We start from the raw sequence: 72,089 nt of genomic DNA, 5'->3' as shown, positions 1-72,089 counted from the left end.
TCTTTCTGTAGGAATTTCCAGGTGCCCAACCACGTTTCAATGTTTCTAAAAAAGATAAAATGTGACTGCATATCCAGTACTAATTAAAGAATTAGCATCAATCATTGTTTTCTAGTGCCCTGTAAATAATTACTGTCAAAAAAATTCATTACAAACTTGTCGAGTAATTGTTCTTACCAGGATGGGGAAACCTCTTTAGCGCTTCTTGTGAAATATTTGCTGACTTCAATCAGGCTGAAGACGTTTGCAGTGATGAAGCCACTAATATGTGCCCTATCAGTCTCTCAGGAGTTTCACTGCCCCAGTTTTCACCCTCTCCTTGCCAATTAAGCAGCTACATTATGTATAATAGAAGAAGTCACTTATATTTCCGCATGGCTGTATGCATCAGAAGAGATGACAGTAAGATACTGGTGAATAATTAGACCGTATTCTAAAGCCTTAGAAAAACTCAATTTTATTCTATTTTTAACTTAGTTCACCTTACTGCGTTTTTTTTTCTTCCAAGAAGCTGTCGCAACCCCCCATGCTCTGAATTATCTTAAATTACAAAGCAATGAACAAAATAAATGAGACGACAATGTTTGAGAAGAGAACACATTTAATGATAATGAGCATCTTGAAAAAGGTCAGTATATTTTGTGAGTGCGAAACGCGCTGCTTAAATCTGTATTATGAAATAATACAACATTAATTAATCCTCTCATAGAGCACAAATTTACAGATCTAACCTTTTCAATTGTGCCTATTACCACAAACATGTTTCTGTAGCACTGACCAAAAATTATTTTATATTATTCTCAGCAAAAATAAGCCATCTTCATCTTGTGCGCTAATGGAGTACTTTGTGAGCCAAGCTCGGGGCCATATACAGAAATGATAGAGCCACTAAGCAATATCTGGATTGGATTCCTCCATCCACTGAGAACGCCAACAAATGGACTGCTCCTTTATTATGATCACAATAATTTTGTAACTTCTTTATAGAGTTTTGGCTGTTTTTCAAAAGTAAATGCTTTATTACTGCTGGCACTAGGTACAGAGCACATTGATGAATTATTCATACTCTTTATGACAAGCATCTTTAGTACTTAGTAGAACCTCTTTGGCTCTTGTGAACTGCTGCAAACATGATACATAGAGAGACACCTGCTTCTGGCAGCATTCCTGAGGGATCTTATCTCATCCTTCATGGGCAATAGCCTCCAGGTCACTAATATTCTTGAGTTTGTGTGCTGTACCGCCTTCTTCAATCCCAGCAAATCCTCTCTATAGAGTTCGAGCCAGGCGAACGTGATGGCCACTTCTGAATCTTCTTGGACTTCCTCTGAAATAATCCCCTTGATGGACTTTGAGGTAGGGTGAAAACATTGTGCTGTTGAAAGGTCCAATGTCGCCCAAGTTTCAGCCTCCTAACAGAAGACATGAAGCTTTCTCCTAGAATTTCCTGATACTTGATTGAATCCATTTTGCCGGCTACATGCTGCCAGTGCCAGAGGAAGCAAACCAGCCCCACAACATCACGGAGACCCAGCCATGCCTCGCTGTAGGAATCACCGAGCCACCACCATGCTTCACTGTTGACATTATTAAGACACTACCAGCTGTACTGTAGGTAACACTGACCCACTACCATGCTTTCCTGAAAGCATCATCAAGCCCCCATCATACATGACTGTAGATATCACTAAGTCACTACCATGCTTGACTGTAGGCAACACCGAATCACCACTATGTTTTCCTGTAGGCATCATTAAGCTCCCACCATACTTAGCTGTAGGCACCACCAAGTCACCACCATGATTCACTGTTGACATCATCGAAACACCCCATGCTTGACTGCAGGCATAACCGAGCCACCACCATGCTTGACTATAAGCCACACTGACCCACCACTATGCTTTCCTGAAGGCATGATCAATCCCCTGCCATAGTTGAATGTATACATCACCGAGATACCACCATGTTTCACTTTAGGAATGCGTCATTCTTCCTCCTCCAGACATACTGCACAAAAAGTTCCAGATTTGTTTCATTGATCCACAAAACAGAATCCCAAAACTTCTGTGGCTTATTTATATGTTTTTTAGAACATTGGAGATGTATTTTCTTGTCTTTATGGATAAAAAAGTGATTACTATGTTTTAGTAAATTCTTTTTTGATCTCTAGCTGTTTTTCATAAATAGGAGATTTATTAAGACTGGCACAAGGGGGATGCTGCATTGATGAACTTAGGTTAAGCAAAAACAATTTAAAAGCATTTATAAAATATGGCATTAGGCATAAAAAACAAAATTTACTCCAGCAAACTAGGTTAACTACATTTAGAATTCAACACAATGGCGTGTTAAATGCTATGTTTAGGTTTATTTAGGAAATTATAAAGTTCCAACTGCCTATAGCCTTCAATGGGGCAGTTGAGTGATGGATTACTACATCTATTATTGCACTCAATGGCTCTCTCTAATTGAGTGACCTATAGTGATAACTTTGGCAAAGCACTAAGACTATGGGACAGATTCATCAATGTGTTTACACCTTGTTTAGTGGTGTAAAACACTTTGGAAAGTTGCAAAATTGTTGCACAATGCGAAATTGCTTACTTAGGAACATTGCTTAGGAGCATTTTCATTCCAGCTCCGCTAAAGTGGGCAGAGCATTGGTGGGATAGGGACGTGGTAATGCCAACCTGTCAAATTCATGTGCTCAAACCTCCAGCAATAAAATTACAAAATTTTTAAAATCCTAATTCTCATATTTCTTAACTTAACTAAACTTTAGCAATGTTGTGCATTAGCTTGAATAAGGCATATATAGCTGATTACAAGTGACTTTAGACTCCATACCATCAAATACAAGTGCTTCTCACAAAATTAGAATACCATCATAAAGTTCATGTATTTCCGTTCTTCAATATAAAAAGTGAAACTCATATTATATAGAGTCATTACAAACAGAGTGATCTATTTCAAGTGTTTATTCCTGTTAATGTTGATGATTATGGCTTACAGCAAATGAAAACCCAAAAGTCATTATCTTAGTAAATTAGAATAATTAACAAAAAAACACCTGCAAAGGCTTCCTAAGCATTTAAAAATGTCCCTTAGTTGTTTCAGTAGGCTCCACAATCATGGGGAAGACTGCTGACTTGACAGATGTCGAAGAAGGCAGTCACTGACACACTCCACAAGGAGGGTAAGCCAATAGAGGTCATAGCTAAAGAAGCTGGCTGTTCACAGAGTGCTGTATTCAAGCATATTAATGGACAGTTGAGTGGAAGGAAAAAGTGTGGTAGAAAAAGGCGCTCAAGCAATCAGGATAACCACAGTCTTGAAAGGATTGTTAAGAAAAGGCCATTCAAAAATTTGGGGAAGATTCACAAGGAGTGGACTGCTGCTGGAGTCTTGCTTCAAGAGCCATCACACTCAGACGTGTCCAGGACATGGACTACGAGTGTCGCATTCCTTGTGTCAAGCCACTCATGACCAATAGACAATGCCAGAAGCGTCTTACCTGGGCCTAGGAGAAAATGAACTGGACTGTTGCTCAGTGGTCTAAGGTGTTGTTTTCAGATGAAACTAAGTGTTGCATTTCATTTGGAAATCGCGGTCCCAGAGTCTGGAGGAAGAGTGGAGAGGCCACAATCCAAGCTGCTGGAGGTCTAGTGTGAAGTTTCCACAATCAGTGATGGTTTGGGGAGCCATGTAATCTGCTGGTATAGATCTGCTGTGTTTTATCAAGACCAAAGTTAGCTGTCTACCAGGAAATTTTAGAGCACTTCATGCTTCCCTCTGCCGACAAGCATTTTGGAGATGGAGATGTAATTATCCAGCAGGACTTGGCACCTGTCCACACTGCCAAAAGTACCAATACCTGGTTTAAAAACAACAGTATCACTGTGCTTGATTGGCAAGCAAACTTACCTCACCTTAAACCCATAGAGAATCTATGGGGTATTGTAAAGAGGAAAATGAGAGACACCAGACCCAACAATGCAGATGAGCTGAAGGCTACTATCAAAGCAACCTAGGCTTCCATAACACCTCAGCAGTGCCACAGGCTGATCGCCTCCATGCCACGCCGCATTGATGCAGTAATTGATGCAAAAGGAGCCCCAACCAAGTATTGAGTGCATTTGCTGAACATACGTTTCAGTAGGCCAACATTTTGGATTTTTTAAAGCTGGTGTTATAAAGTATTCTAATTTACTGAGATAATGACTTTTGGGTTAACAGAAATAAACACTTGAAATAGATCTCTCTGTTTGTAAAGAATCTATATAATATATGAGTTTCACTTTTTATATTGAAGAACTAAAATAAATTAACTTTTTGATGATATTCTAATTTTGTGAGAAGCACGTGTAGATCCACAAAAAGTTTCCAAGCTATTTCTGCCACCTATGCCAAATCCCTGGCTTATGAAACCTTTTTTCTAACATAATTAAATTCATTAAAGGGAATCTTTCAGGACATTTAATGCAAATAAACATCTACTATATAATTGTCTAATTCTGTCTGTCTGTCTGTCTGTAATGGAAATCCTGCCTTGCTGATTGGTCACGGCAGTAAGGCTGCAACCAATCAGCGACAGTTGCTTAGTCATCACGGCAACACGGCTGCATTGCTTATTGTACAGGCACATTACAGCCGTTAAAGGCATCACTGCTGCGTCACTCATTACACAGGCACAGTCCTGTACATATTCTGGAGTACAATACATTAGGTAACAGCAGAAAAGTGACTGCAGCTCTGGGTGTAACTGGAGTACAATACATTAGGTAACAGCAGAAAAGTGACTGCAGCTCTGGGTGTAACTGGAGTACAATACATTAGGTAAGATCTGAACAGTGACTGCAGCTCTGGCTGTAACAGGAGTATAATACATTAGGTAAGAGCAGAACGGTGACTGCAGCTCTGGGTGTAACTGGACTACAATACATTAGGTAAAAGCAGAACAGTGACTGCAGCTCTGGGAGTAACTGGAGTACAAAACAATAGATAACAGCAGAACAGTGACTGCAGCCCTGGGTGTAACTGGACTACAATACACTAGGTAAAAGTAGAACAGTGACTACAGCTCTGGGAGTAACTGGAGTACAATACATTAGATAACAGTAGAACAGTGACAGCAGCTGTGGGTGTAACTGGAGTACACTACATTAGGTAACAGCAGAACAGTGACTGCAGCTCTGAATGTAACAGGAGGACATTAGGTAAGAGCAGAACGGTGACTGCAGCTCTGGGTGTAACTTGCGCACAATACATTAGGTAAGAGCAAAACAGTGCAGCTCTGGGTGTAACTTGCGTACAATACATTAGGTAAGTGCGGAACAGTGACTGCAGCTCTGGGTGTAACTGGACTACAATACATTAGGTAAAAGCAGAACAGTGACTGCAGCTCTGGGAGTAACTGGAGTACAATACATTAGATAACAGCAGAACAGTGACAGCAGCTCTGGGTGTAACTGGAGTACAATACATTAGGTAACAGCAGAACAGTGACTGCAGCATCTGGCTGTAACTGGAGTACAATACATTAGGTAACAGCAGAACAGTGACAGCAGCTCCGGGTGTAACATGAGTATAATACACTAGATGGTGGCCCGATTCTATCGCATCGGGTAGTTTAGAGTCTCTGTTAAAATAAAAAATAGTTATATAATCACCTTCCGACGGCCCCCAGACTCTGTCCCGCCTCTCACCACACTCCCAGCATCTTCCGGTCCCAGTAATGATTAGCGAGAAGGGCCGGAGATGACGTCACTCTTGCGAGAGTGCGACGTCATCAGCAGTGTTTCGCACAAAGCATTACTGGGACCGGAAGATGCCAGGAGCGTGGTGAGAGGAGGGACAGAGTCCGGGGGCCGTCGGAAGGTGAGTATATCACTATTTTGTATTTTAACAGAGACTCTAGAATACTCGATGCGATAGAATCGGGCCACCATCTAGTGATACATAACTGTGAAGGTCATAGAAGTACAAGTTCATGCATTCCTGTATGGACCCAAAAGCGAAGTCCCAGCACAAAGTAAACCTGGTTAAAAGTTTTTGCAAATTAATACAGATGTAAACTTCCTGACAGATTCCCTTTAATCCTCACATTTGCATCTCCACCATAAGCATATGAATAGTTTCTACTTTTAACTAAAGATCTCCTCTAAAATAAAGTTTTTACACTAAAACTCCATACAAAAAAACACGTGTTTTTGTCATTTGCATTAAAAACAAGAGAGGAGTAGATTTTGGAGAGGAAATGACTCAATAGTATTTTTCTCAGTTCACTGTACAGAAAATTGCACTTAGGAACTATCCTAACATCAGATGTCTTGAGCTGAGACATCAAATGCCCAAACTGTTACCAAACATAACTTGTATTTACATAGGCATGACAAAGTGGCTAGGTTCACATACTTACAGTACTCCCCACTGAGCACCGAATGCAGTAATTTGCTCTCCACCATAGGTACAAGCACAAGTACCTGATCTTCAGGGTTGAAGTGTCTCACCCTTGCCGATCTATTGTGCACCCTAAACTGTGCCTCTTGTGCTTTGAGTAGATGTTCTTTCACAATGTGCATCACCTTGGCAATTATCTCTTGCATCTGGGCCACATGTTCGATTACACTGCTGTAGGGCATAAACTCCACCTGTGTCTCCTTCGCTACATCCAGGAGTCCACACAGGTGTTGGTCATGCAATAACTCAAAAAGGGAGAAACCAGTAGAGGCCTGTGGGCCTTTTCTGATGGAGAACAAAAGGTATGGCAGTAGACAGTCCCAGTCTAGTTTGTCCTTCTCTATGAACTTCTTGAACATGACCTTCAAGGTTTAATTAAACCTCTCCACCAAACTTTCCATCTGTGTATGGTAGACTGAGGTGATGAATTGTGTGATTTGCGGAGTTTGGTACAACTCTCTCATTACCTTTGACATAAATGGAGTTCCTTGGTCCGTTAGGATCTCCTTGGGCAACCCCATTCTGGAAAAGATATGAACCAATTCGCAAGCTATACACTTGGCGGAGGAGTTTCATAGTGGTACGGCCTCCAGATACCGTGTAGCATAGTTCAGGGCCACCAAGGTATACTGATGCCCTCTGGCGGACTTGACCAGTAGTTCCACTAGATCCATGGCAAGGCGATCAAATGGGACCTCAATGATGCGCAACAGCACTAAAAGGCTACGGAAGTGATACACTGGGGAGGTCAGATGGCAGTTGTGACAATACCTACAATAATTCAGGATTTCTTGGTGACAACCATGCCAATAGAACCTCTGGAGGACACGTTCCTGCTTTTTCTACACCCACATATATACCTAACACATGCGTATGAGCCATGTCTAACACCTTGCATCTGTAAGGCCCTGGCACCACTAACTGTTCGATTGCCTCACCTCTCTACTTGGTGACCCAAAATATAGTAACTCCCCATTTTTGGCAAAAAAAAAATATCAGGTGTCAGCACCCTGCCTTAAGCAACATCATTGGGTACAGTTACATTATCAAATGCTCTTTTAGAGTTGAATGGGATGTTACCTCATCTTCATTGCCAACAAGCACACAAAAAGGAGAACTTTCAGCTGCAGCCTGCAACAAGGTTTCTTTAGGAGCCGCCTGGCTGTCGTTCAAGCAACCAGGTGACCCTGCTTTCCCCTACAAGACCCAGAACAATGCAAAGTCTCACCCTATTAGATCAGTGTATAACAGGTACTTGACTACACCAATCTCTTGGGACTCGGTGCCATAGTTTGTGTCGATGACCACTCAGACTACAAGGTAGTCTTTAGTATCCCCATGGATACAGTGGATGCCCACCATCTTCCCAGGAATCAGCAGATGAGGAACTGTGGTCCTCACTAAGGTTACCAAACTTCCCGAGTTCAACAAACCAGTCATTTTCACTCCGTTCACTGATACAGGACATGCCTGCGGTCCCTCGCCTGGCTGAGGGACAGCACTGCAGGTAGGGTATGCAAAATGTGAGGAGCATCGTCCTATGCTGCAGTCCATTGGCTCAGTGGTCATGGGGCAACAGGCAGCTATGCAAAAAAAGAAAGAAAAAGCTACTGACCAAACACTGGGATCACCACAATAAATCACTAAATATACAAATTGTATTGATTTTCAGACAGACCAAAACACAATTTAAAAACATTAAAAAGTCACACCATGACAATTATAGTATACCCATGGGGTTAGTAATATAACCCTATAAGACTCCCCTGTCACACTTGTACAGTATAAAGACAAACAAATGGTCAATATATAAGATACATGACAAAATCATGTTGTATCAAAAATATCATATAAATATACATATGAGTAGAACCCAAAATAGAAACACTGTAAGACCAAAATTATTAGGCTGCTATATACTGAGGAAATGCACCTGTTATCAAGCTACCCTATGAATCAGTGAAAAGACGTAATATGGAGGTAAAAAACAGAAGGTGCATCTGAGCCCTGAATGCAATGGCTCAGAACCAGGTGACCATCCTCCAAAATAGCGCATACCATAAGCGCTTAGCACATAGCAGCTATACCATACCCAGGAGAGGGGGAGCCTGTGGAAGTGCCCGACGCGTGTCGCTACCGCAAGGTAGCTTCGTCAGGGGCCCCATTTCCTCAGTATATAGCAGCCTAATAATTTTGGTCTTACAGCGTTTCTATTTTGAGTTCTACTCATATGTATATATATATATATATGATATTTTTGATACAACATGATTCTGTTATGTATCTTATATATTGACCAGCTGTTTGTCTTTATCTATACTGTACAAGTGTGACAGGGGAGTCTTATAGGGTTATATTACTAACCCCATGGGTATACTATAATTGTCATGGTGTGACTTTTTAATGTTTTTAAATTGTGTTTTGGTCTGTCTGAAAATCAATACAATTTGTATATTTAGTGATTTATTGTGGTGATCCCAGTGTTTGGTCAGTAGCTTTTTCTTTCTTTTTTTGCATTATTGATCTGTACTGACTATTGGTGTATCCCTGTATTTATAGTTGGCGGTGCCCTCCTCAACTTCACTATTGCAACAGGCAGCTATGTAACCTGGGGTGTTACACCTCCAACAAATCACGTTATTGGATGGGGCCTTTGGCAAAATCTCAGACACCACTCAGATATGGCTCTAGTTCCCCTTTTTAGGTGTCAGTCCCCCTTTGGGAACACCAATATGGAGATGCTAAGACCTCTTGCTTCTCCATGGAACTCTCAACCACTTAGTAACTTTCCACCAGGCCCAGCAAGTCATCAACATGCCCGGCATCTCCCTGGGCAACCCAGGATTGCACCAGCCTTTGAAGGGAGTATATGAACCTGCCCATGGTGACCCTCTCCACCATCTGTGCTGTGGGGGAAGATTCAGGTTGCCACCACTTTCAGATCAGGTGTAGGAGGTCTAACATTTGAGATAGAGGAGGTTTGTCATGGCAAGACGTGGCATCTCTGCGTCAGACACAGTGCCCCTGTGGATTTGTGCCAATATTTCTAGCACCAGTTGTAGGGTGTCTACTCACTGAGCTGCAGTTGAGGTAGGCACAGTGGTTTCAGTAAAAAGCCCAGGCTGGTTTAAATTAAAACTTCATAAACTGCTTATAACCAAACCAAAAGACAGCCTTTTCTGGCACAGAGTGAAAGCAGAAAGTAAATAGTCCATACAGTAGTGTGTACAGCTTTTGAGTCCTTTAGCTAAACACAAGCAATACTAGAAGTCTACACACCTCCAAGCACAGACACTGAAGGAGACGACTCATCTCCTTTTCATCTGCCATACCATATCAGGGTGGGGATATCTGAGCAGCCAGTCCCACCCATCTAATTGACTGCTAATAAACCCGGCTATGATACACTTTATTAACTCTCTCAGCACTATACGTGTTGGAGTCTGCTTTCCTGGGCTTACGTCACCAAAGCTACGGACCTCTATGATATATATCTCCCCTTAAGGACCTGTCCGGCAGTCATATTACACAATATGTAAAATACAAAATTTTAAATATTATAAAAAAGTATTATATTTTCATATTAGTCAACAGCTATTATTAGAAAATACAAGCATTAGTAAAATAAATAATCGCTCATTTATCTTATTTAAGTAATAAAAATGTAATGTATAAATTTCATTAACACACAAGTCATACAGTTTTAATACTTTTACAACTCTATCTATTACATGGTTAGCAGATTCCTCTTTAGTTGTATTTTCCTTCTGGTCACTATTGAGTTGACAAATGAAATGTGTCCCCCTTGTGGCCGTTTGCTCTACAATTCCGACCTGTACAATCTATGTCTGATGTTATCATCTATGAGATAAAATGTTCATGCACTACATTAACCAGGTCACACACCATGTCTATTTATTTTTCCTGCCTTTTATTTTCTCTTTCTTATGCTATGCATTGCAGCAGTGCAGATCAGCCCTGTAGATAACGTCATTGTGCTATTTGAATATCAATCATTGTTACAAATTTGTAAATCACAGTAAAGTTGTTATTGCTCCACTTGTTTTACTAATAATGTATATATTTTGTAAAAGCTCGGCTCCACAAAAGGTTATTAGGAGATAAAAAAAAAAATTTGTTTTTACTGTAGAATTCTTTAAAATCAAAAACATTTAGGATGCATTTGAAACTAACATATAGTGTTTCTGGTGCTGTATTTATGTTATATGCTTGGTTCTGGTACTGTATTTATGCTATGTTTATGTAGTGTGGTTACTTTTGGTTCTGTATTTATGTTATAAGCTTAGTTATGGTACTTTATATAGTGTGGCTAGTTTTGGTACTGTATTTATGTTATGAGCTTGGTTTTGGTACTGTATTCATGCTATAAGCTTAGTTATAGCACTGCATTTATGTAGTGTGGTTAGTTTTGTTGCTGTATTTATGTTATGAGCTTGGTTTTGGTACTGTATTCATGCTATAAGCTTAGTTATAGCACTGCATTTATGTAGTGTGGTTAGTTTTGTTGCTGTATTTATGTTATTAGCTTGTTTCTGGCACTGTATTTATGCTATGAGCTTAGTTATAGTACTTTATGTAGTGTGATTAGTATTGCTACTATATATATGTTATAGATTTGGCTCTGATAATGTATTAATGTTATGAACTTAGCTCTAGCACTGTATTTACGTAGTATAGTTATTCCAAATAAAAGTATTTCTCCACACATTTAAATACAAACTTACTTAGAAATGCACATTGAATGTTGTCATTATAAACCTAGTGATATGATAATAAAAAATAGGGCAATTAGTGATGCTCCATTAATCTCTTTCCGACGTCAGGTGTAATAGTACACTGACGTCGGACTCCCTCCCTTTGATGTGGGCTCCAGTGGTGAGCCCACATCTTTCCCGGCATATGTCAGCTGTTTTGAACTGCTGACATGTGCCCGCAATAGCCGTAGGTGGAATCGCAATCCACCCATGGCTATTAACCCGTTAAATGCCGCTTTCAAACTTTTGGAAATTAAAAAACACATGAGATGCTTAGCAGAAAATTTGGCCAAAAATTGTGAGCCCATACACCATCGTCAGGGTAATCTCATGGATTGGATGGGTCCCTGATCTAACTGCCTAGTGTGAACACTTACCTCTGGCTAATAACTTGATAAAGCCTAGGCAGATAGGTCAGGGACCCATCCGATCCATGAGATTACCTTGACATTGGTGGACGGGCTCACAATTTTTGGCCAAAAGCAATTATACTATTCACACTTTATGTATCACACACTGATTTGCTTTAGTACAATTGCGTGCAACTTTTGCTTTATTTACTATGTTAATTGTTTTTGGTATGCACTAGTTCAGATTAGCTCTTTGTTCGGTCAGTTTTCCATTATTATTATTATTATTATTATTATTATTATTATTATTAGCAAGGTCAGAAGCAAAGAGGCTTGTTCTTATACCTGCTGAGAGTAACAAACTCAGAACAACTGATACAAACCAAGACAGAGAACTCCAGGAGTCCTAATAAGCAGTTTAAGCTTTGCTGCACAAGAAGCAAATAAAGCCAGAACTGCTAATAGGACGGTGAACTAACTACCCCAAGGTGTATGTGTCACCAGGAGCTGTGATCGTCTGACCCCACACTGTTGCGGTATCCCCGTGATATTAGGTGTTTGTTTTTTTGTTTACAATGATTACTTTATAATAAACTGGATTTTTAAATGGATTGGACTTTTACGGTTTTGGCAGTCCTGAATATACTTTTTTTTTCTTTATTTTTAAGCTGTGTTTTTTTCTTATTGTAGGGGTGATTATAGGGAGATGAAGACTATCTAACACAGCCAGCACCTCCTCTGCGTAAAGCAGGCTCAGCTCCTGAGCCTGCTCGAAACACCTGCAACTACACCATGTTGTAAAAATATGTCATGAAGCGGAAAAAGGTTAATGGGGTTATCACACCAACATTTATTACCCTATCCACAAGATACGAAAGGGGTTTGACTGACATGACATCACATGTTCCTTGTGTGAATTAAGCAGTAGTGTGCATGCATGACCACCGGCCTGTCACTCTGCTTTGTGACCATTGTCCATGGTAGCAATGGTCACATATGTTCACTACCTCAACAATAGGCCATAGATGTGAATATTCTGGTTGTCATATATGCATACCACCTTTCTATTCACCCAGGACTTTGAGTTCCTCAAGCTCAAGTTCAGTGTGGGTTGCAGTTAAAGGACCCCCACAATGGAAGGACCCCCACTGATCATGCATTCATCACCTGTGCAGTGGATATTGAGTTAACCCTTTTCAGTCTGGGCATAGAAGCAGCTACATCCTGTTACTTATCTATTTCTCTATAATTATTAGCAATGTCACAGATTTAATATTAACCTGTTACATTGATTTCCTTTACATTTACAATAAAAGAATGAAAGCAGAGGAAGTTAATAAAAATGTGTTGTGTAGTTTTAGAGCAGACACCTCGCTTACACCTTACGGAAAGCCCATGGATATTTTAAACTAATGATGATGTCTGGCCAGTGTCCATTAGCCAGACTCGTGTGAATTTGCTGGGGATTTTATAAGGCTGAGTTCAGTAATCAGCCTGACAGTAGCTCACGGGAGTACATTTAAACAACAGGAAGATTCTGAGACAAATGAAGGCCATTTTGTATTTTACAATATACTTATGTTACATCTACATTAGAAATCATTGTTACGCTATTAAAGAAAGGATACATTTTGGCCAGCTTATTCCACATCCGGATAATGCCTGCCAAGGGAGATCGCTTTTATGTGCACATGAAAGAGCAAAATCATTTTTCTTTTCTCCTTTTTTGCTCTCCATTAGAAGAGTAGAGTAACAAAGCAATTGCTCTGGCCACACACTGGGGATGGATGTTCTTTGCAAGACCCAGATGCCAAATACTGAAGATATAGAGTAGTTCTTACAGCAGCATCTGGCTTCGTGGTAACTCTTTAACCCACAGGGCTGGTGCTGCTGACTTCTGTTTTATAAGTCTATTCTTCTGGAGTTTTCAGGTTTCATCTCTTCAGTTGCTGGTGATTATGTTACCTTTACACTTTTAAGCGAATTAACTATTATCCATAGTGTGGTGTAGTGACCACTGTGTCTGCTAGTGGGCGCTGTATGGATGTCCCAGGAGAGTGGATGAATGGCGAAATACGGAATGACCGTTATTTATCTCAAGGTGGGTGGCCTTGAGATGGAGATTTATGTGTGTTAATCAGCAATGATACTGCTGAGGTGCTGGTTCAATGTGTCAGGAACTAGTTACCTCCAAACCCACCCAGGGGGTGTGTTTATTAACGCTATTGTAAAGTGTATACAGTATGTGTGTGTGAAGGACCTGTGATGAGGTCATAGCCATGTGACCCGGTGGGCGTGGCTACGGACCATATAAGGTGGCCATGGTAGGTCACATGGGGTGAATGCTGGGACCCGGTTGGTCCAGTGTGGAAGGTCCCACTAGGAGAAGCATCTCCTGGCTAACAGCCTGTGGAGTGGCTGTGTGTCATGCCTGCCAGCGTCTGAGTGTCTCAGAGAAGAGAGTGGATGTCTGCAGCGTGGGGAAACAGCCATGAGGAAACCCTGACGTGGGTGAGATAATGATGAGGCTGAAGAGCCTGAGTATGGACATTGAGTAACCTGTGTGACCACCGGCTTAACCAGAGTGAAGCTATAATGGACGCTATGCTGTTATATGAACTGTATGTTGCTTCTATGGGTTTATGCTGCTGAATAAACCACATGGAGAGTTTTGGTTTTGTGGAAAACCTGGTGCTAAATGTGTTTTGTTCGCTGCCTAGCGAGGATCCCCTACTTGAATAACAGCGCTACCTCACAATTGGTGGAGAATGCGGGCAATATTAAGTCGGTTGCTTAGGGCAACGCTGAGCCAGGAAGGCTGACGGTTGGGGAAGCCACTGGCTGGCTGTGGCTCTGGAACCGTGAGGTGGCCTAGTGAGTAAGGCACTGTCCAGATTGGGGAGCCCAGTGCGGCAGTTTCCCCAGGAGAAAGTGACTTATAGGATACCTCTGCGGTAGAGGGGTCCGAGAACCTGCGTGGCCAGCAGATGACGGTCATGAAAAATGTGTTGTACTGACCGGGGTCAGTGAGAAAGAGACTCGTGATTGATAGGGTGCCTCTGTGGAAAAGAGGTCCGAGGACCTGTGGGGCCGACACAGGTAACGGACAGGTGTTCGTGTTGTACTGACCTGGGTCAGTGACAGAGACTGTGTACCTGGAGGGTTCAGTGAGCAAGGTCCTGGAGGGTCAGTGTTGGGAGATTCTAGGAGAAGAATCGGATCAGTGGAGCATGTGGCATGACCTTGGACCTGGTGAGGCATGAGTGTTGGACAGTCTCAGGAGGAGATGGATGTCTGTTGTGAGCTCATTTTCTCGTTCACCTTTGATGTCCGATGAACTCCCTCTGCTGGTGAAAGGAGGTGGTGAAACTGATTTGGACGGGAGAAACCTGTCACCTGAACAGGTGGATTGCGATTGGACATCCGGAATCTTTGAGTGGATATAAGGCAGCCGACGCCCTGTAGGGTTGCTGGTGATTTCTCTGCTCTGAGCTCTGGCCTCCAGTTCAGTTCCTGTCTTCTAAAGCTAAGTTTGCTCTGTTATTGTTCCATGAGATTTTGTCTGACTTGCTTAGTTTTGTGTTCTGCCAGCCCCGGCTGGGGCTCTGCTGAATTTCCATTTTTGTCCCTAATCGGTTAAATCTCTTTTGCTCTGTCTTCAGAATATATTGGAGGGATATAGGGATTTTGAAGTCTAGTGACTTCAGGGCCGTTTTTCCTATCAGACGTGTTGGGACATTTTTGGTAGGGTTTTTGCGGATTGCAGCCAGCATCTTTTCTGTCCATTCCTATCTAGTTAGTTGGGCCCCATCGTTTGCTCTGCCTGTCTTTCTGTCTGTGTTTGTGTTTTCATCTGTTTTCACCGACAATACATGTTGGGGGCTGTCTATTGCTTTGGGGTCTGCTCTGGGGCCGTTTAGATTTCCCCTTTCTTACTTTAGGTTTATTTAGTTCTCCAGCTGTGAAGAGGCGTCTAGGACCACCATAGGAACGCTCCACGGCTACTGTTAGTTGTTTTGAATAGGATCAGGGGTCTGCAATCCGCTAGCTACCAACCTCTCCGGTTTTCTGGACTTAGCTTGCATTTTTGTTTTTTCCTCCTCCGGTGACTCATTCATGATAGATGTCCTGAAGAGCACCCGCTAAGCCCCTGGACGTGGTGAGGCCGGTGTCTTGGGGAAACCCTGGGAGGAGGGCCGCTCCCTGAATAGCACCTGGTGCGCCCTGTGTGTTGGACTGTCTCAGGCGGAGACGGAACATCCTGAATAGCACACAGACAGGACACGTGAGTTTTGTGTGGTGTGTTGATGTGGCCAGTGTGTTGGGAAACCCTGGGAGGAGGGTCGGCTCCCTGAATAGCACCCGGTGCATCCTGTGTGTTGGACGGTCTCAGGCGGAGACGGTACGTCCTGTAGAGCACACAGAAAGGACACGTGCGTTTTTTGTATGGTGTTTTTTTTTCTTCTTTTCTCAACTCAGCCTGCGGTGGCTCAGTGGGAGTCAAGAAGGTGACAAGCGGCTTCCTGTAACTCGGCGGGGTTACGAAGGGGACAAGCGGCTTCCGATATCTCGGCGGGGTTACGAAGGGGACAAGCGGCTTCCTGTAACTCGGCGGGGTTATGAAGAGGGCACCAGCCGCTGTGTGTGTGAAGAGCAGCTGGTGGTGTCAGTGATCGGTGACAGCAGGAGCTGTGGTGGTGCCAGCAAGGACTTGTGTGGTATCGTTAAAAGACATAAACTGTGTTGTGTGAACTGTGGTATGAGAAGACCGGTGTAACGGACATGGGGAAGTCCCAAAAGGGGGCGGTGGCCCAAATTGGGGTGGTAACCCAAAAAGAAGTGGAGTCCCAGAAGGGGGCGGTGACCCAAATTGGGGTGGTAACCCAAAAGGGGGTGGAGTTCTGAGAGGGGGCGGTGACCCAAATCGGGGTGGTAACCCAAAAAGAAGTGGAGTCCCAGAAGGGGGCGGTGACCCAAATTGGGGTGGTAACCCAAAAGGGGGTGGAGTTCTGAGAGGGGGCGGTGACCCAAATTGGGTTGGTTCAGGGAATGGCAGCACTGGCTGCCTCGGTGGGTATGTCTGGGGAACCGCAGTGTGTCTGTATGACTTTTGAGGAGTGCGGCATGTATTTTCCGGATAATGACGGGCCACAGGTGTGTACCGTAATGCTGCACCGGGAAGGAGTCTGGTAGACTGGACTCAGAGTCAGGTGACTCTGACAGGAACTCCTCTAGTTTTATCTCTGACCGAGAAAAACACCAGGGTTTGCTGTAAACATGGGGTCACGATGAACTATGCAGTAGACAGAGTAATGTTCGAGGGGACCAAAGGTGGTGAGTGCCAACGGGGCGGGATACCACGGGACTTAGTCTGTGCCTTGGAGAGGGGCCGGGACTTTGTTTTGTTTGATGATGTATGGTCGGACAATGGAGACATTTCGACTGTGGGGCCAGCAGACACTGAGACAGTGATGGCTCCTGACGTGGACAGGTCAAAGGTAGAACTGATCAGAAGAAGAAGTACATCTGCCCAACTTACGGACCTGATGTCTCGTGATATGACGGATGTTGGGCTGGGAGATGAGACGACTGGTGTAAAAATACGGTTAAACGGTAACGGGACAGTTCACTCGGCTGACGGGACTGACCCAGTGGTACGCTTTGACAATATAATTAAAGAAGTAATGGTGCGACAGGTGCTGGCCAAAAGGAAACAAGATCATGAGATACAGTTAATAAAAGAGACAGTGGAAGAACATCTCGAATGAGAAAGAGTCCTGAGACAAATGGCCAAGCACAGGGTGGAGGGGCTCGAGAAAGAAGTCTTGGAGCTCAGAGGTCACCTGTCCACCTGGCAAAGTGTGAACAAGAACCTCAAGGAAGAGATGGAGGAACTCAGAGGAGTAGTAAAAAGTCTTCTGCGGGAGAAGTTGGACGAAGACTTACCGCAGGTGAGCGCTAGTGATAATAAGACAGAACTGCCAGTAGCCATCGTGGCAAAGGGTCATGAAGTGATCAAATCATGTGAAGTTGGTGAGTTAAGAACTGAAGAAGACAGTCACCCGGTCGGGTCAACGGTAGTGAGGGAAGTGTCCGTGGTAAAGCTAGAGCCTTCGGTCCAGGAAGACAGCAAGACCACGACCTTCCAGTCTGTGATTGATGTACCAGAGGGCATGCAAGAAGCCTGTGCTGAGGAAGGTGTGCATGAGGCTTTCAAAGAGGCGGTCAAAGCGTGTAAGGTGCACTGGGCCCCTGAGACTCGGCAGTCGGTGATAGTATCAGCCAGAGAAGATACATCAAACCGAGTAGCTGTCCTGAAGGAGATGCATCTACAATGTCTCCACGCCAAACAGCTGGTCAGGTGGAGTAACATGAAGGCTGCTCGACACCTAGAGTTAGCAAGGGGGGCTATGGATTGGCTGGGTTTGAGGAATGATGTGGTTCCACACATGATTGGCTCTGATTAGGAGAATCATTGGAAGATCCAGGAAGGTAATGCAAGACCTTGTGAATATCTCCGGTGTGGTGAGGGTGAGGATCCCTCCTGATGATGAAGACCAGGTATCCAGTGAAGAGGGTAGGATTCCCGTCCTGGTGGTTGGCTCCGTGGAAAACCTGAGAAACTTTCGGATGCTCTTGGAGTGGGGTACCTGCAAGAGATTGAGCAGTTGAGGCTGGACCACGGGCAAAATTAATAAAGAAGTACGGAATACCAGATGGCGGCCGCCTTCAACTCAAGATGTAAGGACCCGAAGGGTTCCTCCAAGAAGTGACATGGCAGGTGGCCGAAGAATGTCAGCAAGTGTTAGATCAACTGGCAGGACGACGTTGAGAGACCGTAGTTCCTGTGAGACGAAGAATGAGTCAGACTCAGGCTTAACTAAGACTTATGACCGTTGGGGGCGGGGGAGGCCTAACGTAGAGATGAGGCCGTATGACGGATGGAGACGGTTCTCTCGACCTGTGGGGCAAGGTGTAGTGAGTGCCCGGTCTTAAGAGCCTGGTGTAAGGTTGTGTGTTCAACCCCACAAGTTTGAACAGAGGGGGGAGGTATGTGGTGTAGTGACCACCGTGTCCGCTAGGGGGTGCTGTATGGATGTCCCAGGAGAGTGGATGAATGGTGAAATGCGGAATGACCGTTATTTATCTCAAGGTGTGTGGCCTTGAGATGGAGATTTATGTGTGTGTTAATCAGCAGTGATACTGCTGAGGTGCTGGTTCAATGTGTCAGGAACTAGTTACCTCCAAACCCACCCAGGGGGTGTGTTTATTAACGCTATTGTAAAGTGTATATGTGTGTGTGAAGGACCTGTGATGAGGTCATAGCCATGTGACCCGGTGGGCGTGGCTACGGACCATATAAGGTGGCCAGGGTAGGTCACATGGGGTGAATGCTGGGACCCGGTTGGTCCAGTGTGGAAGGTCCCACTAGGAGAAGCATCTCCTGGCTAACAGCCTGTGGAGTGGCTGTGTGTCATGGCTGCAGTGTCACAGAGAAGAGAGTGGATGTCTGCAGCGTGGGGAAACAGCCATGAGGAAACCCTGACATGGGTGAGATAATGATGAGGCTGAAGAGCCTGAGTATGGACATTGAGTAACCTGTGTGACCACAGGCTTAACTAGAGTGAAGCTATAATGGACGCTATGCTGTTATATGAACTGTATATTGCTTCTATGGGTTTATGCTGCTGAATAAACCACATGGACAGTTTTGGTTTTGTGGAAAACCTGGTGCCAGATGTGCTTTGTTCGCTGCCTAGCGAGGATCCCCTATTTGAATAACAGCGCTACCTCACAATAGTTATAACTAATCTTCCAGAACCTCGTGGCTTTTAAAAGGATGGAGGTAAATTTCAATTCACAGCTTCGCTTTGATTTTTTTATAGGTAAATACTAGACAACGCTTTTGAAAATGGAAAAATGGCTGTGGTGGGAAAGAGTTACCTGCTATAAGTTATTATAAAATGCACTAAAGACTAAGAATTTTAGCATTTTCCAATTTATTCTCAAAAAGCAGCAAGTCTTGGGTATGAAGTTTGCCTTATAAGCAGTGTTATGCGAACACCGTGGATGTTCGGATTCGCAGGGTTCTGGTGTACTTTTTAAAAAGTTTGGTTCGGGACTCAAACTTTACCTGAACTTGACCCAAATCTGACCCTGGACTCCAAACCCCATTCAAGTCAATGGGGGCCCGAACTTCAGTGCTGTAAAATGGCTGGCATAAGGACTAGGGGGCTGTAAAAGTAAGCTAAACGGGGGTGAGAGCAGGACAAATGCCCTGCAAACAAATGTGGATAGTGAAATGACTTAAAATAACAGAAAAGAAATAATAAGAAAAAATTATAATCGTGAATCAGGAGGAGGAGGTCCAAGTGGAGCAGGAGGTTTGAGGAAGAGGTGTATAGTTGTGCTCAAAAGTTTACATACTCCGGCAGAATTTTTGCTTTCTTCGCCCTTTTTCATGGAATATGGAGGATAACACCACATCTTTTTCTCCACTCATGGTTAGTGGTTGGGTGAAGCCATTTATTGTCAAACTACTGTGTTTTCTCTTTCTAAATCATAATGACAACCCTAAACATCCAAATGACCCTGATCAAAAGTTCACATAACCTGGTGATTTTGTCCTAATAACTTGCACAGAAGTTGACACAAATGTTGTTGAATGGCAACTAAAGGTAACATCCTCACCTGTGACCTGATTGCTTGTGATCAGTGTGTATGCATAAAAGCTGAGTGAGTTTCTGGGATCCAGACAGACTCTTGCATCTTTCATCCAGCCACTGATGTTTCTGGATTGTGAGTCATGGGGAAAGCAAGAGAATTGTCAACGGAATCAGAGATGTTCTGCAGTGGTCCACTTTCAACAAGCCTTATTAGACTGGAAGCCCAAATAGGAAACCGGACGTACAGTAAAAAGTCCGTTTTCAGTAATGGACCCCAAACTTTCCTGTACTGGTTCGCTCATCTCTATTTAAGCTTCTCGATAGAATTTGAAAAAAGCATAATGATAGTATGACAATAAAATAAATTGCCACTAAAAACGACTGGGTAGGAAAAAAACCTCTTCTCCTTGAGTGTTGTAGAAAAAAGTATTTAGCGCATTTCTTATTTATTTGAAAATAAAGACTATTAATATTGCCAGTGAAAAATTATTACTGACACAACCATCTGCTCTTAAAGGGAATTTTTCCCAAACCATTAATATAATCGTGTAACAATTTAAAAGATAAGTTAATTGATTCCTTTATGACCCCAAACTCTGCTCCAGCAGTGAGAAATCGGGTTTTGAAGTAGTGTTTGGAAGTGCATTGGAGCGTAACAATGCATTTCTAGCTTATTAGCTTCATGTTGCATGTAGTTTATGCAGGGCTACCACCAGGAATTTCAGGGCCCCATACTGACAAAATTTTGGGGCCTCCTTGGGACTCTCCCAGGCTCCACCCCCGCTCCATCTAAACCCCTTGAACATTCCACCTTTCCACCGCCCACTCTTGGAAAAACTCCACTTGTCCACCACGTCCTCACCAGTCACACTTTAACAGTTCTCATGGAACACAATATCACATACATAGCCATTAGCTTTTGTTTTGACCAAAAAAAATTTTAAGCTGCCACCACAACAAAGTAGACTCTTTTGGCCGGGCCCTACTGTAAACTAACCTATTAAACATTTCTTAAAATATCCAATACTCTTTTTAGGTATATTTTTTTCTTTAACCCCTTCATAACCGGAGGTATTTTTGCTTTTGCGTTTTCGTTTTTTGCTCCTCTTGTTTCCAGAGCCATAACTTATTTTTCTGTCAGAATAACTATGTGAGGGCTTGTTTTTTGTGGGACAAGTTGTACTTTTGAATGATACCATTGGTTTTAACATATTGTGTACTGGAAAGCAGGAAAAAAATTCCAAGTGCTGTGAAATTGCAAAAAAAAGGGCAATTCCACAATTGTTTTTTGCTTTGCTTTATTACTATGTTCACTAAATGCTCAAACTGATCTGATGTTATGGTTCTCCAGGTCATTATGAGTTCATAGATATCAATCATGTTTAGGTTCTGTTTTATCTAAGTGGTGAAAAAATAATCCAAAATTTGTTTAAAAAAATTGCGCCATTTTGCGATACCCATAGCGTCTCCATTTTTTGTGATCTCGGGTTGGGTGAGGGCTTATTTTTTGAGTGCCTAGCTGACATTTTTAATGATACTATTTTGGTGCAGATACTATCTTTTGAATGCCCATTATTGCATTTTAATGCAATGTTGTGGTGACCAAAAAACGTAATTCTGATGATTTGACTTTTTTTCTCGTTACGCTGAATTGCCCACCACCGGGTGGCGCTAATAGCAATCCGGCAATGATAACCATAGAGGTCTGCAAGAGACCTCTGTTTGTCATGCCAACCCATCGATGACCCGCAATCACACGATGGGGATCACCGATGGGCGGATTTCCGGCGCGATTGCCGGAAGTGTATGTTAATGGTTTAATAGCCGTAGGTGGATCACGATTCCACCCACGGCTGTTCCGGGCACATGTCAGTTGTTCAAACAGCTGACATGTGCCAAGAAAGATGTGGCCTCACCGCCGGAGCCCACATCAAAGGGAGAGAGTCCGACATCGACGTACTATTATGCCCGATGTCAGAAAGGGGTTAAGGGAATGTGTCACATAGATTTTTAAAATAAACAATAATACCATATACAAAGGACAAATACCGTCACACCATGACCAGACCAAATATAACCACCACATAGTGATCGAATAATACCCCATACAAGGAACACATACTGACACACAACGGCCAGACCTCATGTTACCACCACATAATAACTGAATAATGCCACATACAAGGGACAAATACCGCCACACAATGACTAGACAACATATCACTACATAGTGACTGAATAATACCACATACATGGGACAAATACCACCTCACCATGGCTGGACTACATAGTGACAAAATAATACCACATACAAGGGTACAAGGGGCTAATACTGTCACACCAGGACTAGACAACATATTACTAGATCGTTAATAAAAAAAACACAATACTAATATTACCATAAGTGCCATTATACACAGAAGCTCTGTGTTAGGAATCTGGGTTCTATAATGCCTATGTGGGATCCAGATTCACACATTTGTCTCCAGAGGCTAAGTCCTTTGTCCCAGCTTCTGAGCATGCTCACGGGACTAGCTCTCATTGGAGTTAAGGAGTCAGGTGCTCAGGTCCTGCTCCTGATTTGATTGGTTATGCTCAGGGCTCTGGAGATTTCCGGCAGGTCCCGTACGCTATAAAAAGTGCGCATGGCCGCTATGCCATGCGCTAGTATTTTCATACTGCTGCTGTATGTATGGTGATGGATGCTTGGACTGGTGACTGACTTATTATGAAACCCCTTTCCTCTGATATTACGATTGTGTGAGTGATTGGACAGCCGCCAGTAGCAGCGCTAGCGTCAGCACGCTCCAGCTATACTTTCCAGCAGCCAGCGTCCTGCATCGCGCCAGCGAGTTTGCGGTGTCTCCTCTGTGGCTCCGTGCACACCGCGCTGCAGTTGCAGTCTGTCGGACGTTCGTAGTTGCGACGTTCCGCATCTTTTGTTACAGTAGGTCTAGACGGAGTAGTCCTGCGGTTTAAGGCTACTCCTGTGACCTTAAATACCGTATCTGTGTTGGTGTCAGTCTGTGACATAGAACAGACTCAGCGTTATTGTATATTCTGTGCTTGCAGCTCTGTGTGTGAACAGAGCTTGCCTCAGTGCATATTGGGTGCAGTTCTACCCAGTGCACACTACCGCTGTAGTGCTCTGCCTCAGTTAGCAGCGGTCTTTTCATCTGCCGCATGGTGGACCCCGGGCGGCGAACACGCTTATCTATATTTTTTTTAAGCGTGTTCCGCCGCTGTAACATAATACTAGCGCCAGGGTCTGGCTAAAGATGGCAGATCAGCAGCAGCTGTTACAGCTTGTGCGTCAGCTCGAGGCTCGTCTTGCTACCCTTTATGAGAACTCTCGCAGCCTCACAGGCCACAGATGCTGCTGTCCAAGCACTTACGGACGCGGTTGGGCGTATGTCCATGTCAGCCCTTGCACCGACAGTTACCCGCCTCCCGTTACCCGAAAAACATTCTGGAGATGGCGCCTCCTGTAGGGGTTTTATCAGCCAGTGCTCGATTCACCTGAAGCTGCTGGCTGCGCAATTCCCTACAGAGAGGGCCAACGTGGCCTTTATTATATCCCTACTGTCGGGCAAGGCGCTGGAATGGGCCACGCCATTATGGGAGCGTGGTGACCCGGATATCCGGACCGCAGCTAATTTGTTAACTGCTATCAGGCAGGTCTTTCTGGGTCCATGGGTCACACATGATACCTCTCTGCAATTGCTCGCCTTGTCCCATGGATCAGTCTCGGTCAGTCAATACGCCGTCCGTTTTCGGACACTGGCGTCCGAGTTGGAGTGGTCCGACAAGGCTCTAATTCCTGTGTTCTGGAAGGGATTAGCGGAGCATGTAAAGGATGCCCTCTCCACGAGAGAAATTCCTACCAATCTCGAGGAGTTAATATCAATCTCCTCGCGGATTGACCTCCGTTTTTCGGAGCGTAGTTTGGAGCGAGCACACTCCAAGCGGAGAGGTACTCCGGCTCCCAAATTTTTTGAGCCTCTGGAGGTGTCTGAACCAGAGGTTCCGCCACCCGAGCCCATGGAGGTGTCTCGCGCCATGTCTGAGACATGTCCAGTTCAAGAGCCTGTATGCGGTTGTCACCACCTACTAGCTGCTTCCCAGGAAGACAGTTTCCCGCAATGCTCTGACTGTGAGCCGGTAAGCAAGACCTTTGTCCCTCCTTGCCAGCGGCCTAAAGTCCTCGCGTGGGCACACGCGCCCAATGCGGACGGCCATCGTGGCTATATGCAGACCACGAAGTCTTTGGCCGGTGCGTATTGGTGGCCGCACAGGGCTCGGGACGTAAAGAAATTTATTCGGGCGTGCATCCTATGTGCTCGGGATAGTCTTCCCGAACGGAGTGTGGCTACACCCGTCGTTACACGGCGGCCATCTCCTAAAACTCCCATTGTCTCCCGGGTGTCCCTCCTGAGACCTGGCAATCTGGCCTCTCCTGATACCGTCCGTGTGTCCCGCTTTTCGGTTTCACCTACCGGGACATCAGGCTTGCCTTTTGACGAGTCTGAGACCTGTGCCTCAGTCGGGCACAGGTTGGTGGACCGGAGGGTTCAGGGAGGAGGGGGCCCTAGGAGGGGGGGTAATGTTAGGAATCTGGGTTCTATAATGCCTATGCGGGAATCCAGATTCACACATTTGTCTCCAGAGGCTAAGTCCTTTGTCCCAGCTTCTGAGCATGCTCACGTGACTAGCTCTCATTGGAGTTCAGGAGTCAGGTGATCAGGTCCTGCTCCTGATTTGATTGGTTATGCTCAGGGCTCTGGAGATTTCCGGCAGGTCCCGTACGCTATAAAAAGTGTGCATGGCCGCTATGCCGTGCGCTAGTATTTTCATACTGCTGCTGTATGTATGGTGATGGATGCTTGGACTGGTGACTGACTTATTATGAAACCCCTTTCCTCTGATATTACAATTGTGTGTGTGATTGGGTAGCCGCCAGTAGCAGCGCTAGCGTCACCGCGCTCCAGCTATACTTTCCAGCAGCTAGCGTCCTGCATCGCGCCAGCGAGTTTGCGGTGTCTCCTCTGTGGCTCCGTGCACACCGCGCTGCGGTTGCAGTCTGTCGGACGTTCGCAGTTGCGACGTTCCGCATCTTTTGTTACGGTAGGTCTAGATGGAGTAGTCCTGCGGTTTAAGGCTACTCCTGTGACCTTAAATACCGTATCTGTGTTTCTGTCAGTCTGTGACATAGAACAGACTCAGCGTTATTGTATATTCTGTGCTTGCAGCTCTGTGTGTGAACAGAGCTTGCCTCAGTGCATATTGGGTGCAGTTCTACACAGTGCACATTACCGCTGTAGTGCTCTGCCTCAGTTAGCAGCGGTCTTTTCATCTGCCGCACGGTGGACCCCGGGCGGCGAACACGCTTATTTATATTTTTTTAAGCGTGTTCCACCGCCGTAACACTCTGCACATAGCATACAGTGTGTAGTGTCAGTGTACAGGTAATACAGTGATCACCAGTGACATCATACACAGAAGCTCTGTATATAGTGACAGTGTACAGGTAATACAGTGATCACCCTTGACATTATACACAGGAGCTCTGTACATAGTATACAGTGTATAGTTACAGTGTACAGGTAATACAGGGATCATGTCACGCTGTGACGGTCTTCAGTAGGGAAGGGTGGCCTCCAGCTGCCCCTGGAACTTGGACCCTAACTATTCCTGTCCTGACCTTACTATGTTCCTGCTAAAACCCTGATCTGTCCCCTCCCCCATTCCATGAGGCATGTGACAGAAATGCAAGACACAAAGACAAAACAGGGATGACAGAAAACCGCTATCATACAAAAGCACTAACCAATAATAGGGAGGAGGATAGGGACATGGAGGAATAAACTAAATCGGAACAGAGACCAGGAGATAAACACACACATATTACAGCAAGCCACAGAACAATACCACAACTCTATTTCAATCACATAGCTTTAGCACACAGCACAGGAAGACAAATCTTTCACTCTCAGGGACAAGAAGGTCTGACTAGTTTTTATAGGAAGGGGTAATGACCAGATCAGAAGCAGCTGAAATGGAGCTGCATGTTTCTGGCCAGCATAGAAAGGGTTGTTAACCAGGGGGATGTGACACCCTTGAGACAGATCATCCATGACTTTATGTGCAAGAGCTCTGTATATAGTATCAGTTTACAGGTAAATACAGTGATCAGCAGTGACATTAGACACAGGGGCTCTGTATAGAGTGTCAGTGTACAGGCAATACAGTGATCACCGGTGACATTATACACAGGAGCTCTGTATATAGCGCCTTGCAGCGCTGGGGTCCGGGGTTCAAGTCCCACCAAGGACAACATCTGCAAGGAGTTTGTATGTTCTCCTCGTGTCTGTGTGGGTTTCTTTGGGGTACTCCGGTTTCCTCTCACATTCCAAAGACATACTGATAGGGAATTTAGATTGTGAGCCCCATCGGCGAGAGAGTGCCAATAATGTCTGTAAAGTGCTGTGGAATTAATGGCGCTATATATAAATGAGTAAATTAAATAAATATAGTGTCAGTGTACAGGTAATACAGTGATCACCGGTAACATTATAGACAGGAGCTTTGTGTATACTTTATAGTGTATAGTGTAACCGTACAGGTAACACACTGACTCACCGGTGACGTCTCTAGTTGAAGTCCTTCGTCTTTGCTTTTCTTTTTCATCCAGCATACCCCGCCATCACTTCTTCCAGACAGCACTCATCTCTGCAAAAATAACACAGTTATGTAGAGCACATTCCCTAATTTTTCCCCAACTTCTATACTATGCCAGATGAAGAAAAAAGTGAGTGTCGCTTTGAACAGTAACAGGACCCCTCCCACTGAAAACAGTATCCTCAAAAATAAAATACATTATAGCAGTAATAATATCACTCAATAAGACCCTATAGTAAAAATGTCCTCACATATGTACTACATTCTGGACCCCACGTCTGTTTCCTGGCCCCTTGTGTCTCATTTCTGGCCTGTTTTGTCTCATTCCTGGCCCCTTGTGTCCTCCCATTCCTGGTCCCTTGTGTCTTCCCTTTCCTGGCCCCTTGTATTATTATTATTATTTATTATTAGAGCGCCATTTATTCTATGGGGCTTTACATGTGAAAAGGGCTATACATAATAAAAAAAACAAGTACAATAATCTTAATAAATACAATTTAAGACTGGTACAGGAGGAGAGAGGACCCTGCCCGCAAGGGCTCACAATCTACAAGGGATGGGTGAGGATACAATAGGTGAAGGCAGAACTGGTTGTGCAGCGGTTTGGTGGATTGGTGGTTACTGCAGGTTGTAGGCTTGTCAGAAGAGGTAGGTCTTCAGGTTCCTTTTGAAGGTTTCCACGGTAGGCGAGAGTCTGATATGTTGGGGTAGAGAGTTCCAGAGGAGGGGGGATGCCCAGGAGAAATCTTGTATGCGATTGTGGGAAGAATAGATGAGGGGAGTCGTGAAGGAGATCTTGTGAGGATCGGAGGTTGCGTGCTGGTAGGTACCATGAGACGAGGTCACAGATGTATGGAGGAGACAGGTTGTGGATGGCTTTGTGTGCCATGGTTAGGGTTTGGACTGGAGTCTCTGGGTAATGGGGAGCAAGTGAAGGGATTGACACTGAGGAGATCCCAGCAAAGAGTAAACAGATGAACGGCAAACTAGGGCACACAAATCACCACATTAACAGATGGAGCTATTTATCTGAAGTATTGCGGTATATATTTCAGTCAAAAAATGGAGGTGCTTGTATGAAAAAACAAGAATATTTCAATGTGAAATGAAAAAAGAAGAAATATGCAGCACTCACCAATAAAGCTGAAAACCTGTGTGCCTTTATTTCACATGAATTCCATCAACAGATATGTGGACATGCAGGACGTAGAGGAATGCTAGGGGAGAGAGGTGCCGGACAACAGCCGTTTTGCGATTACTCGCTTCTACGGGATCCCGCATATTTGTTCTTTTTTCATTTCACATTGACACTGAGGAGAGGCTGGGGAAAGTGGGGGGATAGGTGAATTAGTTGGGCAGCAGAGTTTAACATAGATTGGAAGGGCGCAAGAGTGTTAGGCTATGTGCCCACGTAACGTTTTAAAATGCTCACTAAAAACCGGACTCCTTCCCAGAAATCACGCGTTTTTTTCCACGCATTTTCACCGCGATTTTACCGCGATTATGATCGTGATTTTGCCGCGAATTTTGCGTGCGATATTCAAGTGATTGACAGGTTGGTCACACTCGTCAAACGTAGTGTTTGACAAGTGTGACCAGGTTTTTACTATTGAGGCTGCCTATGCAGCATCAATAGTAAAAGATAGAATGTTAAAATGCTAAAAAAAATAAAAAAATCGGGGTATATTTACCTTCCGGCGTCCCGCGCTGCCATCCCGGGCCTCAGCGTTCCCAGTAATGCCTTGCGAGACCTGTGATGACGTAGTCTCGCATTGCTATAGCGATTTCGTGAGACCGCTAGAGTCACGCGAGACTACATCATTACAGGGCCTTGCCGCAAGGCATTACTGGGAACGCTGAGGCCGGGAATGCAGCGCGGGACATCGGAAGGTAAATATACCCCGATTTTTTTATTTTTTATTCTTTTTTTTACAGGGGTATGGTTACCCAGGGCCTGGAGGACAGTCTCCTCTCCTTCAAACCATGGGTACCAACCGCACATGAGATGCTTAACTTCCCGCATGGTGGGCATAGCCACATGCGGGAAGTAAGCGATTCTCATGCATTCCTATGGGTGCGGAATCGCGGCAATTCTTTGCGATTCCGCACAAAAGAATTAGCATGCTGCGATTTTTTCCGCGATGCGATTCCGCTGCGGAAAAAAGCGCAGCATTAGCACAGCATGTGCGGAATGCCATAGGAATGCATGGGGGGCGTTCTGTACACGATTTTTAAACGTTTTCGCAGCGTTTTTACGCAAAAACGCTTAAAAATCGCTATGTGGGCACACAGCCTTAGGGTGGAGACCACATAGAAGGAGGTTGTAGTAGTCAAGATGGGAGATGATGAGGGCATGCACTAGAGTTTTTGCAGATTCTAGGTTGAGGAATGTACGGATCCGGGAGACCTTTTTGAGTGGAAGTCGGCAGTGAAGGAGGATTGTTTTTGCTATAAAGTTTGTAGTTCTCAGTGGTAATATTTTGAGGTACATATAGTTTATTTACTCATAGATAGATAGATAGATAGATAGATAGATAGATAGATAGATAGATAGATAGTTTTTTTAGGGGAATCTAAAACAAATAAACAAAAATTCAGACTTTCTCTGATATTTACAGTGCAGTAAAATATGGTTCATTAGAACTGTGTTTGAATGCTTATGGTGAACTATTTTAATAAATTAAAATTATTTCAGTACCTTACTATACTACTTTACACCTATTCTTTATTACTAAAGATGATGAAGTTGTCAGACTAGAATGACAGAGAATGAAAATACTAGGACTAATGAGCCCCCTACAACTGGACTCATAAAACACTCATGTTAATATCAGGAATATACAGCCTTTGTGACATTCATATTCTCAGTAAATTCACTAGTCTCACCAAAGATCAATTAAATGTATTAAATGTATTGTGAAATTTGGTGACAGATCTAGTATAAATACAACTATATTAGAATATTGCACAATTTAGCTAATCTATAAACAACTACATAGTGTTTAAAAAAATACACCTTCAAATGTTATAGTTTATAGGCACAACTTTCTATTAATTCCTTAAATATATATCAATAATGGTTTCTATCAATTGCTAGAGCACAGCCCCCTCACCCAAAAACCAGAAATTGACAGGTTAGATGCATAGAGAGCCTCATGAAGTTTGTGTTACTACCCTGCTTTACAAATAAACCTCCTCTAATGATAATGAAATGACTCTGTTTATCTTGTCCACATCTGTGCAGTAAAGCTAAGTAAGCTACAGAAACGAGGAAGTGCCAATGTTGTAGTGGTCAGGGTGTAAACTGGATTTGTCATCATAACAAAGTGGGAAGATAAATGTGTTTATAATAAAAAAAAAATCTAATTTACATTAATGGAATGATACCTCTGGAATGATGCAGGAGCTATGGCAAGATCCATAGAAAACAGCTATACAGTAGGTTGCCACTATATCCGTCACACTTATACAGGCAGATATGGCTAATTAATCCCATATAAATGTAGATTAACAAAGACATCTTCTTGACAGCTATGGTTCCACAAAACAGCATATATAAAATCCCAGAGAACCCCTTTAAGCAGTGGCCAGCTGTCAGAAGGTGCGATGAGATTCCCTAGATGTGAAATGAAATTAGTGAAAATATATCCAATACTCTAAAAAAAAAAAGAAAAACGTAGCATTATGCTACAGATGCCTTCAATGAATTACACCTAAACGCGTTCTGCAGTCACCTTAAGGTTAATTGCCTTTTTAATTAAAGGATAGGTCCGTTATTGAACACAGAAGCTAATCACTAAAGGATTACCACAGAAAATGAACATGGTCTGTGCAATTAGTCCAATAATTAAGATTTAAGTACTGGCCAGAGATCAAAGTACTTGCAATTTGCAATAAAGTTCCTAGAGTTGCAGGAATTTTCAAAATGTTAGCTCGTGTTTTATTGAGCCTCTCATTTATTGTGTACCCTAGATAGCAGCAAATACACTTTCCCGGTGGATGTCAGCAGCATGTATGACTACAACAGCTGTTACTACATAAGCCTGGTGTGTCTCACAATATGATTGCTCTGTCAATGACTTCTATAAACGGTGGCATCTGTATTCAAGAAACAGAGTTATTAATAAATGTTAAGCAGTACCATTACAGATCTCAAAGGAAGAGCTAAGACGGAGGAAAGAAATAAGTGACATGTCTTAATCAGTTTTGCACATCGATAAAAGCAATATTCTGCAGTAAAAATTCATAGGGCACTTTACATATATTTTGCTTATTCAGGTTTTAGTTGTAATTGTACAGTACAGTATAACTGAATGAGCCTGTTAGGAGCAGTTAAGAGCTGATGCTTTGACAGACTGGAGAATACGAGAGGTGCCAGGTACAAAGAACAGACAGCACACTAAATTATTACTATAACTGTATTATACTCATACCCCCTTAGGTTTTCCAAAAGTGATTTTTGTCATTGTACTGCATGTGACCCGTAGGGAACAACTGCGTACAATAGAGAAGGTCCATTTGTCAAGGAGATACAAATTAATCAGCCATTGATTAGTGACCAAACCTTGAGTATTCTAGAAAATGTACACATTTCCATTTCCAGTGCCTCACATAAGTTATGTTCTTGTCCCAGCTTTGGTACTGGCCCTTGTTACCTACTCTTATGACTTTCTTCATTTCCTTTGGTCTCCACCAGGTTTCACAGGTTGCTAGATGAATGCCACTGATGATGTCATCATCCAAGGCCTTTTAAAGCCGTCTCTCTCACCCACGTTGCTCTGAGTATTGAGTAAGCTAGTAGTCAGTACTCAGTTTACGTGTGCTTTAAAGGTTGCCTCCTCAGTTCCCTTAGCTATCTTCTCTGTAAACACCTGTGGTTTCTCCAGCCTGCATTTACTTCCTGGCTCCGACCTGCTGATTAACCCTTTGTCTGCTGTAAGTGTAGGAGGGTGGACTGATATGTGGACCTGTCTGAAGGAGAGAGATAAAATGTAAAAAACGTGCAGTGTACAATGCTTTATTGTAATTTGTATATATGTGTGGGAAAGCAGCTAGCATTAGTGAAAGACGGTGCAGTACTGAGTTTTGACCACTAGATGGAGTCATAGGATAGTGAGTAAAGGACCTAACTGAAGCTAGGAAATGCATAGTCATGGTGGGCGGAGTTACGGGAACTGAGTAGTGGATTTCCAGAGAAAGGGTATAAAAGGAAGGAGAGTCCCAGGGAGAGACAGTCAGTCGGGGGGTGGCCCTGACAGGACAGCTGCACGAGAGGACGCCTGGGGTACCAGACTAACGGACTCGATGAGGGGAAGTGCTGTGGCCCTGGGCCTAACAGCAGCCATAGTGAAAGAACTTAGAGGGTCGTTGCAGACAGGAGAAGGAGGAGGTGACTGGTACCCAGGCCAGCATGCAGGAGCTGTCATATTGCTGTGGAGAAGACAACCAATAAAGAGGACCGGCTTGAACGTTCATCTGTTTCTGGCTGCAGTCTGTTTCGCCGCCGAAAGGGACCACCCCCCAGTCGGCACACGATCCTACATAAGCATAATGAACTTTCCTCTGGTTTTGTTCACATTACAAAAGCTGCAGCAATTTTAATAACAACTGACCTGCGAAGTGTGACAATTAACCTGTGACTTAGTGAATCCACTCCAACATTTAGGATGCATTTCACCAAATCATGATTGCTTTCTTTATAAGTGCTGTATACAATCTCAGCACATACTCAGTATATAAATACAGCAAAAGAACTATACTATTGCCCATCATCACACTGTAGAACATAGAAGTGACTACAGCCAGTGACTCACAACATTATCTCAGCTAATTGAAGATGTTCTCCGTCTTTTACGTCTCTATCTTTTCGTGACATCCATGACAACTTCTCACAGCCACAAAGAAGCTTCATTGTTACTTCCAATAATAATATTTTTTGGTCAATAGATGTAGTTTTTTATTCCATTTTTAGGTGCATATGACTATTCTGATCTTTTTTTATTCCATTGTATGGGGAGATGCATAGTGACACAAAAAACATAGATTTTCATATTTTTCTTTTTCGGAATTCACTGTATAAATATTATAATACTTTATTCGTTGAGACAGTTATGCACTAGGAGGTGATACCAAATATCTAAAGTTTTCAATTTTTTTAGATTTGATTTCCCATAATGGGAAAAGAGGCAAATTGAACTTTTAGATATTATTTATTGTTTATTTATTTCATTTTTTATTTTTGATTTTATTTTCTATTAGTCCTCCTAAGGGACTTGGACCTGTGATATCTTGTATAATACACTTCAGGAAGCATTGTGGGATAATGAGAGACCGTACAATGTAACATTTACTTAATCGATTTAATGGAACCCATCTGGCGATTCATGCTGCCTAAACAGCGGGCAGCATGAATCGCAGCCTGGCTGCACAATTTCGACCAGGTATATAATTCTCTGAAAGGCTGTTAAAGAAAATATACTTTGAAGATTTTGCTCTGCCCTTAGCTGGCTCTTCCCAGCGCTGCTGCTGGTGATTGACAGATCTTTCCCTCATGGGAAGAGATCGGTCTGAGTATCTCTCAGAATAATATTGCAGGCTGCAATTGTACAGCCAGGCTTTGATTCACGTTGCCGCGTGGTATAGGCCGCATGAATTGCTCAACAGGTTCCCTTTAGGGTCTGTGCACACGGTGCGGTTTCTACTGCGGATCCGCAGCGGATTTGCCACTGTGTTATCTACAGCAGAACTGCAGGTGATGTACAGTACCATTATAGCCTATGTAAAAAAAAAACCGTTGTGCATATGCTGCGTTTTTTTTCGCGTGGTTTTTGTGCGGAAAAAATAAAGCAGCATGTCACTTCTTTTGTGCGGTTTTGCTGCAGTGTTCCACCTGCTCCATTCTACAAATCCGCAGGTGGAAAACCGCACAAAAACAGCAGTAAAACTGCAAAAAAAAAGGAAGAAATCCCCTGGAAAAATGCAAGTAATTTGACCTGCGGATTTAGTAAAATCCACGGGAGAATCTGCACCGTGTGCATATAGCCTAAGAGATGGGGAAAAATATTCGAGTGGAATTGAATTCTACTTGATTTTTTCCAAAATTTGCATTCACTATAAGTCAGATTTTTTGTAAATTACTTCTGCGAGGATTGAGCAAGATGGCACTTTTTTCTGAACTCTAAAAGCCATCAAAAGGGTAAAAAAAAAAACAGTAAAAAAAAAATTATACTCACCTTACTGTTCAGCGCTCTGGTCTCTTCGATCCTCATCATCACTTGTCTTCATCGTATCTTCTGATCGCTGCCATGATTGTTGAAATCCCTAGGTCTTTCACACTAGGCCGGGACTCCTTGCTCTGATGAAGCCCAGGAAAGTTCTTTGTATGAGTGGGAAAGGTCATAGCACACGTCATGACATCAGGACATTGTAACCTTTCATACGCCTGTCAGAGTGCTCCCGAGGATTCCTCCACTCATATCTGTGATAAGAAGATGCCGCCAACACCGGATAGATGATGGTTGAGTATAAGAATTTGTTTACATTTTTTAAATCTTACATGTATTACGTTCTAGGGTTTGGAGAGACAAATGACTGTCCAACATTTTGCTGAATCCAAGCAGAAGCAAATATCAAAAAATCCACTTTTTCGCGAATGCGGATTTTTGTAAAATTAGAGTAGAATTCAATTCCAATTTAATTGAATATAGATGGCAAAAAGACACCAGCATATCCAATATCCTATGGGTGGACCCCGCTGGAGGTCTGTATGAATAAAATTATTTGTCTCTGGAAATTATCAGCTGCATCTAAGCAGTTAAACTGCTGAAATTGAGACTTGCTCCAATCAGAGCAGTTAGAATAGGTTGATGGTTGTACAACACAGTCGGCACTCCTTCTGTATGGAGGGGGCTTAACGCCTGAGCCCTCTCCATACATACAGTGCGCACATAGTCGAATAAGACCCTGGACACAATGGGCCCCGAGACTCGTATGTGTTCCTACTTCTAGTCATTACATCTGGCCAATAGAATTAACGTGCAACCAGATTTTTTTATACATATATTGAAAAAAATACAATTCAAAAATACTAAAACTTCAGTTTGTTTTTCGTAATATACAAAGACCCATAACTTTTTTCAGCTATAGTTTTTATAACATTTTGGAATACATTAGATTTCAATTAAAAAAAAGACAATCAATTTCAGTTTTTTGAATATTTTACAAAATGGGAAAGTAGATAAGTTGTGTGACTCACATATATCTTTACATATACATACAGTGGGGAAAAAAAGTATTTAGTCAGTCAGCAATAGTGCAAGTTCCACCACTTAAAAAGATGAGAGGCGTCTGTAATTTACATCATAGGTAGACCTCAACTATGGGAGACAAACTGAGGAAAAAAAATCCAGAAAATCACATTGTCTGTTTTTTTTTCATTTTATTTGCATATTATGGTGGAAAATAAGTATTTGGTCAGAAACAAAATTTCATCTCAATACTTGTCAAACGTTTTCTGTAAGTCTTCACAAGGTTGCCACACACTGTTGTTGGTATGTTGGCCCATTCCTCCATGCAGATCTCCTCTAGAGCAGTGATGTTTTTGGCTTTTCGCTTGGCAACACAGACTTTCAACTCCCTCCAAAGGTTTTCTATAGGGTTGAGATCTGGAGACTGGCTAGGCCACTCCAGGACCTTGAAATGCTTCTTACGAAGCCACTCCTTCGTTGCCCTGGCGGTGTGCTTTGGATCATTGTCATGTTGAAAGACCCAGCCACGTTTCATCTTCAATGCCCTTGCTGATGGAAGGAGGTTTGCACTCAAAATCTCACGATACATGGCCCCATTCATTCTTTCATGTACCCGGATCAGTCGTCCTGGCCCCTTTGCAGAGAAACAGCCCCAAAGCATGATGTTTCCACCACCATGCTTTACAGTAGGTATGGTGTTTGATGGATGCAACTCAGTATTCTTTTTCCTCCAAACACAACAAGTTGTGTTTCTACCAAACAGTTCCAGTTTGGTTTCATCAGACCATAGGACATTCTCCCAAAACTCCTCTGGATCATCCAAATGCTCTCTAGCAAACTTCAGACGGGCCCGGACATGTACAGGCTTAAGCAGTGGGACACGTCTGGCACTGCAGGATCTGAGTCCATGGTGGCGTAGTGTGTTACTTATGGTAGGCCTTGTTACATTGGTCCCAGCTCTCTGCAGTTCATTCACTAGGTCCCCCCGCGTGGTTCTGGGATTTTTGCTCACCGTTCTTGTGATCATTCTGACCCCACGGGGTGGGATTTTGCGTGGAGCACCAGATCGAGGGAGATTTTCAGTGGTCTTGTATGTCTTCCATTTTCTAATTATTGCTCCCACAGTTGATTTCTTCACTCCAAGCTGGTTGGCTATTGCAGATTCAGTCTTCCCAGCCTGGTGCAGGGCTACAATTTTGTTTCTGGTGTCCTTTGACAGCTCTTTGGTCTTCACCATAGTGGAGTTTGGAGTCAGACTGTTTGAGGGTGTGCACAGGTGTCTTTTTATACTGATAACAAGTTTAAACAGGTGCCATTACTACAGGTAATGAGTGGAGGAAAGAGGAGACTCTTAAAGAAGAAGTTACAGGTCTGTGAGAGCCAGAAATCTTGATTGCTTGTTTCTGACCAAATACTTATTTTCCACCATAATATGCAAATAAAATGAAAAAAAAACAGACAATGTGATTTTCTGGATTTTTTTTTCTCAGTTTGTCTCCCATAGTTGAGGTCTACCTATGATGTAAATTACAGACGCCTCTCATCTTTTTAAGTGGTGGAACTTGCACTATTGCTGACTGACTAAATATTTTTTTTCCCCACTGTATTTAATATTATGATGATAATAATTAGGCATATAGTATTGATGAGCTATTGTTAAGATCAGTCAACAATACCAGATCAGTAGGGGTCATTCAACTCACAGTCCCATCCATCAGCAGTTATTAATTTTGCAGACAATCAGCTTTTTTTGTTCTGGAGAACACATTCTCCAATGTGTAGCGGTCACTGCCAGGTACTGCAGAATAGAAAATAGGAGCTGATTTGCCATTCTAGAACCAAGCTGATCAGACACAATTCAATGCCAGATAAACAATGACAATCAGTGACTCACAGGTGATGTCAGATTTGAGTAAAGTAGTCATTCTTTTTGTTCTCCATCTGGTCCTGATATTCATCACAACATCCTATGCCCACAACACCTCTCTGCAAAGCTTGCGTCTCCTCGTCACTTCCCTCACATAGTCCCCACACTGTTCCCTTATATAAAACATGGACCTAACACTGTATCTCCTGCATAAAATGTTTCCCCAATGCTGTGGAATCTGTTTAAAATACACCAACTGCATTGTGCCCAATATATAAAATGTGCCAATTTTTTTAACAACCGGTTAGGGAGAACTGAAGAGAAACAGTACACAATAGTGATGAACGAACGTGACCGGATAACGTTTTAACCGAACATGCATGGGGGCTAACCAAGTGTCTTCGGAATGCTCAAAAAATATGTCCGAGTCCCCGCGGCTGCATGTCTCACGGCTGTTCGACAGCCTCAACACATGTAGGGATTGCCTGTTTATCAAGCAATCCCTGAATGTGTTGTGGCGAGATATGCAGGTGCGGGGACGCAAACATATTTTTTGAGCACATTCGCTCATCACTAGTTCTCATTAATTGACAGCAAGCAGAGCTGTCGAAAATGATTTTAAGTAAATTATCACTATTTCTTATACAAAAACTAAAATATGGAATACGCATTTAAGGCAAGTAACAAAGCAAACTACACAAGTCTAGAACATGTAGCTTTGAAATTAATTCATCACACCTGAGGATGCTTTTAAAGGTTTGCAACCCACAGCTACATAAATTATCATAGACTATGAATATATCATCTCAGTATCTACAGCCATTATGTTGGACATTCAAATAGGTTTAACATATTAATAAATTCCAGAGTGCTTTAATAATACAAAACTGGATGAAGAAGGCAAGTTTTCCCCCCTAGATGATTTATTGGCTAATGGAAAAGCAGCAGCCAATACAATGCACAGATCTGAATTGAGTTCCAAGTAATTTTATGAGATCAAAAAAATGTAAAAACATCTTTTAGCCCCCAGGCAGGTCATCAATCTCTTTTATAACATCCCAAGTAGAAACAGCATATTCTCTGAAATACTATCAGCGTGAAATGATATTTCTTTAGCAAGAAGCAGTAAACAATATAATATGTGTTTCGACTAACATTTAATATATGGCTGTGTACTTTTTTTTCTTCAAACTGAAGCAATCTACAAGCACAGCAGTAGCTCATAGACGCAGATTCTTTATTGTCCTGATGAATGAATGAATGAAATGTAGTAGTCCAATTCTTCAAAATAGTTATGCTAGAAATCTGGCGTAAAATACTTTGAAAAGTTGCAAAATTTTTGAGCAATGTAAAGTTGCACAAAAAGATTGCAACTTTTGGCTTTTTCACTTTTGAACAAATTGTGGAATTGGCGAGGAGACGAGTAGGGCTTGGTAACGTCAGCCAAACAAATTCTTCAAATTTTCAGCTAAAACAAGTTCCACACTTATGGGAAGACTTTCTACAATAAATTTGGACCACTCATGCAGAAGAGAATTTGTAAGATCAGTATTAAATCACCCCAGAGGTGATGGATGGGGTGAAGGATAGGTCTCCGTTTAGCCGGTCATGTTCTTCCATACCAACATCACCCAGCCATGTCTTTACGGATTTCACTTTGTGCACTGGAGCACAGTCATGGGGAACAGAAAATGACCATCCCCAAACTATTCCCACTATTGGAAGCTACAATTGTCCAAAATGTCTTGTGCTGAAGTTTTAAGATTTCTTGGAAGTATGCCACCTAGACCGGCCTCTGAGAAATAACCCCATAGCATTATCCCTCTTCCTTTACATTTGGCACAGAACAGTCAGGCAGATAACATTTTCCTGGCTTGCCAACCCAGACTTGTCCAGCAGACTGCCAGATAGGAAAGCGTGGTCCGTCGCTCCACAGAACATGTTTCCACCACTCCAGAGTCCAGTGGCAGCAACTTAAAACCACTCCATCCGATGCTTGGTATTGTGATTGATGATTGAAGACTTGTATGCATCTGTTTGGCCTTGGAAACCAATGATGTTAACACAGGAAGAGGTTTCCAAGACTGCAGTTATTGAGTCAGTAGAGCGTTTGCAACACCTATGAAATATAGTATAATCCTCAGCACTTTTTCACCCCGCTCTGTAATTTTACGTGGCCTCCAATCTGAGTTACTTCTGTTCCTTCCACGTCTTAATAATATAATTCACAGGTGATAGTGGAATATTTAGGAGGGATGAAATTCCAAGAACTGACTTGTTAGATCAGAGGCTCCTATTAAAGGATCACACTGGTATCAGTGATTTTTTTACAAGCCATTGTCAAACATGTTAGTATAGTTTGAATAGAGTGGCAGTCGAATATATATATACTATAAAGTGAAGAATTCCCATCACTCTGAGTGTTGGGAAATCTTCAATTCATTGAACTTACTTCCATGTGCACCACAAGGAGTGATGTGCCAATTGCCATTTGGATTTTGAACATATACACTATGGTTCCCCTAATAGTCTGTGCGTTTTTTGCGGCGGTTTTGGCATGCTAGATTTGTCTCTTGTGTATACTGATAAAGTTTAGTGTTGAAAAGAAAGTCCTATTCTATAGAATCAGGTTTTAGCACAAAAGACGCAGCAAAACCTGATATCTGTATTTTTGGTGCGTTTTTTCAGCGTTTTTTCACCACACATTCATTTCAAAGGATGAAAAATGCTGAAAAAACACTGAAAGAAGTGACCTGCTCCATGGTGCAAAAAATCATGCAAAGCACAAAATCCTGCTGACAAAAAAAAAACCAAGCTGTGTGCATGAGATTTCTTAAATCTCATAGACTTTGCTGGTACTGTAAAACGCATCTGAAAATTTGCACTTAAAAAATGCATTAAAAAAAACACTGCAAAAACGCCTAGTGTAAACTTAACCTGAATTAGAGCCCAAAAGAAAAAGGAAACTAAATTCCAGAAGAAGTTAACGTGAAACGCGCGTTGGGGTACCTATTCTCACTCCATCCAGAATGTTCAGATGAGTACGCTCCATATGTGGCTATGTTTACAAGTTGTACACTCATTTACTATATGAGCTTAGATTGTATATTTACCATCAGGATATCTCTTGACTAGTCCACATCAGTCTCCATATGGTTGGGCTCCACATTAGACATTATATAGGGTTGCATGTGTCACTGGCATTGTATTTTCGATCTGTCTGATCATTTGATACTACCAAGAACTGTATTTATTATTGTAGCTATTACTAGACACTGTCATACTCATTAGCATCTTCATGAGAATTTCTGTCATGTTTATCCTCTAATACTGATTATCTTTTACCCTGTATGGGATTTTGTATTGTTTACTATGCTATATTGATACCCAGTTTGGTTCTTATGACTTACATGTATATCCTCTAAACCCTTTATGCTTTACCAGGGCACATACTCTCTACCACTAATTTTTTTCTGTTCCACGGATTTGTGGGGTCTCTTTGTCATTCTCCTCCCTATTTGCCGAGAACGATGATCTTTTGTGCAAATCAAAAGATCATTTTACCCGATGAATGAGCATTTTGCTTGTTCGTCAGATGATTGGCAACCTGTTTACATGGTGGAGATTGCAGTGTTGAGTTGTGACATGACAGCTAATAATTTCCTATGGTGTTGCATTTCCACCTACAATATTCTGCGACTGCAGAAAATACGTCGAATTTTCTGTCGCTGATTACAAGCCGCACACGACTCACATGCCATAAATTTCAATGCAAGTCACATGCGACTGTCACATTTGTGCAAATTATCTATGATTTGGCCATTTTTTTTACAGCACTATTACATTTCTAAAATAGTTGTACAACAGCGAGTACCAAGCAAGTTGCATAGATGTTTCCAGTCGCATGACTTTTTTGAGAATTGTTGTCACATAACACATGGTGCCGTGTAGCCCCAGTTTTTGGCTTTGCCAAGCTAACCTTATGAAGTGCACCCACTAAGTCATAGGTCAGAGTGGGTGCATGGTCCTGGGCGTTGGTGCACCTGGCAGGATGGCATGTGAGGAGCAAGAACGTGGCATACTCAAGAATCTTGTGAGCAGTACAGCTGAAGTGACGCCAGCAGGGACAGAAGAAGGTTAAGGACAGTGCTCCACAGACTTACATTGTAAAAGTCATTTCCGGGTCACAGAGTGCACAGAGTGACCCAGAGAGTCTGCAGAGCAGTGACGTCACTGAAAAGTATAGAAGAACGTCACTGGACACTGGAGAGTGCGATAGTAGGTGAGTATGTTACTACATTTATACCTCAGTAATACGGTAGGTGGAACAGTAGTGATTGATAATATCTGGCAACTACTGGGGTGTACTCCTTTCTCCAGAAAAGTGTTGGATGGTTCACCAAACAAGAGTAGGTACGTATATGTAGAAGATAGACGCTAAATTGGCGCTGTCACTACAACAGAATGTGGCATCAGTACCGAGGTGCAGTATATGGTGATATCTTATTCATTCAGTGTCTTAAAAGGGTTCACGTTTCGATGATATACTACCCTTCATCAGACCAAAAAATTAAAATAAGGAATAACTTATTTAAACAATTAAGTATATCCCTGAATCACATTGTTTAGAGGACAATAAACATAAAAAATAACTTTACAAGAAGGAGTCAAAATCCCGATTGAGAATATGACGTAATTTGTGACCTGCCATGAATTTCGCCATTTGAGCAAGCTTGAAAAATGAACCTTTTAGGCAAATAAGTTAAACAACAAAAAATTTGACATTTTAGATGAAAATATATCTCATTCTATTGTTTAAAACTCATACTCATTCAATTAAATGAAGATTCATGACATAGTCACATATTTCCTTGTCAAATAAATGATGTCTCACATCAACTACCACACGAATTCCTACTGATAGGGACGGGGATTTATAAATTCATCACGTTCATAGAATGTGAGAGACAAACTGTGGTAGTCAATAAAATACACTTGTCAGCTAGCCGGCATCTTGAAGACTAACCCACTGCACATCACAAGTCATGATTGAAGGCTTGTGTCTCCAACAGTCAGCAGCTGTGAAATGAGTTGCAATAAGTTCCAATCCAAGATAACATAAAATGAATTTGGAAATGAAGAGCAAATGTAAGCAGACGAAAGAGCATCAAGGTAACAGATGAAAGTTGAGGACCAGTTTCCGAAACACTTTACGGAGACACTAGTGATATTTTCTTCTAGAATCCTTTTCTTTCTTAATCAGCAATATTGAACAGTGCTGTACAGCCTCCATTTGCTGTTGTACAGGCTCTGTATGGATGAGCATATTCTTCTCTAGGAATTATTCTTCTAGGGGAGACTAACTGGGGGTCCCAGTCTTCCAGGTTCTCCCAAACAAGGTGTTAAAAGTTGGGAAAATCGGGGAGTATTAGAATGCTGATCCAAATCCAACAATCAGTAAGGTCACGTTCAGTATTTGGTCAGTATTTTACATTAGTATATATTTGTAAGTAAAAACCAGGAGTGGTGACGTGTTTCTATTATATTTTTCCTCTGTTCCACTCCTGGCTTACTGAGCAAATATTAAACATGTGAACATGGCCTAAAAGGGCCTTAGGAAAAGGTCGCAGCCGCAGGGAAACCCTAAGCTTTCGACTCGCAGTTTGCCACCTTCTCTAATAAAGCTCCTACTAACCAAAATTCACAGCGGTGTGCAACTACTGGATGCCAGGAAACGCAAGAAGGAATTTTGAAAGAGATGGTTGCACAAAAACATATGTGGGCAAAGCTGGATCATGGAGGAAAGGCTGAAAGGAGAAACTGAAGGTGAAAGTGAGGTGCTGTGCTGTGGGGTGATGTGGTTAACACATGAGAAGGACAGTGGGGATGACACACTGAAAGGGAGTAGCCCACCATTATGGACAATTATTTTTCTTACTTAAATGTGCAACAACCCACTAGGGCTGACGGTACTTGGTCCAGGCCGGTCAGTTCTTCAGGGGATGCCACGGCAGCAGTGACACGGTTCGTGGCCTTGGGCGTACAATAAAATATAAGGGGCAAAGTTTATAGAGAATTAAGTTGTGACGCCACCCGTGGTGTTCGGCAATAAGAAGATGGCCAGCGCTGCGATTCAGATCCACTGGGGTCGTTGGTGACGCAGCTTACATTTTACAGCTCTCCATGGGTAGAGCTAGGCCCCAGGGCAGTTATAAGGTAGTAAATGATGGTCAGGGTTATAGTGCAGGGTAGATGATGCAGTAAATTAATTGGAGGACACAGCAGGGTGCAAACTTCATACTTTTACTAACGGTGTTATGATTCCACCACACGGCGGGGAAAGAAGGTGCCACTGAGCTCCACCCCCCCGCTGACCATACCTACTTGCCGGTCCCACCCTAGCCGGTGGGCGACAACTGGGCGGCGGTCCCTTCCTAGGCGTAAGTGCAGGGAGCTACAGTGAGGGTAAACCGAGGGTGGAATTAATGCTGGACAACCTAAGGGAGACAAGCAGCAGCAAGGAGGACTACAAGAGTGATACTAAAGAGAGAACGAACCTGAAGGGTTAATCCACGAAACCCAAAACTAACACACCAAACAGTACTAAACTTTCAGCAAAGACAAAGCGGAAAGCTAGAGTCCAGAGGTACTCAGACGAAAGAGAGACCGGGAGGCTGTCAGAGGTTGTACCGGGCAGCGCAGTGGAGAAGGCAGGAATCCGTACCACAAAAGAATTACCGGCAGGCAGTGAAAGCCCTGAGGAGTGCTAAATAGGAAGAAGGCGGGACATACGAACGGGAAACAGTGAAGCAGCCAATCACCAGAACGGGGAAGAATGATGAACGAAAAAGAACTAGTTGATCAGAAACTGAATATTCCGACTGGCTGTGTGGCACAGCCAGTAGGGCAGCGAAACTTGCTGTGGAACCCAGACTAGACCCCGGTACAAATCCTGACATTACCCCCTCCTTTATGAGGGGCCTCCGGACCCTCACCCGGGGAAGGCTTCTCAGGAAAATCGACATGGAACCTCCTACACAACCTGGGGGCATGAACCTCGGAATGAGACACCCACGACCTCTCCTCAGGGCCATACCCCTTCCAGTCCACCAGGTACTGCAGGACCCCACGAACTTTCCTGGAGTCCAAGATCTTTCTTACCTCAAACTCGGGGTGACCAAGTACAACAACAGGAGCAGGAGGTGTGTCAGCAGGACAAACTGGAGGTACATAAGGTTTTAGGAGAGAAACATGGAATACCCTATGCACTCTCATCGCCTGGGGGACGTCCAATTTGACAGAAACAGAGTTGATTATCTGAGATATTTTAAAGGGCCCAATGTACTGGGGAGCCAGTTTACCAGAGGGGACTCTCAGTTTCAGATTTTTAGTAGAAAGCCACACTTTCTGCGCAACTTCAAAGGAAGGACTTCTCCTCTGCTTCCTATTAGCAAAGCGGCACTGTGACTCATGAGCCTTTTTGATGTTGCTTTGGACCTGCTCCCAAACCGACCGCAGATCAGAGGAAACAATCTCTACCTCAGGACTGTCCGAGGGGTCCTCAGAGAAAGAGCTGGATTTAGGGTGAAATCCCATGTTGCAGAAGAAGGGAGACATCCCTGTGGAAGAGTTCACCCTATTATTTATGGCAAACTCTGCCAAGGCAATAAAAGATGCCCAGGTCTCTTGCTTATCAGCCACATAGTAACGTAAGAATTGTTCAAGGGCTTGATTGGCCCGTTCTGTCTGCCCATTGGTCTCCGGGTGAAAGGCCGTTGAGAAAGCAAGGGAAACGCCAATTTTACTACAGAAAGCTCTCCAGAATTTGGAGACAAATTGGGTACCCCTATCTGAGACAATATTAGAAGGAATTCCATGCAGCCGCACCACATGATTTAGAAACAAGGGGACCAATTGCTTGGCGGATGGTAATTTGGGTAAGGGAATAAAGTGCGCCATCTTACTAAAGCGATCTACCACAACCCACAAGGTAGTCATTCCCAGGGAGGGAGGTAAATCAGTAACAAAGTCCATGGACAGATGGGTCCATGGCTTGGAGGGAACAGGTAGAGGACATAGTTCTCCCAAAGGCCGTGAGCGGTTAACCTTAGACCGGGCACAAATGTCACACGCCTTGACATAGGCAGTGGCATCCCAGCGTAAAGTCGGCCACCAAAAATTTCTGGAGATTGACTCCATAGTACCCGAAATACCAGGGTGACCTGAAAGAGGAGAGTTGTGGTATTCATTCAGCAGTCTCAAACGCAAATGACAGGGAACGAACCATTTATTATCAGGAGAGCCGGACGGAGACAAATGTTGAAATTGTTTAACTTCAGCAAACAAATCAGAGGTATTAGCAGCCAAAAACACTTTCTCAGGTAAAATGGGAACAGGTGGGATGTTTGACGGTTGTTCAGGCAAGAAGCTTCTAGATAGCGCGTCTGCTCTGGCGTTTTTGCAGCCGGGTCTGAAAGAAATCACAAAATTAAAACGTGAAAAGAACAACGCCCACCTTGCCTGTCTTGGATTTAGCCGTTTGGCCGTTTTGAGATATTCAAGATTCTTATGGTCGGTGAGGACAGTAACAGGATGTTTGGCCCCCTCCAGGAAATGCCGCCATTCCTCAAAGGCCAACTTTATAGCGAGCAGTTCCCTGTTCCCAATATCATAGTTTTTTTCCGCTGGGGAAAACTTCTTTGAGAAGAATGCACAGGGTTTCAAATGAGTCAAAGACGAAGTCCCCTGTGAAAGTACTGCCCCCACCCCCGCTTCCGAGGCGTCAACCTCAACAACAAAGGGTCTCTCCTGATCGGGCTGGGTAAGAACAGGAGCTGTGGCAAAGCTCTCCTTAAGAAACGTGAAGGCGTCCACTGCATCCTTACTCCAGTTTACCAAGTCGGAACCTTTCACAGTAAGATCTGTGAGAGGTTTCACCACAATAGAGAAGTTTTTTATAAACTTGCGGTAAAAGTTGGCAAACCCCAGAAATCTTTGAAGAGCTTTCAAAGATGCAGGACGAGCCCAATTAAGAACAGCTTTTACCTTCTCCGGCTCCATTGTGATGGCCTGGGGTGTCAAAATATGACCCAAAAAAGATAGACTTTGGACCCCGAAAATACACTTTTCTTGCTTGGCGAAAAGTTGGTTATTGCGGAGTACATCCCTTACATGATTCAAATGTGAGTCCCAGTCAGGAGAGAACACCAAAATATCATCCAGATAGACAATTACATAGCGGCCAATAGCATGTTGGAAAATATCATTGGTGAAATTTTGAAAAATCGCCGGAGCATTGCACAGCCCAAAGGGCATAACCAGACACTCGAAGTGGCCCTCGGGGGTATTGAAGGCGGTCTTCCACTCGTCGCCAGCCTTTACATGAATGAGATTATACGCCCCTCTCAGGTCCAACTTCGAGAACCATCGAGCCCCCTGAACCTGGTTAAACAGGTCCGGAATCAACGGTAGTGGGTATTGGTTACGGACAGTTATCTCATTAAGACCTCGGTAATCTACACACGGCCTGAGTCCTCCATCCTTTTTACTGACAAAAAAGAAACCTGCGGCCAGGGGTGAGGTGGACGGACGAATATGCCCCTTTCTTAGAGCCTCTTGTACATACTCACGTAAAGCTTCTCTTTCAGGAGGAGATAAATTGTATAAGCGTCCCTTAGGGAATTTACAATTGGGAACCAAATTGATAGTACAGTCATAAGAGCGATGAGGTGGCAACCGCTCAGACTCCTTCATAGAAAAAACATCAGCGAATTGGCCCAAAAGACTCTGAAGAGAAGCTTGTACGGAGACGATACCACAAACGTGTGTTAACAGGCATTTCTGTGAACAATCTGCACCCCACTACTCTAATTCACCAGAAACCCAGTTAATGTTGGGATTATGGAGCTGGAGCCATGGGAGCCCCAGTATGACACTAGTTGGGAGGTCATGCATAACCAAAAATGACAGTTGTTCCACATGCAGTACACCAACCTGAAATGATAGCAATGGAGTACAGAGACTAATCTCCCCATTAACTAGTGGGGTGTTATCAATACCAACTAATTTAGTGGGGTGAGCAAGTGGAATTAAAGAAATACCCAAAGAGACAGCAAACTCATAACACATAAAATTAGCAGTAGCCCCTGAATCAATCATGGCCACTCCTTCTCCCTTAGAGGAGGAGAAAGCGATAGAAACTGGCACTAAGAGTCTCTTAGAACTTAAAGGAATTACCTGTCCACCCACAGGCCTAGGTGGTGTATTCCGAGAAGATTCTTGTGGAGTGCAAGGGCGCCGCGGGCAATCCTTTATCCAGTGCCGAGGATCCCCGCAGTAAAAACAGGTTCCAAGTGCGTGGCGTGGACGGCAAGGACTAGGTTCTGTGGTAGTTTGCATGGCTCCCACTTCCATGGGTTCGGCAGCTGGCAGACTCGGAACAGCCGGAGTGACCCTAGAGAAAACGGAAACCTGCGCTGCTGCCTGCTCTGATCTCCTCGCCCTTAACCTGCGATCAATTCTGACCATTAAGGCCATCAGCTCCTCTAGAGACTGGGGCAGGGTGTAATGTACCAGTTCATCCTTTAGGGCTGGAGAAAGGCCCCGCTGAAATTGATTCCGTAGGGCGGGATCATTCCAACGGGTAGCTAAGCTCCATCTACGAAACTGGGTGCAATAAATCTCTACCTCCTGATCACCCTGGAACAGGGAGGTGAGATTTGCCTCGGCCAGAGCTACTTGGTCAGGCTCATCATAAATATTCCCTAAGGCTTGAAAGAAGTCGTCTACTGAAACACGGAGATTTGAATCTGGCGGCAGAGAGAAGGCCCACTCTTGGGGCCCCTCCCGTAAGCGAGAGATTATGATACGGACTCTTTGAGCTGGAGGACCAGAAGAAAGAGGTCGTAATTGAAAATATAATTTACAATTTTCTTTAAAAGAAACAAATTGGCTTCTATCTCCGAAAAATGGCGTGGGTAAGTTAACTCTAGGCTCAGAATTAGTTGTCCCTGCCACGGCAGCTGCTTGAATTTGCTCCTGACGCTGGACCTGCTCAGCAAGATCTTGCACCAGCTGAGTAAGACCCTGCATCTGATTGACTAAGGAGGTCATAGCGTCCATTTGGGTGGCCGGTGATTATGTTATGATTCCACCACACGGCGGGGAAAGAAGGTGCCACTGAGCTCCACCCCCCGCTGACCCTACCTACTTGCCGGTCCCACCCTAGCCGGTGGGCGACAACTGGGCGGCGGTCCCTTCCTAGGCGTAAGTGCAGGGAGCTACAGTGAGGGTAAACCGAGGGTGGAATTAATGCTGGACAACCTAAGGGAGACAAGCAGCAGCAAGGAGGACTACAAGAGTGATACTAAAGAGAGAACGAACCTGAAGGGTTAATCCATGAAACCCAAAACTAACACACCAAACAGTACTAAACTTTCAGCAAAGACAAAGCGGAAAGCTAGAGTCCAGAGGTACTCAGACGAAAGAGAGACCGGGAGGCTGTCAGAGGTTGTACCGGGCAGCGCAGTGGAGAAGGCAGGAATCCGTACCACAAAAGAATCACCGGCAAGGAGTGAAAGCCCTGAGGAGTGCTAAATAGGAAGAAGGCGGGACATACGAACAGGAAACAGTGAAGCAGCCAATCACCAGAACGGGGAAGAATGATGAACGAAAAATAACTAGTTGATCAGAAACTGAATATTCCGACTGGCTGTGTGGCACAGCCAGTAAGGCAGCGAAACTTGCTGTGGAACCCAGACTAGACCCCGCTACGAATCCTGACAAACGGTCTTTCAGGTTATAGTCACCAGACAGGGTACTGATTCCTCCGAGTCAGTGGTCCAGCCAGCTCTCAGGTAATTTGGGATACAATTTACAAGGACCCCCTTCTTATGTTCCTTCTCTGGTTGTCTCTCTGAGCCCTGGCTCTCCTGCCCTGTGCCTCACACACAGTGTCCCAAGCCAACAGCCTCAGATCCTGTCAGGCGACGTCTTCTTGGTCCCCTTGAGCCTATATGGCTGCCTTTTCAGCGAATGTGTGTGGATATGGATGTTGCACATACAGATACTACAGCCTCCGATTAGCTAGCTGAGTCCTACAGTCTCTCCACTAGTCTGGGGTCAGTCCCCCACTGAGACCTGGTCCTTCCACCGGACTACGGTCGGCGTGGATTCGGGCACCACGGGTGGATTCTTCACTTCCCTGGCCCCTAGGACCACTTCTCTTCACTTTGGAGCCCCTCTCCGACTCCCATGTCACTCCTCTCTGCTCTCTAGTCCTGGGACTAACTCCTCTCTCCTTCAGTCCCCTGCACCAACTGCTTCTCCTCAAACTCCTCCCCCCAAACCATCAGCTTTCTCTCCAGCTGTCCTATCTTTATCTCCTTCCTTCACCCACACACTCTACCTAGTTCCCCCCTGGCCTGGAGAGGTGTGGTGTTGGGTGCTAGTTAGTGGGTACTGGGTAGTGCCCCCTCCTTACCCGAGAGTGGAGTACCACATCTCTGGCTGGGGTGCAGTACCTCTTTAGCGACTGGACCCTTAGGGGCACCACATACCCCCTGAAAAACACAGCAAGTCCGCGGGCTCGAACAGAGCAAAAACAGATGTTAAAACATGAAAAAAAATTCTGAAATGCATTTCAACAGGGTAAACAGTTAAACAGGCAACTGTTTCTTCCCTTTATGGGAGATTTTTTTTACTTGAACATGCATATATCTACTAGAAATATAAAATATAGCCTTAGTATAAATAGAAACTATACTAAGAACATTAAATATAACTTTCCTATAAATAAAAACTTTATCAAGTTCAACAGGGGTTCTTCTCATTGTCCTAAGTGCAATATGGGGGAACCCATCTTAAACCCCCAACGTTGGCCCTGGGCGTGGCAACAGGGCATAACTAGTCAACTGTTGGACCACTTTTCAGCCAGGCCAGGCGGTTTTTCTTCTTTGGTCAATTGTAAGGTGTAGGGTGCTAGCTATTTACAAGTAAAGTTCTGGCCATTCACTGTCCATGACCACATTGTCTTTAACTTACTCTACCTTTTCATAAGTTCACTTTCTATTTCCTCTTCCAGGGTAGTTCCTTGGGTCTGCAACCTCCTTGTCGGGGAAGTTCCTGTTCCGGGTAACACGAACTGGTCGGGTCCTACCATCGGGGTCTGGGTAGCCTGTGTCCGAACTGCCAATTTTGTTAAAGATGCAGGGACCGGTGCAGTGTCTGAGGTTGCAGTCACTGGTCGCCTTTCTGGCCTTACAACCACTAGCCTGGGGGCCAAGCGCCCCCACGTGCACATTTTTACATTGAGGGCGTACCACCCCCTTTCACCCACATGCCAGGTGTAGGCGATTAGGTCTCCCGGGTATAAGTCGCGATCAGGGTGCCCTTCCAGTAAATGTGACTCAACATCCCGCCGTGTGACAAACAGTTCAGAGACCATTCCGGGCTCCTTGATGAACCCCCAGCCCTTTTTCAAATCAAAAGAAACTACTGTGCCCTGCCTCTGCGGACCCCAATCAGCGGGTCTGGCTTTGCGGGTTTGGGCCTTGGCTCTCATGTTCCGGTCCTCCATGGCTTTCCAATGGGCTCTGCGTTCCTGCTTCTCCGCCTCCAACCTGGGCGCCTGCTGCTGGCAGTAGTCCTCCCAAGTGAGAGTCTCCACTCGGGTCCCCTCCGCTTGGGCTTCCTCCGGAAACCCTATCGAATCCGTCCCCAGATGTTCCAAGCTGAATACTACCCTTTCTCCGTTCACCTCCCGGGGCATAAGTTCAGGCTGCAGCGGAACCGCCAGTAAATTCCCAGTGTCCTCTGTCCGGTCCCATGCTAGATTTTTATACGCCTGGCTTCGTTTGAGGGCTGGTGGGGGTTTTAGTGGACCAACCAGGGTCCCCTCGGCCACCGGAGCAAGGTCTGTGACAGTACCTCTTTGTCTCCAGTGCTGGACTACTCTTTCTTCTCCTCTGAGGTTGAGGATACAGGTCGCGAGGCCACCCAACGTTCTGACACCTTTTCCAGCAGGGCCTCCTTCCACTTTGACACCGCCGTAATCTGCGACCTCAGGAGCTGGCGGCCTAGCTCCTCCACCTCGGCTCCAAGAAACTCCGGGTCCATGGCAGGCAGCTGATCTGGATCTTCCTCCAGTCAGCTGAGGGAGTCCTCTGCTTTCACCTCACGCTCCGGGTCTCTCCAACCACCGCTCACCATGGTGCTCGCCAAGTTCCTTGCTGCCTCCCTCCCTTTCTTGAACGATCCCGCTTCCTTTTGTTGTGGATCCCCCTGGCCGATGGACAATTCCTCTTTCATAGAAGTCATTACAATGGGCGGTCATGGTTCTCACGCCTTTTCGGCAGCCCAGCCCGTAATGGAAAGCTACACCACTCCCCTTTGCATAGTCTTTTGGCGCACGGGACCCGGTCTACCGGGGTGGTAGATCCTGTTCATGACTCCAAGTTGAAATGCCTGCTAGGGCCGGGAGTACTCGGTCCGGGCCGGTCAGTTCTTCAGGGGATGCCACGGGAAGCCACGGTAGCAGTGACCCAGTCCGTGGCCCTTGGCATGCAATAAAATGTAAAGGTGAAAGTTTATAGGCAATTAAGTCATGACGCCACCCATGGTGTTCAGCAATAAGAAGATGGCTGACACTGTGATTCAGATCCACTGGGGTCGTTGGTGATGCAGCTGAGATTTTACAGTTCTCCACGGGTAGAGCTAGGCCCCAGGGCAGTTATATTATAAGGTAGTAAATGAGGGGCAGAGTTATAGCGCAGGGTAGATGATGCAGTAAAATAATTGGAGGACACAGCAGGGTGCAGTCTTCACACTTTTATTCATGGTCTTTCAGGTTACAGTCACCAGCTGGGGTACTGTGTTCTCTGGGTCGGTGGTCCAGCCAGCTCTCAGATAATTTGAGATACAATTTAACAGGACCCCCTTCTTATGTTCCTTCTCTGGTCATCTCTCTCAGCGCTGGCTCCCGCCTCTCCTGCCCTGCACCTCACACACAGTGTCCCAAGCCAGCAGCCACCAAAACCTTGTCAGACGACGTCCTCTTGGTCCCCTTGAACCTATATGGCTGCCTTTTCAGCGAATGTGTGTGGTTTTGGCTGTCGCACATACAGATACTACTGCCTCTGGTTAGCTAGCTGAGTCCTACAGTCTCTCCACTAGTCTGGGGCCAGTCCCCCACTGCGACCTGGTCCCTCCACCCGACTACGGTCAGCATGGATTCGGGCACCACAGGTGGATTCTTCACTTCCCTGGCCCCTAGGACCCCTTCTCTTCACTCTGGAGCCCCTCTCCAACTCCCATGTCACTCCTCTCTGTTCCTGGGACTAACTCCTCTCTCCTCTAGTCCCCTGCACCAACTGCTTCTCCTCAAACTCCTCCCCCCCAACTGTCAGCTTTCTCTCCAGCTGTCCTATTGTGGCGCCCCTGAGGGTTCAGTCGCCACAGAGGTACTGCACCTCCTCCTGAGGTGTGGAACCCCACGATCCAGGTAAGGTGGAGACACCTGACCACACTCCAACACCTGCATCCCACACCACAAAGTAGTGTAGCAAAGCACCTTCGGCGGCTCTCTGCTTGGAGTGTAGCATAGCACCTCTTGGTGGCTCCCTGCTTGGAACACAAAATGTGCTGGGAGGTGGGTGGAGTTTAGTTCCCACAAAAGAGCGGGAAGAGTTGAGTCAGTCAGTCTTTCATTCAGTCAATGAGTGAGGATGTAGAAGGACAGAGTGTGAGACAGAGAAGATCCCCGGGAGAGGGATGGAAGAAGGAAGTGCTGCAGCAGGCCACAGTGATCTGGGTCTGCTGGCACAGGAAAGAGACAGAGAAATGAAGCTTGATTCTCCATTGGGAAGAAGGATTAGCACGGAACATGAGGAGAATAAGAGAACAAGGACCAGGGTTAGAGGAGAACCATTTTCAAGTTCTAAGCGCAAGGCCGGGGTCCGGTCCCCGAGGTTGTACGGATACTAATGGTCCTGCAGCAGACACCAGAGGAATAGAAGTAGTGACCACTTTATTCCCACTCAAGACTTGGGGGCACAACAGCAACATATTAGTGAGCCGGGACATAGTAGCAAGGAGTCCCCGAAGCAGGCTACAGCTGTCTGCCGTACAAGTAGAGTTCATAGGAACTTCTGACAGGAGGAACTCCAGTGTAGCTCAGTACTAGGAGTACTTCATTCAAAGGCGCTATAAGAGGAGACGTTCAGAAAAGGCACATATGTTGGCGGAGTATTGGAAAGGAGTACTTCATCTTGCCTGGAAGTTGGCTGAGCTCCTGACCCGGAGGACACGGCACGGATGCTCGCACCTGTACCTGCAACAGACTGTGAGTAAAGCTTTGGAACTACATGCCCTGTTGTCCTCCACTTATTCCTGCGCCAACCTGCCCAGCACTGCTACATCCCTTGCGCCTGACACTACACCATCTAAGTGTCACTTCACCTACACTGCCCTGGGACTACAGCCCTGCGGAGGGCTATACCATCACTGCTGCACCACACCATCTGTCCCAGAGGATCTGTCTGCAGCATAGGCTTACATCTCTATTGCCGAACACCACAGGTGGCGTCACGAATCACTCATCATAAGCACACTGAACATTCCCCTTTTACAATGGGCACCCAGGGCCATGGGCCGGGTCCCAGCTGCCGTGACATCTCCCATTGAAGCTCATCGGGCCCGGTACCGAGTACCCCACAGCCCTGGGATGGCGACCCACTATCCTTATCTCCTTCCTCCACCCACACCCTCTACCTAGTTCCCCATGGCCTGGAGAGGTGTGGTGTTGGGTGTTGGTGTGTGGGTACCGGGTAGTGCCCCCTCATTACCCAAGAGTGGTGTACCACACCTCTGGCTGGGGTGCAGTACCTCTGTGGCGACTGGACCCTCAGGGGCGCCACAAATGCATGGAAATTAGGGATAAAAATCTTTTATGGTTGGGTTTCATTAAAATTGTTGTACCGTTTGTCTCCTATATCTTCTGTATTAGGCTGCCGTAGATTCTCTCATGTGACAGAATCGGGCTGATTATGCTAATGATACTTGGATCAAACTCTGTCAGAGTTTGATCCGAGTGTCATGTAATTGTGCTGGGGTTCTCTTCCATGTGATAGAATCAGAGCACAGGTGTAGAGAAGACGGAAAACTTAATTTCTCCATCTTCTCCATTGTCTGAGTCAGCAGATGTCAGACTGCACTTGGATAACATCCAAGTGCAGTCCAATATTTAACAGCACCCATAGACTTGTATGGGCGCATGTAATCCAATTTCCAGAGCCATTCGCAGCATGCTGCGATTTTTTTTCTCTTGCCTATGAGTGCTGATGGAGGAACATGTGAGCTTACCTGTCTATCTGTTGACTTCAATCGAAAAGCAGTTTTCGTGTGTGAGGTTTTCAATTGGACAATTCTCATAGATTCTTCTATCAATTGAATATTAATAGAAGAGGATGAAAATCAAGTTGGAACTTGCCCACATTAAGCAAATCTCATAGGTGGCCGCCGACATGCTGAAAATAGAAGGAAATCAGGACAGTGGGTGCATTGCACACTCTCACGATTCAACAAAGTGCAGTTACAGAAATCCTCTTGAATAACTAATTTTCATAAATTTGCATGACAACATACAATGGGGCCTTATTTACGCAGCATTTTTTAAATTCACAAAAAATAATAAATCTGTAAAAAAAACTTTATAACAAATTATTACAGTCACAGTTTTATGCATTTTGGGTAAAATATGCATGAGTGAGGGTTCAAAAAAATTGTCCTATTCACTCGCAGCCTATATACATAAAAATATATACAGTATATATCAAAAAGAAATCTTATCATGTTTAAAAACAAGGAAAACTTTCCTAAAAAACAACTTACCCAAAAGAAGGATCCAATCCAGTTTTCTGGAATCAATATTGCTTTAATGACCCTGCGTTCAACGGGATCCGTTACATAGCGGCACTAACGCTATGTAACGGATGCGTTAATGCACCCATTGTCCGCAATGATACTAAGGCATCCAAACGCATACCAAAATCGACATGATGCGTTACTTCATTGCAGGGTCGGTCTGGACCGGGCTGGGGAGGTGGTCCTTCTGTGTACCGCGCAGTGATGTACAGACACAAGATGGAGGCAAGTTTCGGGTGCAACAGGTCCAAGTTTATTCTCTTGACGTCCACCTCACGGCCTCACAGCACACCACGATCCTCTTCAAGGCTCTCCGGTTACAGAATACATCAACATACCGTACTTTCGCCGGGGACGTATATTTACGCACCGTCCCTTTACACTTAGTGACGCTCTGGCAGCTCCGTCACCGTGGCTGCCTTAGGCCTGTACACCAACGGTAATTTTACTGATCAAACGTCGTTCCTTATACGGTATCCTCCACCCGGAGCCTCGTCTATACTGCGGTACTTTGTGTCAGGACCACCCCCCTGACTCCCTTTCTCCTCAGTCCCCTGGTTAGGTTCTCCTCACAGTGCACCAACTGTCACAGTCTCCTCGTCACTTGAGCTCCCCCTGGGGACTGGAACTTTCTGGAACCCTCCTGTCAAATTTATAGCTTTCCCGGTTCCGTGTGACTCCGCCCCGCATGACCAATGGTTTCTTAGCCCTAAACTGATGTCAAGTCCTAAGCTCACACTCCTCCCTGCCCTCTAATGTCAATTCCAGGTACTGCACGTCACCTACACTTTCCTAGCTGTTTTCCCTTCTGTCATAACTGACATCCTGCCTGACAAGTGCAAACCCCTTTGAAACCTGACCAGTCAGTCCGTCCGTCAGGTCACCTTCCCTACACTCCCCTTTCCTTTGTCTATTGTCATCCCCGACAATCATCTTCCCCTACCAGATCATTGCCAGCACCCGCCTTCCTCTTTCTGGGATGTCCGTGGTGTCAGGGACCTGACCTGGGACTATTGTCTGCTTCACATCCTCCATCTCTTTGTCTTTCTCTTGGTTACCAGTCATGGTCGGCGTCTCAGTCTCCCAGACCCTCTCAACTCATAGACCCCTTCGGTCTCGCGTTTCCTTCGGTCACACCGACCTTCTCTTACCCGGACCTGTTGCATTTTCTTGTGCATATTATACACCTAAACAACACAAGTTCCCATTTTTATATATATTTTCTATTGCTGTAAAACCATTACACACCAATACACAATAAAACATGACAGATTTTTTTTTTCCTCCCCCTTCCTTTAACATGGACACTTCCTCCCTCATTGCATCCCCGCTTTGCCAGGCTTAATACAACAGAAACTTCAACTTTTATATTAAACTTTTTTTTTTTTCATTAACTTGGACGCAAACTGTCCTTGTAATCTGCACAACGGTGCAACGAAATCTCAAAAGTTCAAACCACTTCCTAGAGGCCGGCAGCGAGGGGCCCCACAGCCGTGGAGCTCCCAGGATGTAGGGAGTGTCCTATGAGTCTTTGTTACGGGGGCTCGTGGTCCTCTGGTTCGGCGAGCACGGCTACTGCATAACAGCCGAGGGGGCAGTACTCCTTATAGTAGGATACCAAGTCCCCTTCGTTTAGAGCCCGGCCGTGGCGAATAGAGGCCACATTGATCCAAACTTTCTGGCCGGTAGCCAGATCACGTATGAGCCCATACCCCTTGGGTATATTCGTGTACTCGAGCCATCCCAAAGATCATGTAGCCACCATACCAGCCTCTCCCTTCGCGTGGAGCTGGTTCCACACTTCCTGCTCCCTGGCCTTCTTCTTCTTTATAACCTCTGCGACCCAAACAGAGGGTCCGGTGTAAGCCCTGGAGTCCGGTGGGCAGATTTAGCCAGGGGTGAAAACAGGGCAGAGGTGGCGGATGATGTCAGCGGCCCATCAGCCGCTGGGGCCGAGTGGCGGATAGGGGCAGACAGGTTTTCCAAAGGTTGGGCCACAGGACCTGACAAATAGGTCACAGCCAGTTCCAACGCCGGCATAGCCACGGCCGCAGGGTGAACTGCATCTGGAGCTTCAGCCGGAGACGGCATAATCGGAGTAACGGCCGGTTTCGGGGAGGATGTCGCCACTTGCAGGGGGAACGCAACAGCATCTTCTGGAGACAGGCTCCGCACCGGCGACACCGGGCGTGGTGCCACCGGGCGGGGTGGCTCAGGGCTGGGAGTGGAGACCCCACTCAGCTCCGCATAGACAGTGGGGTTGTCCTTGGCCAGACTTTCAGGATCACAGGAGGCCGCATGCTGCGGCTGAGTGGTGGGGGCCGCTTGCAGAGCTGCTGGTAAAGCCGGGGGAACTCTCACCTTCCCCGGCGCCGCGGTCTCCGTCACATCTTTCCGCGGCTGCTCCTTCAGTCTCCACTCCACCGTCCGGTGGGGCTGGCCTCCAGGCTCAGAGGTTCCACGGAGAGACTCTCAGGTGGTATCTTTGGTGGCCGCTCCCGTGGGATCCGCCATGGTTCCGCTCCTCCACCCGAGATCAGACTGACTGCTTGTGACTCCGAGGTATAGATCTTCTGGTGAAGCTCGACCTCCCACCGCCATCGCCACTCCAAGCGGCCGATGCCTCGACAACCGTAGCGTCGCATCCCATCCGGTGGGCAGCAATCGAATGGCGCTAAACAGCCGCAGCCAATCTTTTCCTCGGTGCCACTCCCTCTGCTGGGTGGGGTGACGGCAGGCCTTTCTACCCACCTGCCAGGGTCCAGTATGTGGGAGCGTCGGCCTCCTGGTACATATCGCTGTCCCCAGGGGTAAGTAGGAGGGGGTCCCAGTCCATCCAGAACGACTGCAAACACCCGGACCTCTCCTCTGCGCTGAAGCAGCACCGCCATCTTGCTCCGAACCTGGTACCGCCCCGGATCCTCTGATGGCAACGCAGATACGCCACAGCGCTCCCAATTTGTAATCCACAGGTTGGTAATTTGTAATCCACAGGTGTTTATAATCCAAACAGTGCAGTCCAAGTCCGTTTCCATTCCTCAGAGGCAGGCCTGCCGCAGAAGATATTGTATTAGCAGCGTTGATCCTGCTGACTACGCCAAGTGTAGGGTCGGTCTGGACTGGGCTGGGGGGTGGTCCCTCTGTGTACCACGCAGTGACCTACAGACACAAGATGGAGGCAAGTTTCGGGTGCAACAGGTCCAAGTTTATTCTCTTGACGTCCACCTCACGGCCTCACAGCACACCACGATCCTCTTCAAGGCTCTCCCGTTACAGAATACATCAACATACCGTACTTTTCACCGGGGACGTATATTTATGCACCGTCCCTTTACACTTAGTGACGCTCTAGCAGCTCCGTCACCGTGGCTGCCTTAGGCCTGTACACCAACGGTAATTTTACTGATCAAATGTCGTTCCTTATACGATATCCTCCACCCGGAGTCTCGTCTATACTGCGGTACTTCATGTCAGGACCACCCCCTTGACTTCCTTTCTCCTCAGTCCCCTGGTTAGGTTCTCCTCACAGTGCAACAACTGTCACAGTCTCCTCGTCACTTGAGCTCCCCCTGGGGACTAGAACTTTCTGGAACCCTCCCGTCAAATTTATAGCTTTCCCGATTCCCTGTGACTCCGCCACCCATGACGAACGGTTTCTTAGCCCTAAGCTGATGTCAAGTCCTATGCTCACACTCGTCCCTGCCCTCTAATGTCAATTCCAGATACTGCACGTCACCTACACTTTCCTAGCTGTTTTCCCTTCTGTCATAACTGACATCCTGCCTGACAAGTGCAAACCCCTTTGAAACCTGACCAGTCAGTCCGTCCGTCAGGTCACCTTCCCTACATCATGACGCACCACCGAACGCTGCAGACCGCGTTCAAGGGTACATCGTGAAGTAATGCATCATGACGATTTTGGCATGTGTTTGGATGCCTTAGGCTGGGATCACACACAGCGAGATATGGCCGAGTCTCGCAGGTTAAAACCAAGCTCTGGCGCCGGCACTCGGGAGCGGAGCGTGCAGCCGCACAGCAATACATGGATCTGCACGCTCCGCTCCGGAGTGCCGGTGCCAGAGCTTGGTTTTAACCTGCGAGACTCGGCCGTATCTCGCTGTAGTGTCACTCCGGCCTTAGTATCATTGCGGCCAATGGGTGCGTTAACGCATCCGTTACATAGCGTTAGTGCCGCTATGTAACGGATCCCGTTGAACGCAGGGCCATTAATGCAATGTGAACCCAGCCTAAGACACTTGCACCGAATCATAAGAGTATGTTCACATGTGCAAGCTTCGAACTTTTTTTTTTTAAATAACTTTTTTTTGTGTCAAAATATCATAGCACTAGTGTGCATGTGAATACATCCTTATATGTTCTAGTGATTATAGTTTAAAAATTTTGATTCATATCAAAATCATTACTGATCTGCGCAAAAGAGAAGGGCTTCTCAGAAGTCAGCAATTTTCTAATGAGTTAAATTAGAACGGTCATTAAAATTCATGACGGGTCCTTCTACAGATTGCTTTATGACTGCTATTGTGATATCCGCAGCTTGCCAAGTTCAAAGCTGGGGTGTTTAAAAATCTAAAAATGTGCTCTACCTCTCATGAAATACTGCCGGCCTGCCGCATAGAAATGCAAAATTGCTTTTGGTATCTCATTTTAAAGCTTATCATGCAGCATTTTGTACTATTTACTCTTGTTATAAAAAGATTTCTCACTATGACGTTTAATGTCCCCAAATGCTCTTATAACTCTAAAACAACACAGCCTGTATGTGGAAGAGCCAATGCGCTCAATGATTAGCTGCAGCAGTGATATGCACTGTAGTTGTAACAACACCGCTGCATCCAGTAAACATGGATTTTCATCCGTATTGTTATCCATGGATCCGTATTTTACATCTGTGTATTTATACACCAATATTTAAAAATGTTCATGATAAAGTAAAAATTTTTAGGTTAATAACTGCAAGGTATCAGTAAAAATTGGATGCTATACAGATGTTCTGTATGGAATCTGATTTTTTGGCACACCCAGAGACTTGAATGGGCAAGTTTCATCCAATATATGCAAGAGAGTTGTGCATAATGAGATTGTTTTTATACGGACACTCGGTCCACGTGAAAACAAAACTAAAAATTAAGAGAATATGTAAAATCAGTGGAATAAGAATGAGGACAGGAGGCTCGTTGCAGCCGCTCACCTGTTCACAATATGCAAATTTGCAAGAACAACACAACATGAAGCTTGAAAGGTAAATGGAACCTGGCTGCTGTTCCACCTAAGGCCCCCTTCACACGTCCGTGTTTCCAGTACGTGTGACATCCATTTTCACACACACTGGAAACACATACACATGCACAACCATTGTATGCACAACTATGCTACTTGAATCATACGGACCCATACATGTCTATGGGTCCGTGTAAAACATGTACCACACACGTATGACATCCATGTGAGATCTGTGTGCCATTGATGTGACACGTACCACAATGTAATGTATTCAAGAAATTACTCATTTTTAAGTGTTAAAGATGTGCAAAGATAATGATAGATAGATAGATAGATAGATAGATAGATAGATAGATAGATAGATAGATAGATAGATAGCTTTTGGAGCTATTAAGCCACATAAATAATTAACTAAACTAAAAAAAATTACGTAGGGTCCCCCTATTATTTGTAACCAGCAATAGTAAAGCAGACAGCTGTGAGCTGACATTATGAGGCTGGGAAGGTCCATGGTTACATTTTTATATATATGTAGTGCCAGGTGATCCAAAGACTTTATTTTGATATTTATTTGTATTGTTCTGCATAGAAAGATTCCTATTTAGGCTAAAATTACAAAAAAATCGCTCTGATGTTAATCCAGAAAAGTAGTGTTATGCAATTTTTCTCACTTAGCATTTCGTATGACATCAATAAACAGTACGTTTTTAACATCATCTTTTACAAACTGTCATTCTCTATGTAATTTAAGCTAGCTTACAAACTAATAAAGCAAACTTGCAGATACGGTTCCCCATCATTGTTGATAACCAGCCAAGGTAAAGCAGACAGTTGGGGGCTTATATTGTCAGGCTGGGAAGGTCTCTATTATTGGTCCCTTTCCAGACTAAAAATACAAGCCTGCAGCCACCCCAGAATTGGCACAAATTCTGGCACTTCATCCAGGGTTTCCCCGATTGCCCTGGTGCGGTGGCAATCAGGGTTATGGTTTATGGAGTTGAAATCAGCTGTGTTACTTTAGTTGACATCAAGCCCAGGGTTTATTAATGGAAGAGGTGTCTAACAGACACCCCTATTACTAAGAGAAAAAAATCTCAGCGATTTTCAATAGACTAGTGTAAGAACGAAAAAAGTAGATCACCGGCTTGCCACTATTTACAAATAGCTAAGTAAAACATCACTTTTATTTGATATAATTAGCAAGAGAAAAAAAGTAATATAAAATACCTTAAGTGTGTAGTTGTGGCCCAAAAAGAAATATCACTGAACTGGGGTTAGGATGTGTCCACACGTTGCGGATTCTGCTGCATTGTACAGTATCCTTTTAGTTAATGGAAAGCAAAAAACGCAGTGCCCAGGCTGCGGATTTTTCCGCTCGGATTTGCTGTGGATTTAAATCTGCAGCATGTCAATTCTTTGTGAGGATTCCGCAGCAGTTTGGCACCTGCTCCATGACAGGTGTCAAACCGCAGGGGAAAACCGCAGCCTAATTCGCAGGAAATCCGCAGATAAACCACAGGTCATTCGACCTGCAGATTTACCTGCAGATTTTGATGAATCCGTGCGGATAAATCCGCAGCAGATTCCACAACGTGTGCACACACCCTAAAGGGTGATATGTGCCCTAATATAGGGTCTGCCTTGTCCCTTCCTTGCTGTGAAGGTTGGCATCCTATGCCTGCGCAGTGGCTTCCTTGCCCATACGACGACTATCCCTATCTATCCCTAAAAGACCCTAACGGGAACTAGAGTCGGGGAGTGTACACCTCAATAGTAATATGTAAATATATGGTAAGTTATATAAAAAAGGGCAAGATAAGACTAATGTAGAGATTCCCTGCAAGATTAGAGTGGGGTTGAGCTTGTTTAGGAAATACATTATAAACGAAACGTGAAGAGAGACTCAGTATAAAACCATGCATGGGGCCACCTAAGCTTTCAATATACCCCAAAAAAGATCCTCTATCAAATAGACTAACTTCTTGTTGTGAATGCCATCTCTCTAACTCCAACCTCATACATGGCCTTTGGTGGTGTCCTGCGTCAGTCTCTTTTTAGGGTCTGGTATCAAATTTGATTAATACCATTTGGGGTTCAGGATACTCCCTGCCTCTTTGCTTAACCTTATTTCACTTCTGGAATAGCACAGTTGCTCCTAACGAGAGGATAGGCAGTCTTCTCAAACTGCTGCATGCCTTGCTTATATTAGCAAAGAAAATTCTTCTTAAATACAGACTAGTTCCAGACTTACCCCCCATCGCCTACATTAAGACTGGGGAGGGAGGTAACTGGTCAGGGGTTATATTCTGCTTATGAATAAAAGTTTTTTCATGATGGTTTTAGTAATATACACTGTCAGCTGAATCACTTGATAAGATGGATGTTGATGACCTAAAGGTTTAAGTATTTAAGTATTAATGTTTTGACTTTATGTATTACCATACAAATTTGTAAAAGATGTCTTTTTCTGTCCTGTCTGCGTGCAGACAATTGATTATGTCAGCACCGCCGCGACTGGTCCCGCTGCCCCTGCCGCCTCCGTACTCACCGCTGGCCCCGCCGCCGCTTCTGCTTCCGGCCCTGGGTTCCTCCTGCCTCTCGGCTCCAGCGCGCGCCTCCAGTCTTCCTCCTTTCCGGCGGGCGGCCTCCCGGCGCACTCCTCCTCTACCCTCGGCCGCGCGCACTGTGCCTCTGCGCACGCGCCAGGGCACCAGACAGCGCGTCCCTGCAGTATGGACGCCCGCCAGCCTGTCCTGACTCGGACCCACCGCCTGGCCAATCAGGGGCTACCATCAGGTATTTCAGGCCGCCCTCCCTTAGGGGAGGCGCCTGACTATCGAGTTCCTCTTGCTGTGTCCAGGCCCCTGCGCGCTGCTGCTAGTCCCTCGCTCCAGCTCGCTCTCCCGGCTCCTGTGTCTCCCTCGCCTGTTTCCCTGTTAACCCTTCTGTGTGTCTTCCTTTCTTGCAGTTCCCTGTACCCCTGCTTCCGCCTGGTTCCCACTGTCCTCCTTCGTCCGCCAGCAACACTCTCTCCATTCCCTGGACCCCGGATCTCCCTTTGGGTTCTCCACCGCTCCTCTGCTACTCATCCTCTCGAGCCGACCCCTGGTCCTGGCTGCCGTGACGTTTGAACTCCTTGAGCCTACTTCCAAACGGTCCCTGTATAGGGGTCGGTCCACCTGGTGCGCTCGCTTGGGGAAGGTTCGACATCACGGTCCAGTGGGTCCACTCTTGCTCCTGTCTCCAGAAGCGTAACAGATTATAGTATACAGTCTGGTTTGTTAACTTGTTTTCTGAAAATTCTAAATAAAAATGATATTTAAAAAAAAAAAAGATTAGACTAGGAAGTATTAAACTACATAGATAGACTACAATGCTTTGGCAAGACATCTCATGAAATGCTGCATACATAGAAAGCCAATGTGGAAAAAGGGACAATATACCTTATATTTGGTCTGGTGTGATCCTGCCTTGCTGCAGAGGTTGGCATCCTTCACCTGCACAGTGGGGCCCCGCTTGCACTCTTGCTGACCCTATAAGGCCCTGAAAGGGGAGGAGAAAAGATAGTAAAAAAGATGAGTGACACTAGTGTGGGGAAGGTGACTTGACGGGCAGACGTGACTGGCAGTAGGAGGGGACGATTTGTACACCAGAGACGGAGACTGACAGGATAGAAGGGTGACAGCTAGGAAAGGCAGGATAGGAGGGTGTAGTACTGAGAAGTGACCACAAGATGGCAGGGGAGAGTAGTGTAGGACTATACATCAGCTTATGGCTCAGGATATGCTTAGTCATGGGGGGCGGGGAGATAGGAGCCTGGGAGGGGAATTCCCCTGTGAGAGAGGGGATAAATAGAAGTAGGCGGGGCTCGAGAGGAGTTTTAGTCCCGGGAGGAGCTCAGAAGAAGACAGGGAAGAGAGAAGAGCTCGGCCAGGGGATGGACAGAGAGGAGACAGTCAGGGGGGTGGGCCTGACCCGACGGACCGCAGGAAAGACGAGGCCCTGCGGGGGTACCGACTGGAAGACAACCTCAGACAGGTGAAGCGCTGGGGGTAGATTGGTCTAGGACAGCCCCCAGTGAAAGATCCGCAAGGTGCGTTACTGTGACTGGAACGAAGGTGCCGGTACCCGGGCCTGGAGACAGTGTGAAGAAGCTGTGGTGTGTGTTTGGTGGTCGTCAGGAGGACGACGAATAAATCCGGAACTGTTACACGTGAAATCTGTCTCCGCCTCGTCCTTTGAATCGCCTGGTGTCTGCGGCGTCCAAACAGGGTAAGCAGTGGTCCACCCCCAATCCCGGCCCCTACCACATTTGGCGTAGTCGGCAGGATCGCCGCCGCTAACATGACACCTTCCGCGGCAGGCCTGCGTTTGAAGAACCTAGAAGGACAAGGACTGTTCCTCTGTGGATTACAAGTGCCTGTGGATTACAAACACTTGTGGATTACAAAATTGCTCACCTGTGGATTATAAATTGGAGACTTTGTTCCGGATCATCACTGCCATCAGAGGATCCTGGGTGGTACCAGAAGCCTTCCAACATGGCCATGGTAGTCCAGCGCCAGGGAGAGGCCCGGACATTTGCATCAGTCCTGGATGGACTGGGGCCGTCTCCCACTTACCCCTGGGGGGGAGTGGTGTATGTCCGGAGAAGAGGAGCGACTGCGGACCCTGCGGGAGCAGCCGCCGAAAACGACACCTGGGAGCCTCCCCGCGGGACCCACGAGCCTGGAGGCTAGCCCTGCCGGACGGCGGGGTGAAGATCGGAGGCATTGGGAGGAGCCACGGGGTGACATGTCGGAGGCTGCGGTGCCGGGGAAGGTGAGAGTTCCCCCGGCTCTGCCGGCGACTCTGCAGGCGGCCCCCACCACCCGGCCGCACCGCGCGGTCTCCCCCGCTCCTACAAAACCGGCTGAGGAGGGCTCTGCGGCCTCCACCAGGCTCATCGATGCCCCTGCTCCCGTCCCCGACGGGGCCATGCCCGGTGTCGCCGGTGCGGAACCAGCCCGCGGCCGTCGCTGCTGCGTTTCACCTGTCAGCGGCGGCCCATTCCCTGAAGCCGGCCACCATTCCGGCCCCATCCATGACTCCGGTTGCAGCCTGCCCCTCGGCCGCATCTGCGTCACCCCCGGAGTCGGCTGCGGCCTGCGTGTTGGGTCCTGTGGCCTATCCGCCAGGAGCCACGGCTACCCCTGCCCGCCGCCCGGCCTCAGCGGTTGCTGGGCCGCAGACATCTATGGCCGCCCCTGCCCCGCTCTCAAACCTGGCGGTGTCCCGCCCATCGGACTCCGGGGCCTACACCGGACCCTCCGTTTGGGTCGCGGAGGTCATCTGGAAGAAAACGGCCAGAGAGCAGGAGGTCTGTACTGTCCCTGCGGCTACTATGCGGTAGCTGTGATTGCTGAACCCGAAGGTCACGAGTCCTCGTAGAAAGGACCTCTAGAGACACTCCCTGCATCCCAGGAGCTCCACGGCTGTGGGGCCCCTTGCTACCGGCCACCAGGAGATGGCTTGGACTGTTGGGATTTCGCTGCACCGTTGTGCAGACCACGAGGACAGTGTTCGTCCAGGTTGAAAGAAAATGTTTTTTTATATGGCTAAGTTTGTTTTTCCTGACATAAAGTAGCGAGGATGCGTAAAAGGGAGTACCAATGTTAAAGGGAGGGGGAGTCTTTATTTTAAGAATGCTGTATGAAAAATGTTTTGGAAAAATATGTTAATGTGTTTGAAAAAAAAAAACACACAAAAAAAAAGAGAGAGAAAAGAAAAAGGGGTTACCCCAGTTAAGTAACTTCTCATGTTATTAACGTAAGAGTAACCGTATGTTAAGGGTTGATTTAGTGAATAATATATTAAAATAAAAAAAAATGTGTGTAACAGGTTCCGGGTATGAGGTAGAGGTGACGAATATGCCGACCATGACTCTTTTAAGTGGAAGACGAAGAAACAAGGAACATTGAGCCAGACAGTGGTCCGCCAGTCAGATCCCCAACACGAAGGACATCCCAAAAGGACGAGCGGGCGTCGATGACCTGGTAGGTGAAAGGCCCCGGTCATGGCGTTCCGAACAACTGAAGGTAGTGGAAGGGGAGAGCAGTGGGAGGTTCACGCTGCAGAGTAGTCCGGGTGGACCTCACCAACCCGAAAGAAGTTGTCACGTGGCGTGCGCGCTGGCGAGTAGCGGTAGGCTGCTCAGAGCATGGTGCTCCCGGTTTAGTTCGGCCCCCGGGGGTGGCGGGTGCGGCCAACGACCGGTCCGACAACAGACTGTGGATAAGCTTTAGGACGACGTAGGTAGGATGATTGTCGGGACGACAATGGACAAAGGGAGGAGGAGTGTGGGGAAGGTGACTTGACGGGCAGACGTGACTGGCAGTAGGAAGGGATGATTTGTATACCAGAGATGGAGACTGACAGGATAGAAGGGTGACAGCTAGGAAAGGCAGGATAGGAGGGTGTAGTACTGAGAAGTGACCACAAGATGGCAGGGGAGAGTAGTGTAGGACTATACATCAGCTTATGGCTCAGGATATGCTTAGTCATGGGGGCAGGGAGATAGGAGCCCGGGAGGGGAATTCCCCTGTGAGAGAGGGGATGAATGGAAGTAGGCGGGGCTCGAGAGGAGTTTTAGTCCCGGGAGGAGCTCAGAAGAAGACAGGGAAGAGAGAAGAGCTCGACCAGGAGACGGCCAGTGAGGAGACAGTCAGGGGGTGGCCCTGACCCGACGGACCGCAGGACAGACGAGGCCCCGGGGGGTACCGACTGGAAGACGACCTCAGACAGGTGAAGCGCTGGGGGTAGATTGATCTAGGACAACCCCCCAGTGAAAGATCCGCGAGGTGCGTCACTGTGACTGGAACGAAGGTGCCGGTACCCGGGCCTGGAGACAGTGTGAAGAAGCTACGGTACGTGTTTGGTGGTCGTCAGGAGGACGACGAATAAATCCGGAACTGTTACACGTGAAATCTGTCTCCGCCTCGTCCTTTGAGTCGCCTGGTGTCTGCGGCGTCCGAACAGGGTAAGCAGTGGTCCCCCCCCCCCTAATCCCGGCCCCTACCACACTAGGAACAAGATAAAATAAATGATATATGCTTTGCTGATGTCCTTCTAAGACAAGATAATATCACAATCAAGCTCATGAAGATACATAAATAGTAATAGCCACTGAGTCAATATATGCTTGCTTAAACACCTACATTCCCAGCATCTTTTCCTTTGACTGGTTTCATTTATTCTTTGGTTCTCCTTAGTCTCTCCTCTCTTCTCTCTATGAATGTGCTGTAAGTTTTCTCACTCTGGGTCTTTTTGTCCATCTGCGCACCTTCTTCTCCCCTTGTTAGCAGTGTGTAGCGGCCTCCCCTCTGACTCCTCAGGTAGTATGAGAAAACCCTTGACAGCCTTTTAGGGAGTCAGGTCTGAGGTTGTGTTTTTAGTTGTTGAGGATTGTTTAGTCTGTAGAGGGATCAGTAGGGTGCGGGTTCATAGCAGATAGTTTACTTTATAATACCATAAAATGTTTTCTTAACCTGCATTGTAGAGTAGCTCCCAAGAAGCCTAAACTATTTATGGAAATGACTTCTACATTTAAAAAGACAAATAATTACACGAGAGAGAAGTGAGCACATAAATATAATAGCTACACCACCATCTGTTACATTGCTGCAGTACACGGGGTATAGGAGCCAGCCAAGGTAAAGCTGACCATTGGGGGCTTATATTATCAGGATGGGAAGGTCTCTGGTTATTGATCCCTAAAAGTACAAGTCTGCAGCCACCCTAGATTTGGCACATCACATGAGATGCACCAGTTCTGGCACTTTGCCCCTGGCCTTCCCGATTGCTCTGGTGCAGTTGTTGAGGATTGTGTAGTCTGTAGAGGGATCAGTAGGGTGCAGGTTCATAACAGATAGTTTATTTTATAATAGCATAAAATGTTTTCCTAACCTGCATCACAATCAGACTAAATACAATTACACCAATTTATCAGCCAGTAGTGTGTAGAGTAGCTCCCAACAAGCCTAAACTATTTATGGAAATGACTTCTACATCTAAGAAGACAAATAATTACACGACAGAGAAGTGAGCACATAAATATAATAGTTACACCGTCATCTATTACATTCCTGCAGTACATGGGGTATAGGAGCCAGCAGGAATCCTGCTCAGCCATTGCCAGCTTTATTTATGGACAATCACACTTACGCACCCCCCACTGCTACAATTTAATTTCCTAACAATCTGGAGATAAAGTGCTTTTCATATTTAACATGTATGTATATTCTTTAAAGACAAGCAGGATGACACAACTTAATGTATTCTTCCTCGATTGCTCACAGCATGACCCAAAGAGATGTCCATTTATACAAAAGTCATAAAATATTCGACAAACAAGACGTCGTAATCTGCTCACTTGGTTGTATAAGCATGTACAAAAAAGGTGTGAAAGCTTAGATGTCTGCAGGTTTCTAAGAAAAATCTAAATAAGCAGGTCTAATTGGATAGTTATGAAGCGATAATGCAACACTAGCCCACAAGTGAGTGGCTGTAAAATCACAGTCAATGGAGCCTCATTGAATAACATAAGTTGGAGTGCAATCCTTTTTTTCTCGGTTTGCACTCATCCGAGTCATACGTAAGTGTGAGAGAACCCTTATCAGAACAATATCCTGCAGCAGCTTAGTGAGACATGGGTGCTGAACCTTTCACCACCATCATCTGTACTCCAAATGAGTATGTTCTATCAATGCAGCTGAAGGCAGACAATAAACTGGGGACAAGCAGGAGTTTGGAAGCCACTTACAATTATTTTTTTTTACGGGCATAAAGACATATCCCCAAATCCCCTAATAAAATGATTTGCAAAGTTTCATAACTTTTCATGCTTGACAAAAATTATTAAAAGAAAACACAAGGTTTTTTTTTACTCTTCAAGAGATGTAAATACTTATGTCCCCCCAAAAATTGAGAAAAGTATTCAAGTAGTGATACCTTTATTGGCTAACCAGAGAAATTATATTTGCAAGCTTTCAAGGCTCACTCTTTACTCTTCAAGAAAAATTCAGAAAAGTGAATATAAATACTAACATGGACATTTTAAAAAATCTCTACAGTCCAGTATATTTTATAAAGGAAAAATGGTAATTTGTGCATCTTTTGTCGTTTCCTTTTCGAGTCTCTGCCAGTCCATGAGATTTGTCTTCTGCAATCTGCAGGCGGCCAGAAAAAACATCTGCATCAACTACAGGAGCTCAACATGTACCCTTCCACCTGAAATCTGCAGAAAATGAGAATGGTGTTAAAGCGGACAAACACATTACATAAATGTTACCTGAATTTGCCAATTATCAGAGGTAAAGTGTACATGAATAATGTTATTACAGAAAGAAAAACTCTCTAAAATACTTAAAAAAAAGTTTAAATCACCACTTCTTCCAAATCCAGAAATAAATAAATTAATAAATAAATAGAAAGGATCAGGTCACATAGTGTGGAATATAAAATATGTAATTATGATAAATCTCAAAAATACTAAAGAAAAAATAAGAACAATAATAAAAGTTTCAAGTTTTGCATAAAAAAGCAGCATATATCAAGGAAGGATCTCACCCAATTGAATGATAGCATTGGGTGAGCAGTGATTAAATGGAGGGACCCAATGCTATCATTCAATTGGGTGAGATCCTTCCTTGATATATGCCGCTTTTTTATGCAAACTAAAACTGAGGGGGTGATGAATGAATAATGATGGGAATGAGTTACATGACCTGTATATCAATATTTCTACCCCAGTTTGCCTTATATGCCGCCCATTCTATGTATTCATATGCTGCTATATTGTCTATGGGACCTGTGTATATATTTATAAAATCACTGCAGAGTGGACCTTAATTAGTTTCGTTGAGAAATTAATTTTTCTTTATAACATAGACTACTTTAAGCTTTCAATTCGGAGAATGTCTCCAATGAATCAGTAATGATGTGAATGCTTCTATAGGCACCAATATCTGTTTGAGGCAGTCCTTTGTGAGGGGTTAGTTGCGAGGCATATCTCCTAGTACTGTCATTCTGATAAAAGTCCCTTTTCTAAGGAATTTTTGGTGCCCCAATATATCGCATAGAAGTATTTTATGTGCAAATTTTTGTCTGTCTGTTCTTTGTTCCACATGCACTTTTATTAGGAACCATTGATTTGATTTCTTTTTAATCTAGTTTTGAAATAAAGTATATTAGTTTTAATATTGGATATTTTTCGACTAGATTGCTATGCTTAAATAATTTTTCTTTGGCTGGTACATCATATGCTATTTGGAACACTAGAACTTAACTATCAAAAAAAGCCATCATATGGTTTTGCTGACAGAAAACAAAAGAGGTCGTGAGAAGAGGAAGAAGGAGGATGAAGGAGGATGAAGGAGGATGTGTCACACTGTCATGGTCTTTGTTAAAGAAAGGGGGCCTCAAACTGTCCTGGGGTACTCTTGAAGTTAAAGAGGCCCGAGTCTCCCACCCTACCATGCTCCTGTTAAACCCTGATCTGTCCCCTCTTCCACCCCATGAGGCCTGGAACAGAAATGTAATGTAAACAAGTCACAAAGGCAAAACAGGGATAACAGAAAACGTCTATCATGCAAAAACACTAACCAACAATAGGGAGGAAGATAGGGACAGGGAGGAATAAACTAAATGGGAATAGGGACCAGGAGATAAAAACATACATACTACAGCAAACCACAGAACACTACTATAACTCTACTCCAACCAGTTAGCTTTAGCACACAGCATGGGTAGATGAATCGTTCATTGGGAGGGACAAGATCAGAAGCAGCTGAAATGGAGCTGCATGTTTCTGACCAGCATAGAAAGGGTCATTAACCTCTTCAGCACCAGAGTAAAATAAATCCTTTTAATATGGCACACTAATCAAACCATCTCCACAGAAATCCTACAATTCATTACCCGATGTGATCGTCTAACTCCAGGTCTTTCAGGAGGACATGACACCCTTGTGACAGTACCCCCCTTTCTACGAGGTGCCACGTGACCCTTGAGACTAGATTTATCCAGATGGGCCGCATGGAAAGACCAAATTAGTTTACTGGCATTAACCTCAGATGCCGGTACCCACATCCTCTCCTCAGGACCATATCCCTTCCAGTGGACCAAGTGTTGGAAAGAGCCCCAAACCATATGAAAATCCACAATTCTTGCCACCTGAAACTCCAAATTACCATCAACAATAATTGTTGGCGGCAGCAATGACCTCCGCAGGCGCTACATATTTTTTGAGCAATGACCTGTGGAAATTGTAGTGGATTTTAAGAGATAGAGGAAGCACAGACATTACAGGAAGACACAAAGACGACTACATCCCGATGCAACCTTGGCCACCAAAAAGAAAAAGGAGGTCTAATGTTGCTTTACTACCTGGATGACCAGTGAAAGCCAAGCTACGCTGTGTCCCTAAAACTTTGAGACACAGATGCAATGGTACAAATAATTTCTCTGAACGACAAGCAGTAGCGTCCCCGTGAGCCTCCATTACCTCTCCCTCTAGCTCCAAACACACAGTAGAGATGACCATTTATTTCTGTAAAATAAGGACAGTGTCATCTAAGCAATCACCCCCAGGGAAACTTTGAGAAAAAGCATCAGCTTTGGCGTTCTTAATCCCAGGACAATAAGTGACAATAAAATTGAACCTGGCCAAAAACAAAGACCATCTAGCTTGTCTAGGATTAAGACGTTTAAGAGATTCGAGGTACAACAGATTTTTATGATCAGTAATGACAGTGACAGAGTGGACTGCCCTCTCCAAAAAGTGACGCCACTCCTCAAAAGCCAACTTGATGGTCAAAAGTTCTCTATTGCCTACCTCACAGTTCCTTTTG

This window comes from Dendrobates tinctorius, unplaced genomic scaffold, assembly GCF_039654945.1.
Source record: "Dendrobates tinctorius isolate UK_male_01 unplaced genomic scaffold, ASM3965494v1 ptg000056l, whole genome shotgun sequence".
Lineage (NCBI taxonomy): Eukaryota > Metazoa > Chordata > Amphibia > Anura > Dendrobatidae > Dendrobates > Dendrobates tinctorius.
Note: the sequence above shows the minus strand (reverse complement) of the source record.